Raw genomic sequence first — 72,089 nt, forward strand, 5'->3', positions numbered from 1 at the left:
TCTATGTCTGCCCCTCAGTGTGTATGTTACTCAGTGTGTTTGTATATATAATTGTGTATCTCTCTCTCTCAGTGTGTATGTCTCTCTTATTCTGTGTGTGTCTCTCAGTGTGTGTTTCTCTCAGTATGGTTGTTTTTCTCTTACTGTGTTTGTGTGTCTGTTAATGTTTGTGTCTTTCAGTTTGTGTGGGTATCACTGTCTCAGTGTGTTTCTCTTTGTGTGTGTCTTGCAGTGTATGTGTTTCACTCTCTCAGAGTGTGTGTCTTGGTGTGCATGTCTCTCAGTGCTTGTGTGTCTCTCTCAGGGCGTGTGAGTGTCTCTCTCTCCATATGTGTATGTCTCTCAGGGTGTGTGTCTCTCTCTCAGGGTGTGAGTCTCTGTGTGTACCTCTCAATGTGTGTTTCTATCTTTCAATTTGTGTGTATCTGTCTGTGTGCGTGTCTCTCTCTCAGTGTGTGTGGATCTGTCAGTGTGTGTGTATCTCTCTCTCAGTGTGTGTCTCTCTTTCTGTATGTCTCTCCGTGTGTGTGTTTCTAGGTGTCTCTGTGTGTGTCTCTCAGTGTTTGTGTCTCTCTCTCAGTGTGTGTGTCTCTACTGTGTGTGTCTCTCTCTGTATGTCTATTTCTCTCAGTGTATGTTTATCTCTCAGTGTGTGTGTCACTCAGTGTGTGTGTGTTTCTCTCTCGATGTCTATATCTCTCAGTGTGTGTATGTCTCTCTGTGTGTGTGTCCCCATGTGTGTCTCTCAGTGTTCGTGTCTCTCTCTCTAAGTCGATCTCTCTCTCTATCCCAGTGTGTGTGTGTCTCTCTGTCTGTATGTGTATATCTCTCAGTGTTTGTGTCTCACTCTCAGTGTGGGTCCACCTGTCTGTGTGTGTGTCTTTGTGTCTCCTGTGTGTATCTCCCTCTGCATGTGTGTGGCTCTTCCATATGAGTGTGTTTCTCTTAGTGTATATTTCCCTTTGTGTCTCAGTTTGTCTCTCAGTGTGTGTGCCACTCGTATATTTGTCTCTCTCTCACTGTATGTGATTTTCTGTGTGTGTGTGTGTCCCAGTCTCATTTTGTTTGTGTGTGTCTCCTTCAGTGTTTGTGAATGTCTGTGTTTGTGTGTCTCTGTGCGTGTGTGTCTCTTACTCAGTTAGTAACTGTATCTTTCTTTTTGTAACTGTGTGTGTCTGTATATGTATATATATGTGTCTTTCACTATGGGTGGTTGTTTCTGTTTCTCTGTCTCTCTGTGTGTGTGTCTTTGGGTTTGTATATGCCTCTCTCTCAATATTTGTGTGTCTCTCTCTCAGTATGTGTGTTTCTGTCAGTGTTTATGTGTGTGTGTGTCAGTGTGTGTATATCTATGTGTTTCTTTGTATTTCTCTCAGTGTTTGTGTCTTTCTCTCAGTGTGTATTTCTCTCTCAGGGTGTGTGTGTGTCTCGCTTTGTCTTTCTCTCATTGTGGATGTCTCATTTCTCAGTGTGTGTGTGTTTTTCTCTCAGTGTGTGTGTCTCTGTATGATGTGTGTTAAATCTCACACAGTGTGTCTACACTCACAGTGTCTGTGTCTCTCTCAGTCTGAGTGTGTCTCTCAGTGTGTTATTCTCCCTCAGTGTGGATGTTTCTCTCTCAGTGTTTGTGTGTATCGCATAATCAATGTTTGTGTATCTCTCTATGTGTGTGCTCTCAGTGTGTGTGTGTGTCTCTCTTAGTGTGCTTGTCTCTCTCTCCATATGTGTTTGTCTATCAGTGTCTCTGTGTGTGCCTCTCAGTGTGTGTCTGTGTGTGTGTTTGTGTAACTCTCAATGTGTATGTCTCTCTCAGTGTGTGTGTCTGCCAGTGTTTGCGTATTTTGGTCTCTTTGTGTGTGTCTCATTCTGTATGAGTGTGTCTGTCACTGTGAGTGTGTCTCTCAGTGTGTTTATCTCTCTCTCTGTGTGGAGTTTTCTCTTCCTCTCAGTGTGTGTGTATTGATATATGTGTTTATCTCTCATTGTGTGTTGGTGTTCTCTCTCTGTGTGTCTTTGTGTGTCTCTCAGCGCATGTTTATGTCTACCTCTCTGGGTGTGTGTGTGTCTCTTTCAGTGTATATGTGTCTCTCTCTCCATGTTCTTGTGTGTCTCAATGAGTCTGTGTGTGACTCTATGTGTGTATGTCTCTCAGTGTGTGTATCTCTCAGTGGGTGTGTCTCTCTCTGAGTCTGTGTGTCTCTCGGGGTGTGTTTCTCACATTATGGATGTTTTTATCTCTCTCAGTCTGTGTGTGTCTCTATCTCCATATCTTTATGTCTCTCAGTGTCTCTGTGTGTTCTGCTCAGTGTGTATATGTCTCAGAGTGTGTATCTCTCAGTGTGTGTGTGTCTCTGTATATGTTTGTTTCTCAGTTTGTGTGGGTGTCACTGTCTTAGTATGTGTTTCTCTGTGTGTGTGTGTGTCACTGTCTCAGTGTGTGTTTCTCTGTGTGTGTGTCTCTCAGTGTATATGTGTCCATCTCTCAGAGTGTGTGTCTGTGTGTGTGTCTCTCAGTGAACATGTTTCTCTCTCAGGGTGTGTGTGTGGCCCTCTATCTTTATGTGTATGTCTCTCAGTGTGTTTGTGTCTCTGTCATTGTGTGTGTCTCTGTGTGTACCACTCAATATGTCTTTCTCTCTCTCAATTTGTGTATATCTCTCAGTGTGCAAATCTCTCTCTCAGTGTGTGTGTTCCTGTCAGTGTGTGTGAATCTCTCTCTCAGTGAGTGTGTGTCTCTCTTTCTGTGTGTCTCAGGATATGTGTGTCTCTCAGCGTGTGTGTCTCTATTTGTCTCTTTTTGTGTCTCTCAGTATTTGTGTCTTTCTCTCAGTGTGTATGCTTCTCTCAGTGTGTGTGTGTCCTTCACTGTGTGTTTCTCTCTCTCTCATTGTGGATGTCTCTCTTTTTCTCTGTCTGTGTGTGTCTCTCACTGTGTGTGTCTCTGTATGATATGTGTTAAATCTCACAAACTACGTGTGTCTACACTCAGAGTGTGTGTCTCTCTAAGTGTGAGTGAGTCTCTCAGTGTGTTTTTGTCTCTCATATGGATGATATTCTCTCTCTTTTTTTGTGTGTGTCTCGTAATCAGTGTTTGTGTATCTATGTTTGTGTCTCTCATTGTGTGTGTATGTCTATCTTTCAGGGTGTGTGTGTCTCTCTCTTAGTGTGTTTGTCTCTCTTTCCATATATGTATGCATATCAGTGTCTCTTTGTGTGCCTCTCAGTGTGTGTGTGTGTTTGTATAACTCTCAATATGTGTGTCTCTCTCAGTTTGTGTTTCTGTCAGTGTTTGTGTGTTTTGGTCTCTCTGTGCCTGTCTCATTTTGTGTGTGTCTCTCTTAGTGTGAGTGTGTCTCTCAGTGTGTTTTTCTCTCTCAATGTGGATTTTACTCTCTCAGTGTTTGTGTGTGTCTTGTAATCAGTGATTGTTTATCTCTCTTTATTTTGTGTCTCTCAGTGTGTTTGTGTCTATATGTCAGGATTAGTGTGTCTTTCTCCTAGCGTGTTTGTCTTTCTCTCTCCATATATGTATGCCTGTCAGTGTCTCTGTGTGTGCCTCTCAGTGTGCATCTGTGTGTGTGTTTGTGTAACTCTCAATGTGTGTTTCTCTTTGTGTGTGTGTGTCTTTGTGTGAACCTCTCAATGTGTGTTTCTCTCTCTCAATTTGTGTGTATCTCTCAGTGTGCAAATCTCTCTGAGTGTGTGTGTCTGTCAGTGTGTGTGTATCTTTCTTTCAGTGAGTGTATGTGTCCCTTTCTGTGTATCTCGATTTGCGTGTGTCTCTCACTCTGTGTTTTTCTGTGTCTCTGTGTGTGTCTCTCAATGTTTGTGTCTCACTCCTAGTGTGGGTCTACCTGTCTATGTGTGTGTGCCTTTGTGTCTCCTGTGTTTATCTCACTCTGCATGTGTGTCTCTCTCCTGTGTCTCTGTGTGTGTGTGTCTCTCAGTGTGTATTTTACTGCATGCCTCTGTTTGTCTTTAGGGTGTATGGCACTCATTGTCTTTGTGCCTCTCACTCAGTATATGTGACTCTGTGTGTGTGTCCCTCTCTCATTGTGTGTGTTTGTATTAATTTGTGTTTGTCTCTCTCAGTGTGTGTGAATGTCTATGTGTGTGTCTCCGTGGGTGTGTGTCTCTTTCTCAGTTAGTGAATGTATCTTGGTATGTGTTACTGTATGTGTGTCTGTGTATATGTGTGTCTATCAGTGTGTGTGGTTGTGTCTGTTTCTCTCTCAGTGTGTGTGTTTCTCATTGGGTTTTTTATATATCTCTCTCAGTGTGTGTATGTCTCTCTCAGTATGTGTGTTTCTGTCAGTATTTATGTCTGTGTCTCTCTCTGTGTGTGTCTTATGTGTCTCTCATTGTTTGTGTCTCTGTCTCCGTGTGCAATTCTCTCTCTCAGTCTGTGTGTGTCTGTCACTGTGTATATCTCTCTCTCATTGAGTGCATGTCTCTCATTCTGTGTGGTCTCTCATTCTGTGTGTCTCAGTGTGTGTGTGTCCCTCAGTGTGTATGTCCCTATGTGATTCTTTCAGTGTTTGTGTCTCTCTCTCAGAGTCGATCTCTCTCTTTATTCCAATGTGTGTGTGTAGCTTGGTCTGTGTGTGTATATCTCTCAGGGTTTGTATCTCACTGTCTGTGTGGGTCTACCTGTCTGTGTGTGTGTGCCTTTGTGTCCCCTGTGTGTATTTCACTCTGCGTGGGTGTGTCTCTATCTGTGTGTATTTCTCACTGTGTCTCTGTTTGTCTCTCAGTGTGTGTCACTCATTGTGCTTGTGTCTCTCTCTTAATGTGTGTGACCTTCTCACTGTGTTTGTCCCTCTCTCATTGTGTTTGCTAGTGGTTGTGTGTCACTCTTTCTTTTTGTGTTTGTCACTATCACTGCGTGTGTGTTAGTTTGTGGGTGTCTCTCTCAATGTGTGAATTTCTGTGTTTGTGTGATCTTTGGGGGTGTGTCTCTTACTCAGTTAGTGACTTTATCTTTGTGTGAGTTACTGTGTGTGTATTTATGACTGTGTATATATGTCTCTCAGTGTGTGTGGTAGTGTCTGTTTCTCTCTCAGTGTGTGTGTATGTCTCTCATTATGTTCGTTTCTGGTTTTGTTTACGTTTATGTCACTCAGTATGTGTGTCTCTTTGTCTCTTTGTGTGTCTCTCACAGTGTGTTTCTCTCTCTCATTGTGGATGTCTCTCTTTCTCAGTGCGTGTGTGTGTCTCGCAGTATGTGTGTCTCTGTATGATGTGTGTTAAATCTCACACAGTGTGTGTGTCTACACTCACAGAGTGTGTGTGTCTCTCTCAGTGTGAGTGTGTCTCTCAGTGTGTTTTTCTCCCTCAGTGTGGATGTTTCCCTCTCTCTCACTGTTTGATTGTGTCATAATCAGGGTTTGTGTATCTCTCTATGTGTGTGTTTCTCAGTGTTTGTGTGTCTATCTCTCAGCGTGTGTGTGTATCTCTCTTAGTGTGTTTGTCTCTCTCTTTCTCTCTCTCTCCATATATGTATGTCTATCAGTGTCTCTGGGTGTGCCTGTGAGTGTGTGTCTATGTGTTTAACTCTCAATGTATGTGTCTCTCTCAATGGGTGTGTCTGCCAGTGTTTGTGTGTTTTGGTCTCTGTGTGTGTGTCTTATTCTGCATGTGTGTGTCTCTCTCACTGTGAGTGTCTCTCAGTGTGTTTGTCTCTCTCTCAGTGTGGATGTTTCTCTCCCTCTCAGTGTGTGCGTATTTCTGTATGTGAGTCTGTCAGGATGTGTCGTGTGTGTCAGGATGTGTGTGTGTCTCTCACTGTATGTTTTTCTCTCTCATTTTGGATGTCTCTCTTTTTCAGTGTGTGTGTGTGTGTCTCAGTGTATGTGTGTCACTGTTTCAGAGTGGGTGTCTTCATGTGTTTGTCTCTCACTGCGTGTGTCTCTGTGTGTGTGTGTGTCTCTCTCTGTATGTGTATGTCTCTCAGTGTGTATGGGTCTCTCTCATTGTGTTTGTCTCTGTGTGTACCTCTCAATGTGTGTTTCTGTCTCTCAATTTTTGTGTATCTCTCAGTGTACGAATCTCTCTCTCAGTGTGGATATCTCTGTCAATGTGTGTGCATCTCTCTCTCACTGAGTGTGTGTCTCTCTTTCTGTGTGTCTTGGGGTGTGTGTGTCTCTCAGTGTGTGTGTTTCTATGAGTCTCTCTGTGTCTCTCAGTATTTGTGTCTCACTCTCTGTGTGGGTCTACCTGTCTGTGTGTGTATACCTTTGGGTCTACTGAGTGTTTCTCAATCTGTATGTGTATCTCCCTTTTGTGTGTGTCATTCTCAGTGGGTTTTCTCTGTTTGTCTCTCAGTGTGTGTGCCACTCATTGCATTTGTGTCTCTCTTCAGTGTATGTGACTGTGTGTGTGTTGTCCCTCTCTCATTGTGTTTATGTGTGTTAGCTTGTGTGTGTCTCTCTCAGTGTGTGTGACGATCTGTGTGTGTGTCTCCTTGGGTGTGTGTCTCTTACGTATTTAGTGACTGTATCTTGGTATGTATTACTGTGTGTGTCTGTGTCTGTGTATATGTGTGTCTATCAGTGTGTGTGGTTGTCTGTTTCTCTCTCAGTGTGTGTGTGTTTCTCATTGGGTTTTTTATATCTCTCTCTCAGCGTGTGTATGTCTCTGTCAGTATGTGTGTTTCTGTCAGTATTTATGTCTTTGTCTGTGTGTGTGTCTCTATGTGTCTGTTTATGTGTCTATCAGTGTTTGTGTCTTTGATCCATGTGCAATTCTCTGTCTCAGTCTGTGTGTGTCTTTCAGTGTGTGTATCTCTCTCTCATTGAGTGCATGTCTCTCATTCTGTGCGTCTCGGTGTGTGTGTGTCCCTATGTGATTCTTTCAGTGTTTGTGTCTCTCTCTCAGAGTTGATCTCTCTCTCTACCCCAATGTGTGTGTGTAACTCGGTCCGTATGTGTATATCTCTCAATGTTTGTGTCTCACTCTCAGTGTGGTTCTAACTGTCTGTGTGTGTGTGCCATTGTGTCTCCTGTGTGTATCTCATTCTGCATGTGTGTGTCTCTCCCTTGTGTGTGTGTCTCTGTCTGTGTGTATTTCTCACTGTGTCTCTTTTTGTCTCTCAGTGTGCACCACTCATTGTGTTTTTGTCTCTCCCTTAATGTGTGTGACTCTCTCAGTGTGTGTGTCCCTCTCTCATTGTGTTTATTAGTGGTTGTGTGTCACTCTTTGTGTGTCTCTTTGTGTGTGTCACTATCAGTGCATGTGTGTTAATTTGTGGGTGTCTCTCTCAGTGTGTGAATGTCTGTGTTTGTGTGATCCGTGGGGGTGTGTCTCCTACTCAGTTAGTGTCTTTATCTTTGTGTGTGTTACTGTGTGTGTATTTATGCCTGTGTATATATGTCTCTCAGTGTGTGTGGTTGTGTCTGTTTCTCTCTCAGTGTGTGTGTGTCTGTGTGTGTCTCTCTCAATATGTTCGTTTCTGTCAGTGTTTACGTGTATGTCTCTCAGTATGTGTGTCTCTGTGTCTCTTTGTGTGTCTCTCATTGTGTGTTTCTCTTTCTCATTGTGGATGTCTCTCTTTCTATGTGTGTGTGTGTGTGTCTCACAGTGTGTGTGTCTCTGTATGATGTGCATTAAATCTCACACAGCGTGTGTGTCTACACTCATAGAGTGTGTCTCTCAGTGTGATTTTCTCCCTCAGTGTGGATGTTTCTGTCTCTCTTAATGTTTGTGTCTCATAATCAGTGTTTGTGTATCTTTCTATGTGTGTGTCTCTCAGTGTTTGTGTGTCTGTCTCTCAGCGTGTGTGTATATCTCTCTTAGTGTGTTTGTCTCTCTCTCTCTCCATATGTGTATGTCTATTGGTGTCTCTGGGTGTGTCTCTGAGTGTGTGTCTATGTGTGTTTGTTTAACTCTCAATGTGTGTGTCTCTCTCTAAGTGTATATCTGCCAGTGTTTGTGTGTTTTGGTCTCTCTGTGTGTTTCTTATTCTGCATGTGTGTATCTCCCTTGTATGTGTATCTCTCTCAGTGTGTTTTTCTCTGTGTGTCTCTGTCTCTCATTGTGTGTGCCACTCATTGTGTTTGTATCTCTCTTCAGTGTATGTGACTGTGTGTGTGTGTCCCTCTCTCATTATGGTTGTTTGTGTGTTTGTGTGTCTCTCTCAGGGTGTGTGAAGATCTGTGTGTGTGTCTCCTTGAGTGTATGTCTCTTACTCAGTTAGTGACTGTATCTTGGTGTGTGTTACTGTGTGTGTCTGTGTCTGTGTATATGTATGTCTATCAGTGTGTGTGGTTGTGTCTGTTTCTCTCTCAGTGTGTGTGTGTTTCTCATTGGGGTTTTTATATCTCTCTTTCAGTGTGTGTATGTCTCTCTCAGTATGTGTGTTTCTGTCAGTATTTATGTCTGTGACTCTATGTGTGTGTGTCTCTATGTGTCTCTTTATGTGTCTCTCATTGTTTGTGTCTTTGTCTCCATGTGCAATTCTCTCTCACATTCTATGTGTGTCTGTCAGTGTGTATATCACTCTCTCATTGAGTGCATGTCTCTCATTCTCTGTGTCTCAGTGTGTGTGTGTCGCTCAGTGTGTGTGTCCCTATGTGATTCTCTCAGTGTTTGTGTCTCTTTCTCAGAGTCGATCTCTCACTATAACCCAATGTGACTGTGTAGCTCGGTCTGTACGTGTATATCACTCAGTGTTTGTGTTTCAGTCTCACTGTGGGTCTACCTGTCTGTGTGTATGTGCCTTTGTGTCTCCTGTGTGTATCTCACTCTTTCTGTGTCTCTTTGTGTATGTCTCTATCAGTGCGTGTCTCTATTAGTGTGTGTGTGTTAGTTTGTGGGTGTTTCTCTCAGTGTGTGAATGTGTTTGTGTGATCCGTGGGTGTGGGTCTCTTAGTGACTTTATCTTAGTGTGTGTTACGGTGTGTGTATTTATGACTGTGTATATGTGTCTCTCAGTGTGTGTGGTTGTGTCTGATCTTTCTCAGTGTGCGTGTGTGTCTTTGTGTGTCTCTCTCAGGATGTTCGTTTCTGTCAGTGTTTACATGTATGTCTGTCAGTATGTGTGTTTCTGTGTCTCTTTGTGTGTCTCTCAGTGGTTGTGTCTTTCTTTCAGTGTGTATGTCACTCTCAGTGTGCGTGTGTGTGTGTTTCTCAGTGTGTGTGTCTCTGTATGATGTGTGTTAAACCTCACACAGTGTGTTTATCTACAGTCACAGAGTGTGTGTGTCTCTCTCAGTGTGAATGTGTCCCTCAGAGTGTTTTTCTCCCTCAGTGTGCATGTTTCTCTCTCTCAATATTTGTGTCTCGTAATCAGTGTTTGTATATCTTTAAATGTGTGTGTCTCTCAGTGTTTGTGTGTCTGTCTCTCAGCCTGTGTGTGTATCTCTCTTAGTGTGTTTGTCTCTCTCTCTGTCTCATTATGTTTATGTCTATCAGTGACTCTGGGTGTGCCTCTGAGTGTGTCTCTATGTGTGTTTGTTTAACTGTCAATGTGTGTGTCTCTCTCAATGTGTTTGTTTGCCAGTGTTTGTGTGTTTTGGTCTCTCTGTGTCTCATTCTTCATGTGTGTGTCTGTCTCACCGTGAGTGTGTCTCTTAGTGTGTTTATTTCTCTCTCAGTGTGGATGTTTCTCTCCATCTCAGTGTGTGTGCATTTCTGTATGTGTGTCTGTCAGGATGTGTCAGTGTTTCTCTCTCTCTGTGTCTCTGTGTGTTTGTCTCTCAGAGTATAGTTATGTCTATCTCTTTGGGTGTCTGTGTCTCTCTCAGGGTGTGTGTGTCTCTTTTTATGTGTATGTATCTCTCTCTTCATATGTGTACGTCTATCAGTGTCTCTGTGTGTGCCTCTCAGTGTGTGTCTGTGTCTGTATGTTCGTGTACCTCTTAATGTGTGTGTCTCTCTCAATGTGTGTGTCTCTCTCAGTGTGTGTGTCTATGTGTGAACCTCTCAATGTGTGTTTCTCTCTCTCAATTTGTGTGTTTCTCTCAGTGTGGAAATCTCTTTCTCAGTGTATGTGTCTTTGTCTGTGTTACTGTGTTTGTGTCTATGTCTTTGTATTTGTGTGTCTATCAGTGTGTGTGATTGTGTCTGTTTCTCTCTCTGTGTGTGAGTGTGTGCGTGTCTGTCATTGGGTTTGTATATGCCTCTCTCTCAGTGTGTGTGTGTCTCTCTCTTAGTATGTGGGTTTATGTCAGTGTTTATGTGTGTCTGCCTCTATGTGTCTCTCAGTGTTTGTGTCTTTCTCTCAGTGAGTATGCCTCTCTCAGTGTGTGTGTGTCTCTCACTTTATGTTTCTCTCTCTCATTGTGGATGTCTCTCTTTTTCAGTGTGTGTGTGTGTGTCTCAGTGTATGTGTGTCACTGTCTCCGAGTGTGTGTCTTGGTGTGTGTGTCTCTCACTCTCTGTGTGTGGGTCTCTCTCTGTATGTGTTTGTCTCTCTGTATGTGTATGTATCTCAGTGTGTTTATCTCTCTCTCAGTGTGGATGTTTCTCTCCTTCTCAGTGTGTGTGCATTTCTGTATGTGTGTCTGTCAGGATGTGTCAGTGTTTCTCTCTGTGTGTGTCTCTGTGTGTTTGTCTCTCAGATTATATGTATGTCTATCTCTCTGGGTGTCTGTGTGTCTCTCTCAGGGTTTGTGTGTCTCTATCTCAATATGTGTATGTCTCTCACTGTCACTGTGTGTGCCCTCAGTGGGTAAGTCTCTCAGTTTGTGTGTATATCTACATGTGAATCTTACTCTCTCCATGTGTATGTCTCTCCTATTGTGTGTGTGTCTCTCAGTATGGCTGTTTTTCTCTCTGGAAGTGTGTGTGTGTCTAACTCTCAGTATGTGTGTGGCTCTGGTATGTGTGTCTCTCAGTTTGTGTGGGTGTCACTGACTCAGTGTGTGTTTTCTGTGTGTGTGTCTCTCAGTGTATGCGTGTCACTCTCTCAGACTCTGGGTCTTGGTGTGTGTGTCTCTCACTGAGTGTGTGTCTCTCTTAGGGTGTGTGTTTCTGTCTTTCTCCATATGTGTATGTCTCTGTGTGTGTGTTGTCTCTCTCAGTGTGTGTCTCTGTGTGTACCTCTCAATGTGTGTTTCTCTCTCTCAATTTGTGTGTATCTCTGTGTGCGAGTCTCACTCTCAGTGTGTGTGTGTCTCGGTGTGTGTGTGTCACTCAGTGTATGTGTTTCCATGTGTCTCTATGTGCGTCTCTCAGTGTTTGTGTGTTTCTCTCAGTGTTTAAATCTCTTTCAGTGTGTGTGTGTGTGTCTTAGTGTGGATGTCTCTCTCTCTGTCTGTCTGTCCCTCTCTCTGTTTATATCTCTCAGTGAGTGTGTGTCTCTCAGTGTTTTTTGTCTTTCTCTCAGAGTCGATCTCTCTCTCTACCCCAGTGTGTATGTGTCTTTCTTTCTGTATGTGTATATATCTCAGTGTTTGTGTCTCACTCTCAGTATGGTTCTGTCTGTGTGTGTGCCTTTGTGTCTCCTTTGCTTATCTCACTCTGCATGTTGTGTCTCTGCCTTGTGTGTGTGTCTCTCTCAGTGTGTATTTCTCTGTGTGTCTCTGTTTGTGTCTCAGTGTGTGTGCCACTCATTGTGTTTGTATCTCTATCCGTGTATGTGACTCTGTGTGTGTGTCCCTCTCTCATTGTGTTTGTGTTTGTTAGTATGTATGTCTCTCTTTCTCTGTGTGTGTCTCTTTGTATGTGTGTCTATCAGTGCATGTGTGTTGTTTTGTGTGTGTTAGTTTGTGTTTGTATCGCTCAGTGTGTGTGAATGTATGTGTGTGTTTCTCAGTGGGTGTTTTTCTTTTACTCAGTTAGTGACTGTATCTTCGTTTGTGTTACTGTGTGTATATATGTCTGTATATATGTGTGTCTATCAGTGTGTGTGGTTGTGTCTCTTTCTCTCTGTGTGTGTGTCTCTCATTCTGTTTGTCTGTGACTTTCTCTCAATATGTGTGTGTCTCTCTCTCAGTATTTGTGTTTCTGTCAGTGTCTATGTGTGTGTCTGTCTCTATGTGTCTCTTTGTGTGTCTCTCAGTGTTTGTGCCTTTCTCTCAGTGTGTATGTCTCTCTCAGAGTATGTGTGTCTCTCACTGTGTGTTTCTCTGTCTCACTGTGGATGTCTCACTTTCTCAGTGTTCTGTTTCTCTGTCAGTGGGTTTGTCTGTGTATGTCACTCTGTGTCTTTCTCTCAGTGTGTGTGTCTCTCAGCATGTTTCTGTCTCTCTCTCAGTGTTTATTTCTCATTGTCTCTCAGTGTGTGTGTGCCTCTGTGTGTGTGTGTGTGTCTCTCTGTGTCTGTTCCTCTCTCTCTGTGCGTGTCTCTATGTGTCTGTGTCTCTCAGTGTGTGTGTGTCTCTCTCAGTGTGTTTTTCTCTGTTTCTGTGTGTTTGTCTCTCAGTGTGTGTGTCTCTCAATGTGTTTTTCTCTCTCATTCTGTGTATCTCTCCTTAGTGTGTGTGTCTTTGTCTGTATGCAAATATTATTCCAGTGTGTGTGTCTCTCATTGTATGTGTGTCTCTGTGTGTCTCATGGATGTCTCTCAGTGTGAGAGTCCATCACTTTGTGTGTTTGTCTGTGAGTGTGTGAGTGTTCTTTGTGTGCGTGTCTCTGTATGTGTGTGTATCTCTCAGCGTGTGTGTCCCACTCTCTCAATATATATGTCTCTGTGTGTTGCTGCTGTGTGTGTCTCACAGTGTGTGAGTCTACAGTGTGTGTGTGTCTCTCAGCATGTGTGTCTCTCTCAATGCATTTGTCTCTTTCTCAGTGTGTGTGACTCTGTGTGTCTGTGTTTTCCTCTCAATGTGTGTGTCTTTAAGTGTGTATGTGTCTCCCTCAATGTTTGTGTCTTTCTCAGTGTGTGTGTCTCTCTATCAGGGTGTGTGTGTCTTTCTGTCTCTCTTCATGTTTCTCTCAGTGTGTATGTCTTTCTGTTTGTGTGTGTGTGTCTCTCAGTGCGTGTGTGTCTCTCTCTTAGTGTGTGTTCCTTTGTGTCTTTCTGTGTTTGTCTCTCAGCGTGTATGTGTCTTTCAATGTGTGTGTTTCTCTCTGTATGTGTATATATCTCTCAGTGTGTGTGTGTCTCAGTGTGTTTGTGTCTCTGTGTTTCTTCTGTATCTTAGTGTGTGTGTACATCTCTGTGTGCTTGTGTCTGTCAGTGTGTTTGTATTCTATGTGTTTGTGTGTCTCACACTGTATGCTTGTGTCTCATTCAGTGTGTGTGTCTCTCTCTCTTAATGTGTGTCTCTCTGTTTGTGTGTGTGTCTCACAGTGTGTGTGTGTGTGTGTGTGTCGCTCAGTGTGTATGTCTCTCTTTCATAGTATGTGTGTCTCTGTGTGTGAGTCTTTCAGTGTGTGTGTCTCTCTCTTAGTGTGTGTCTGTGTCTATCTCTCAGTATATGTATCTCTCAATATGTGAGACTCTCTCTCAGTGTGAGTGTGTCTCTCTAGCTCAGTGTGTGTCTGTGTATGTCTCTCAGTGTGGGTCTCTCTTACATTGTTTGTTTGTGTCTGTATATGTTTGTCACCCTTAGTGTGTGTGTGTGTCTCTCTCTCAATGTCTTTGTGTCTCTCTCTCTCTCTGTATTTGTATGTTTATCAGTGTGTCTGCATGTCTCAGTGTTCATGTTTCTCTGTGTGTGTGTCTCTCCGTGTGTGAGTGTCTCTCTCTCCATATGTGTATTTCTCTCAGTGCCACACACACTAAAAGACACACATATACACAGACATAATACACACACAGAAACAGACATATAGAGACACTAACGGAGAGACACACACTCACATACACACACACTGAGATACACACCCCCAACCTAACTCACTTGCACAGAGAGACACAGACACACCGAGACACACACAGAGAAAGAGACGCACACTAACAGACACACACACACTGAGACAGACACACACTGAGAGACACAGATAGAGACACTGAGAGACATACACATATGCAGAGAGAGACACATGCAATGAGAGAGACACACACACACACACTGAGAAAGAAACACATACCCCCAGAGGGATAGACACACACACACACTGAGAGACACACACACACAGAGAAAACACCCACACACACTGAAAGACACACACATAGAGAGGCACATACACTGAGCTCGAGAAACACACACACACATACTGAGGGAGAAAAACATACACACAGAGTGTGAGACACATACTCACACACTGAGAGAGAGATCCAGACTAAGAGAGAGAAAAACACACTGAGAGACACACTAACCCTGAGAGATACACACATAAAGAGACAAACACACACTGAGAGAAGGACAGATCCAGACTAAGAGAGAGAAAAATACACTGAGAGACACACTCACACTGAGAGAGACTCACACACTTTGAGAGACTGAATACACAACATACAGACACACACACACACTGAGAAAGAGAGACATCCACAATGAGAGAGAGAAACACACAGTGAGAGACATACACAGTGTTAGACACACACAAACTGAGAGAAAGACACACACACTGAGATAGAGTCTATACAAACCCACTGACAGACAGACACACACACACACTGAGAAAGAAACACACACAGCTGCACACACTGAGAGACACACATATACATAGCCATAAACACAGAGAAACACACATAAAGAGACACTCACTAACTGAGTGAGAGACACCCACAGATACACACACAGACACTCAGAAACACTGAGAGAGACACAAACAAACTAACACACATGCACTGAGAGACACACAAAGACTGACAGACACACATATACAGAGAAAGACAAACACACTGAGACAGACACACGCAATGAGAACCAGACACACTCACACTAAGAGTGGCACACAAGGAGATGCACAGAGACACACACAGTGAAAAAGAGAGACACACACACTTAGACACACAAACTGAGAGAAAGACACAAAGGGAGAGACACACAGAGACATAAGCATACACACTGAGATAGAGACGTAAAGAAGAGAGAGACACACACATACAGAATGAGACACACAGAAAGACACAAAAACACACACACAATGGAAGACACACACAAACTGATTGATATACACACATTGGGAGTTACACAAACACACAAACTCACAGAAACACACACCAAGAAGCTCACACAGAGACACTGATAGATATACACATATGGAGAGAGACAAACACACTAAGAGAGAGACACACACACCCTGAGATATAGACACACAAACAGACTGAAAGACACACAGTTAGAGAGATACACAAACACTGATTACAAGACACATACAAACACTGAGAGAGAGAGAGAAACATTCACACTGAGAGAGAAAAACACACTGACAGGCACACTCACACGAGAGTGACACACACACTCTGTGAGTGTAGACACACACACTGTGAGATTTCACACAAATCATAAAGACACACACACACACACTGAGAGACACACACAGACAAACTGAGAAAGAAAGATATCCACAATGGGAGAGAGAAACAGACAGTGAGGGACACACACACACTGAGAGAGACATACACAGTGAGAGAAAGACACAAACACTGGGAGACACACACAGAGACACATAGAGACACACACACTGAGATACGTACACATAAATAACGACAGAAGCACATATACTGAGAGAGACACAGATACACTGAGAGAGAAACAGAAAGAGCTACACATACTGATAGACACAACTATATACAGACATAAATACACACACAATAACACACACAAAGATACAGTCACTAAATGAGTAAGAGACACACACCCATGGAGACACACACACACATACATTCACAGACACTGAGAGAGACACTCACAAACTAACACACACTCACTGATAGACACATCAAAAAAAGATACACACAGAGAAAGAGACACACACACTAGCAAACACAATGATAGAGGGACACACACACTGAGAGAGTCACACAAACTGAGAGAGAGAGACACAAACACAATGAGTTGCACACACACTAAGAGACAAACAGATACACACAGAGAAATACACACTGAGAGAGACACACACAAGGGAGAGACACACATATGCAGAATAAGATACACACAGGAGACACAAAGGCACACACACACAGACAGATAGACCCACACTTAGAGTGAGACAAAAACACTGAGAGATTTACACATACAAAGAGACACACACACACTGGGAAGGAGATATCAACTCTGAGAGAGAGACACAGAGACTGAGAGACATATAAGGACACATAGGGACACACACACTGAGAGACACACACACTGAGAGATACAAACATAAAGAGAGAGTGACACACACACACTGAAAGAGAGAGACATCCACATTGAGACACACACTCACACTGAGAGAAACACACACTGAGTGAGACTGAAACACTGAGAGAGAGAAATACACACAGAGACACACAGAAAGTGAGATACACACTCTCTAAGAGAGAGATACCCACACCCTGACAGACACACACACACACACAGACCCGCACACTGAGAGATACACACAAATTGAGAGAAACACACATTGAGAGGTACACACAGAAACACAGACACTGAGAGAGACACACACACACTGACAGACATACACATATGGAGAGATAGACACACATGCACTGAGAGAGAGACACACACAGAGAGAGGCACAAAGGAACACACACTAAGTGAGAGACACATACACATAGGGACATACACACTGAGAAAACCACTCACAGAGACACAAAGAAAAACACACACTGAGAGAGAGACACACACATACTGAGAGACACACATTCAGGGAGACACATACACATTTAAAGACACACACACACAGAGACACACACAGAGACACACACAGACAGACACACAGATTGACACACTGAGAAAGAGACAACATCACAGAGTGAGACACAGATGCTGTGAAAGGCATACACACACTTGAGAGAGACTCACACACTCGAGAACCACACACTGAGACACACACAGCAGCAACACACAGAGACATACACATTGTGAGAGTGGGACACATGCACTGAGAGATACACATACATACAGAGACACACACACAGAGGACACACACACACTGACGGACACACACACAGAGATGGCCCCACACTCTGAGAGACACCCACAAGACACACAGAAACACACATACACTGAAACACACACACTGTAATATATACTCATACAGATAGAGACACACACACTAAGGAGAGATACACACAATTAGAGAGACACACATATTGGGAGACACACACTGTGAGACAAACACACACAGAGACACATAGTGAGAAAGAGACACGCACAAACACTGAGCGACACGCACAGACACACACACTGAGAGACAGAGACACATAGAGACATACACACTGAGAGAGAACGGCACAGATACTGAGAAACACACATACAGAGGGAGAGGCACACACACACTGAGAGACAGTGAGACACACATACTGAGAGAGACACACACACATGCTGAGAGAAACACACAGACTGAGGGACATACACAGAGTGACACACAGAGACACAAAGACTGAGAGAGAAACATATCACAGAGACACACACAGTGAGAAAGAGACACCCACATACTGAGACACAGTCACATACACACTGAGAGAGAAAGAAACATACACTGAGAGTGAGAAACATACACAGACACTAGGAGAGAAAAGCGCACACACTGTAAGACAGAGAGACTGACTGAGCTACACAAACACAACAGAGACACACACAGAGACATCCAGGGACACATACACTGAGAGACACACACATGCACAGAGAGAGACACCCACACTGAGAGAGAGACAAAAGCACACTGAGAGAGACACACTTAGAGCCGCACACACTCACACAAAGAGAGAGAAACATGCAGACAGAGAGAAGGAAAGTCATGCACACTGAGAGAGAGACACACACACACACACACTGATAGACAAACAGAGAGAAACACACACTGAGAGAGTGACACACACTCACACTGAGACAGAACTAAACATCCACACTGAGAAAGAGAAATACACATTGAGAGGGACACACACACTGAGAGAGAGACATACATGCAGAGAAACACAGACAGAGACACACACGCTGAGAGACATAAACATACAGATACAGAGACACACACACACTGAGAGAGAGTCACACACACACTGAGAGAGACACGCACATTTAGAGAAACAGACACAAAATGACACCCACACTAGAGAGAGACACACACACACTGTAGACCCACAAAATGAGTGAAACACACAAACAGAAACACACAGAGTCATACACATTGAGAGACATATCACTGCCAGAGATTGGTTCAAATGTTGATCTTGGCCAATTTTTTGACCTTTCTTAATCTGTGAGTGTATTATTTTCCATGTGAAATGAGAAAGTAAGACTCTGAGGGAGCGCATGCAGTGTTATGACAGCTGATGGCCCTTGGCTGCCTTGGTGTTTTGTGTTTTATTTAACAACATGGCTTTAATTTTAATATCACTTGTCAGTTAACTTTCAGAACGATCTTCTTCATGGGTTGCTTTAAAACAGAACACAAATTCTGAGAATTTTAACATGAAAATGAGTACGCAGATGACTTGTTTGGTTCGGGTGTTTTCACTGAACCTGGACCTGGTCTTCAGTCACCTTGGAAGGCGGGTTTGTATTTTTCTGAGTTTAAGATCAATGTTTTCAAGCAAAAACGGTCTTAAGATATTTGGTGATATATGCTGGTTACAAATAAGAAAACAGCAGTCCCTTGGCATGTTGCATTCTTTAAAACCCAGAAGAGAATCAAGCACTGAGTGTTTTCCTTTTCGTTTCATTTTACAGTATAATGGTGTGGGCCTTTTTAGAGCATTTCAATCGTTTGAATTTGCTTGTGATATTGGTCGTGTTTCATACTTACTCTTCCAATAAATGTATTTTCAATGGGTGTATTCTGAATTGAATGGACTGGCTGGGTGCTTGAGTTTGCACAGTCATTGTGGATGTGCATTAGCTGCTCTAGTCAGCCAAGGCTGGATGTTGCTAACGTTTAAGTTTACATGTTCATCCCACTGTATTCAAATAAGTTTGATCCTGGGGCTCCTCAGAATTTCCTTTAAGCAGTTTTCTGCAAATTTCAATTGGCAGAAAATGAAGTTCACCTCTGATTATGCTTTATTTTGTATTATAATTTCTTGTTTGATAGAGTTATTTTGTTTATATTCGGAATCTGTTCCCTCTTCATAAACTTTATTGAGGGTAAACATTGGGGGATAGTGTTGATTTTTAAATGCAGAACTTAATCATCTGACTTTGTCTTTGATGTGTTTATGACACTGAATGCATTTCATCTGACTTTGTCCACCATTAACAAGATTTTGGGATTTTATTTTGCAGAAAACTTATGTATTTGGTGTCATTTAACTCAGTTAAATGTGTGTCCGAGGCTCCTTCATAAGATTTCTATAAAAGTTTTTCATTGTCTTCTTTGCATGAACAAGGAAAAAATTATTCCAATGGGTTTTTTCACTCTTTTTTAAGACCAGGGACTGGCTTCAAGCTGTCCACTAGCATAAGGTCTCAAAAAACGAAAACAAACAAAAAAAGAAGGTGTTCTCTGAGATTGACCTTCTCCAAATAAGTTTCATTGCCTTTCACTGTAACGTTTCATAATTTATGTGTGATATTTTGTTAATGCAAGGTGATCTGTTGGTTCATTTTGAAGGGGCACCCATGCCTCTGAAGATCAGTCTCAAAGTTTTTGGAAACTTCTTTACATAAGGGAAACAGGGTGTTTCCCCCAGGCACCCACTTACATGTGTTTCCAAGTTACTTAGTTTTCCTGCAGTTGTGCTAGTCTGTCTACCCACAGGCAATCTTTTTGCACATCACCTTCATGACCTGTGATGGAAAAGTCCAGTACTGGTCAGCCTAGGAGACTGTCTAGTGAAGAGTGGATCTGGAAGCAAAGAGACAAGTGAGAGCAAACTTATGTTATGTGGGGCCGCGTGTGCTGAGCAGAGGGTAGGACCCCTTCCCTGTCACCTGTAGCATAATTGAAAATGGTATCCAAATGTCTTTCCTGGGTCTCTAAGAGAACAATGTCAAGGTCTCTCCCAGGACACTGCTTGCTAATTCTGTGGTAGAAACTGTTTATGGAATCAGTTCCTTCAACAAGACAGTGGTATCTTTTCCAGCCCTTCATCATGTTCCTCTGTTCGTTGTTGGTGCCTCTGATTGTTAGAATGCCCATTTTCAAAATAACCTGATTTTGACAGTTTAGCATCAGAGGGTCGATCTGTCTTTTCATTCTGGTTGGAAACTCTTGCAGTAGCTGGCAGCAGTGAGATGGACTGTATTGGCCTGTTGGAAACCAGCCTCATGAATGTGGAATTTGTGCTGCTTCGGTGCCTTTCTTCCTAGTATGACATATGGATCTGAAAGTAATTGAAAGCATTTCTGTCTATGAAAAGGGGTAAAATCAGACCTGTGGACCAAGTGGTTAGTGGGGAATGGCGGTTCTCCATACCACTTCCACACATGATGAGGATCCTGGGAATATGGTGGAAGTAATTGTCAATACTCCTTCAAATTTTCACCCTTCCAGTAATATTTGGCTGTGTGTTTGCCTGCAGACGTTGCTGAGACCATACCTCGTGTTTCATCCAAAAACAGCCTCCAGTATCTGAGTCTGACAGTCTCTCGGCTCTCTTACTATGATCTTTGAGCTTCTGTCTCTCCTCCTTTGCTCAATGGGATTCTAGTGTGCTGTCATGGATGTTGTGAGAATCAACTGTGATATGATAACCTTTGTTAAGGACTCAGGGCACAGGTGGTGCTCAGGGAATGTAGTACCCCAGAAAGTTATAGTATCTGGTTCAACTCCTTTTCTTGCCACTGTTTCCTCTTCCTGTGCCAGCTCTTTAGATTTTGGGACCATTTCATTTATGTGGTTGTTTTCCTTTCTCAGGGCCAGCGAGTTACCTCAGGAGTTACTCAAGCACATCATTGGAAACCACATGTCTTTAGTCCTGCTGTGACGCAAGAGGCAGCCCAGGACTCCAGGCTTTTCCTTGCTGGGAGTGACGTTCTGCTCTGGTCAACTGGGACACCTCACATGGAGGCTGACGTGGCTTCAGATCTGCACCTGTGAGGATTTTCCTGGGTGTGAACCTTGTGTAAGTCAGAGGGTGACTGTTACCTGGGCAGTGCCAGAAAGGTCTCTACTCTTCTCTTTCTATATAAAGTTACTTCATTTCTGTGTGGTGTTTAATTTATCAACATTCAGGTGAAGTGATAGAAGCAAGTTCTGATGTTGTAAAGAGCAGTATTGCATAGGAACCTGGAATGTTACGTCCATGAATCAGGGCAAGTTGGAAGTGGTCAAACAGGAGATGGCAAGAGTGAACGTCAACATTCTAGGAATCAGTGAACTAAAATGGACTGGAATGGGTGAATTTAACTCAGATGACCATTATGTCTACTACTGTGGGCAGGAATCCCTTAGAAGAAATGGAGTAGTCATCATAGTCAACTAAAGAGTCCGAAATGCAGTACTTGGATGCAGTCTCAAAAATTACAGAATGGTCTCTGTTCATTTCCAAGGCAAACCATTCAATTAATGGTAATCCAATTCTATGCCCCAACCAGTAACACTGAAGAAGCTGAAGTTGAAAGGTTCTATGAAGACTTACAAGACTTTGTAGAACTAACACCCCTAAAAGATGTCCTTTTTATTATAGGGCACTGGAATGCAGAAGTAGAAAGTCAAGAAACACCTGGAGTAACATGCAATCTTGTCCTTGGAGGACAGAATGAAGCAGTGTAAAGGCTAATAGAGTTTTGCCAAGAGAACGGACTGGTCATAGCAAATACTGTCTTCTAATAACACAAAAGAAGAGTCTACACATGGACATCACCAGATGGCCAAAACTGAAATCAGATTGATTCTGTTTTTTGCAGCCAAAATGGAGAAGCTTTATACAGTCAGCAAAAACAAGACCAAGAGCTGACTGTGGCTCACTTTCCCCTTATTGCCAAATTCAAACTTAAATTGAAGAAAGTCAGGAAAAACACTAGACTATTCAGGTATGACTTAAATCAAATCTCTTATGATTATACAGTGGAAGTGACAAATAGATTTAAGGGACCAGATCTGATAAAGTGCCTGATGAACTATGGACAGAGGTTCATGTCACTCTACTGGAGACAGGTGTCAAGGCCATCCCCAAGAAAAAGAAATGCAAGAAAAGCAAAATAGCTGTTGGATGAGCCCTTACAAATAGCTGGGAAAAGCAGAAAACCGTTAAGCCAGGGAGAAAAGGAAACACATAACCATTTGAATGCAGGGTTCCAAAGAATAGCAAGGAGAGATAAGAAAGCCTTCCTCAGCGAACAGTGGAAAGAAATAGAGGAAAATAAAGGAATGGAAAAGATTAGAGATCTCTTCAAGAAAATTAGTGATACCAAGGGAAAATTTTATGCAAAGATGGGCTCAATAAAGGACAGAAATGATATGGACCCAACAGAAGCAGAAGATATTAAGAAGAGGTGGCAAAAATTCACAGAAGAACTGTACAAAAAAGATCGTCATGACCCAGATAATGATGACGGTGTGATCACTCACCTAGAGCAGACATCCTGCAATGTGAAGTCACGTGGGCCTTAGGAAGCATCACTGCAAACAAAGCTAGTGGAGGTGATGGAAGTCCAGTTGAGCTATTTCAAATCCTGAAAGATGATGCTGTGAAAGTGTTGCACTCAATATATCAGCAAATTTGGAAAACATAGCAATGGCCACAAGACTGGAAAAAGTCAGTTTTCATTCCCGTTGCAAAGAAAGGCAATGCCAAAGAATGCTCAAAATACTGCACAATTGCACTCATCTCACACTTTAGTAAAGTCATGCTCAAAATTCTCCAAGACAGGCTTCAGCAATATGTGAACCGTGAACTTCGAGATGTTCAAGGTGGTTTTAGAAAAGGCAGAGGAACTAGAGACCAACTTGCCAATATCCGCTGGATAATGGAGAAAGCAAGAGAGTTCCAGGAAAACATCAACACAGTAAGAGCAAGATAAAACTGAGAGAGAAAAACACACACACACTGAGAAAGTAAGAGAAACACACTGAGAGACACACACACACACACTGAGAGACACACACAGAGACACACCCATTGAGAGACACACAGAAGACACACACAGACTGAGGGACAAACACATACACTAGGAGAGAAAACTACACACAGAGACAAACACACTGAGAGGGAAACATGGACACTGAGAGAAAGACACATACACACTGAGACACACACATATACAAAGAGAGACTCACAAGCACAGAGACACACAGAGACACACACTGAGAGAGAGACACACAATCACACTGAAATTGAGAGAGACACACACTGAGAGACACACAATGAACTGAGAAACACACACAGAGTGAGAGAGAGACACACATTGAGAGACACACACTGAGAAACACAAAAACACAGAGAGATAGATACATAAACACTGAGAGAGTTACATACACACTGAGGGCCACACAAACACTGACAGAGAAACACAAAGATACACACAGTGAGAGAGAGACAAACACACACTGAGAGAGACAAACACAATGAGAGAGTGTCACACAAACTGAGTAAGAGACAAATACATGGAGAGAGAGAAGCACATGTTTAGAGAGAGATGCACACAGAGACACTGAAAGAGACACACAAAGACACACACTCTGAGAAAGATTTATACAACTGAGAAAGAAACACACATATACTGAGAGAGACACACACACAGACTGAGAGACACACACATGCAGAGAGAGACACAAACTCAATGAGAGAAACAAACACACAGACATAAACACACTGAGAGATAAACATACACACTGAAATAGAGACACACACATTCATACACACATATATGTATAAAAAGAATCACAAACACAGAGACAGACACTGAGAGAGAGACACAGATTAACACTGAAAGAGAAGCACTCATACAGAAAAAAATAAACACAAATAGATAGAAACATTAACACTGAGAGAGAGACACACACTGTGAGAGCCACACAAAGATTTTGACAGAGAAAGACTAAGACACACAGACAGTGAGAGAGAGACACAGACACTGAAAGCCACACACAGACATTGCCAGAGAAAAACTAATACAAACACACACTGAGAGAGAGACAGAAACATCTGAGACAGACACACACTGAGAGACAGACACGCACACACTGAAAGAAAGAAACACAAAATTACAGAGAACACACAATGAAAGAGACACACACACAAACAATGAGAGAGTCACACACAAACTGACAGAGAAATATCCACACTGAGAGAGACACACACACACTGACAGTCACACAAACAGAGACACACAGAAAAATACAGACACACACACACACACATGCAAAGTGAGACAGAAACGCACATACAGAGTGAGGCACACACACAGAGAGACACACTCATACACACTGATAGACACAGAGATAATGAGAGAGACACACACTCTGAGAGAGAGGCATATACAAGCCCACAGACAGACACACACACACACACACACACAAACACAAACACACTGAGAGAAAGACACATATTTAGAGATCCACACACATAGAGCCACACAGAGACACACATACTGAGATAGATCCAAACACTTGAGAGAGACTCTCACACAGTGAGAGGCACACACAACACAACTGAGAGATATACACACACACAAACACACACACAGAGAGACACACACTGAGAGACACAGAAACAGACACCCACTGCACGAGAGACACACACATACTTAGAAACACACATACACACAGAAACATACACACACACACAGAGAAACACACGCTCAGAGTGAAACATACAGAGACACAAACATACACACACAGACTGACAGACACACACACACTGAGAGATACACAAACACTGAGAGAGAGACATGACACTGAGAGGCACACACAGAAACACACAGAGACATACACATTGAGAGAGAGACACACATAGAGAGACACACAATGAAACAAACACACATATATTGAGAGAGAGACACACTTACCGACACAAAAAGAGAGACACTGAGAGAGTCACAAAGAGACACACACTAAGAGACACAAACACACACTGAAATAGATCCACACACACTGAATATGACCCACAAACACTGAGAAGAGAAACACACAGACACTGAGAGATAGAAACATACACTTAAAAACACACTCACTGAGAGAGACATACACCCTGAGAGAGAGACACAAACACTGAGAGACACACACAGAGAAACATACAGACGCACACACTGAGAGCAACACACACACACTGAGAGACATACACCTACAGAGAGACACACACACACACTGAGAGAGAGACACCCACCCACTGAGAGACAGACCCATACACACTGACTCACACAAACACACACTGAGAGACATACAGAAACAGAGATACACACACTCACTGAGAGAGGGACACACACACACTGAGAGTCACACACACACTGAGAGCGTCACTGAGAGTGGGACACACACACATTGAGAGAGGGACACACACACACTGAGAGTCACACACACACTGAGAGCGTAACAAACATTGAGAAAGACACAGAGACTGAGTTAAGATGCACACAGAATGTGATAGAGAGACACATAGAGACATACACAAACTGAGAGAGACACACACACACTGAGAGAAACAAATGGAGAGACACACACATACAGAGAGTGACACACAATTACACACACACTGTGACAGAGATACACACATTCACAGAGAGAGTAAGACACAAACATTGAGAGAGAGAAACACACATAATGAGAGAGACAAACACTGAGAGGCTCACACACAGAGAGTCACACACATACACACTGAGAGAGACACACACACTGAGAGAGAGATACATACACTGAGAGACACACAAAGAGACACACAGAGATTTACACACTGAGAGAATAAAACGAACAGAGAGAGAGTAACACACATACAAAATGTGTCACACGCACAGACACACACACATACACTCTCACAGACACACAGAGACACACACACACACTGAGAGAGATTTAAACACTGAGAGAGAGACACAAACACAACTGAGAGACAAACTCACAGAGACAGATACAGAGAATGACAGACAAAGACACTGACACACCCACACACTGATAACCAGACACACACTGAGAGAGACACACACAGAGACAGACACATTGAGAGACATACATACTGAGAGACATATACATACAGACAGAGACAGACACACAGACTGAGAGAAACACACACACTGAGAGAAATACACATTGAGAGACACAAACACACTGAGAGGGAAATACACACTCTAGACACACAAACAGAGATACCCAGAGATACACAAGAGACATACACACACTGAGAGAAATACGCACACTGAGACTTGAACAATGAGAGAGAGACACAAACACTGAGAGACACACACAGAGACACATGCAGACACACAAATGAGAGACACGCTCACAGAGACATACAGATACAGAGCAAGACATACATAGACACTGACACACACACTCACAGAACCAGAGACACTCACAGAGAGAGAGAGAGACATACACAGAGACACACACACTGAGAGAGTCATACACACTGAGAAAGAGATACACACGCACAGTGAGAGAGAGACCCTCACTGAGAGACAGACACAGAGACACTGAGAGAGAGACACACAGAGACACACACAGTAAAAGATAGATATGTAGAACTGAGAGAGAAACATACACATACACTGAGAGAGAGAAAAAAAGAAAAGACACATACAGTAAGAGAAACACACACACTTATTGACATACACATACAGAGACACACACACACACTGAAAGAGAGAGATACAACCACACTGAGAGAAAGAAACATGCACCGAGTGACACAAAGAGAGGGAGAGATAGTTAAACACTGAGGGAGAGTTACAAACACTTGAGAGACATTCCCAGAGACACATAAAGACACAAAACTGGGAGACACACACACTGAGAAACATACATCTATAGAGAGAGACACACACAAAATCTGACACACGCTCACACTCAAAACCAGACACTCTCACACTGAGAGATATATGCACAGAGACAAATAGAGGCACACAACTGAGACACACACACACACTGAGAGAGTCACACACAGAGAGACAGGCACTCACTGAGACAAAGACCACACACACTGAGAGAGAAACACACACACAATGAGAGACACACACACACTGAGAGAGACACACACACTGAAACACACACACACACTGAGAGAGAGACACACAGTGACACAGAGAGACACACAGACTGAGTGACAAACACATACAGAGAGACACAAATACAATGAGAGGAACATACACACACACAGAGACAAACACACAGTGAAAGAGTCATACACAGAGAGAGACACACACACACTCAGACAAACACATATACAGAGAGAGATTCAAAAACACAGTGACGCACAGACACAGACCCTGAGAGAAAGACACACACTTTCCCTGAAAGAGAGAGACACACACACAATAACAGACAAAAATCTTCAGAGAGATAGATATATACACACTGAGAGAGAGAGACACACACAGAAACACACTCATTGAGACATAGAAACACAGAGAGATACACACACAGACTGAGGGACAAACACATACTGAGAGAGACACAAAACCAATGAGAGAAACATAAAGTCAGAGAGAGAATCATACACACAAAAGAGAGAAACACACACTCACAGACAGACATATACAGAGAGAGATTCACCAACACAGAGACACACAGAAACAGATCTTGAGAGAAAGACACACATTTGATCTGAAAGAGAGACACACACACACACACTGAGACACAAAACCTCAGAGAGATAGATAGACACAGAGAGAGAGTCAACACACTGAGAACCACACACAGACATTGACAGAGAAACACTAAGACACACACAAAGTGAGACACACACACAGAGGCACATACACAGAGTCAGACACACACAGAGAGAGACAAACACAAAATTACAGACAAACACACACACACATAATGAGAAACACACACGCGGACACTGAGAGAGACATACAAAGACACACAGAGTGAGAGAGTTACAGGAACACACTGAGAGAGACACACATACACAGTGACAAACTGAGAGACACAGAAAGAGAGTACACACTACATACAGAGAAATACCCACTGAAAGACATACACACACTGAGAAAGTCATCCACAATGAGAGAGAGAAACAAATACTGAGAGACACACATGCTGAGAGAGACATACACACAGAGATACACAAACACTGAGAGACACACACAGGACACATAGAGACACACACACTGAGAAGCACACACATAAACACATAGGGACATACATATACAGAGAGACACACACACACACTGAGAGAGACACACAGAGATGGACCGAGACTTAAACAATGAGAGAGAGACACACACACTGAGAGAAATGCACGGAGACACACAGAGACACACAACTGAGAGATACAAACACTGAGAGACATACACATACAGAGAGAGTGACAGAAAAACACACACACTGACACACTCACATACTGATCACCAGACACACTTACACTGAGAGAGACACACACAGGGACAAAGAGAGACACACACACTGAGAGAGAGTCACACACAAACGTTGAGAGAGAGAATCATCCACAATGAGAATCATCCACAATGAGAGAGAATCACACACTCAGAGAAAAACACACAGTGAGAAACACACACACTGACACTGAGAGCGAAACACAAGACAAACAGAGTGAGAGAGTTACATACAACAGAGATAAAAACACACTCACACTGAGAGAGAAAGTCCTAGAAACACACTGAGAGACAGACACACACGCACACTTAGAGAGACACAAACACAGTGACAAACTGAGAGACACAGAAAGAGAGAACACACAGCATACAGAGACACACCCACTGAGAGACACACACACAGAGACAAACAGAGACACACACACTGAGAGAGAAACACACACTGAAAGACACACATGTACTGAGAGAAAGAGACAGACACACTGAGAGAAAAACACACACACTGAAAGAGAGACACACACACCCTGAGTGAGAAAGACACACAGACACTGAGAGAGACACACACACAAAAAAGACAGATACATAGAACTGAAATTCGTAGAATTTCTACTGAAATACGTAGAAATCACTCACACACTGAGAGAAACAGTGAAACACATTGAGAATGAGACACACACCCACACACTGAGAGAGACAAATACACAGAAACACACATACTGAGAGACAAACAAACAGAGACACACAAAGACACAGACAGACAGACACACAGACTGAGAAACCCATACAGAGAGAGACACAGACAGAATGAGAGCAACATACACACAGAGTGAGACAAACACACTGAGTGAGAATTATACACACTGAGAGAGAGACAGACACACTGAGATACACACATAAACAGAGAAAGATTATCAAACACAAAGACACACAGAGATAGACACTGAGAGAAATACACACATTTGCCCTGAAAGAGAAAGACACACACAAAGTAACAGACTAAAATCTCAGAGAGACAGACACATACACACTAAGAGAGAGCCACACACACACGGAGCCACACACATACACTGACAGAGAATCACTAAGACACACACACAGTGAGACAGAGACATACACACTGAGAAAGACACATATAGAGAAACAAACACCAACTGAAAGACACACACACACTGAGAGAGAAACACACACACCATACAGTGAAAGAGAGAAACACACTGAGAGACAGACACACAGACACTGAGAGAGACACACAGAGACACACACAGTATAAGATAGATATGTAGAACTGAGAGAGAAAAACACACACACTGAGAGAGAGACAGATAATTACAGACACACACACACACTGAGAGAGTGTCACACACACTGAGGGAGAGAGAAGCATACACACTGAGACAGAGAAACACACACAGCCTGAGAGACACAAACACACATTGAGAAACACACAGACACACACAGAAACAGAAACACACTGAGAGAAACACACACACAAACTGAGAGACACTCACAGCCAAACAATGAGAGGAATGCACAAAAACACTGAGAGAGGCACACACACAATGAGAGACACACAATATACTGATAGACACACACAGACACACACAGTGAGAGAGTGACACACACTGAGAGCCACAAAACTCAGAGAAATAGACACATACACACTCAGAGAGAGACACACACCCTGAGAGCCACAAACAGACATTGACAGAGAAACCGTAAGACACGCACAATGTGAGACACACACACATACACACACACTGAGAGACACACACTGAGAGAGAGACAAACACAAAATTACAGAGTCACACACAAACACTGAGAGAGACACACACACTGAGAGATACACACAGACACTGAAAGAGACAGGCAAAGACAGACTGAGTGAGAGAGTTACCTACAACTGAGAGATAAACACACATACACTGAGAGAGAGTCACACACACACTGAGAGAGAGACACACAGTGACAAACTGAGAGATACAGAAAGAGAGAACATACAACATACAGAGACACACACACACTGAGGGAGAGAAACATACACATCGAGAGACAGAAACAAACACTGAGACGCACACACACACACACACTGAGAGAATCACACACACTGAGAGTGAGACACACACAGATATTGAGAGAGTGAATCATCCACACTGAGAGAGAGAATCACACTGAGGGACACACAAACACAGAGAGAAATAAACCTGGAAAGAGACACAAACACTGAGAGAAACACACAGAGACACACTCACTGAGAGACACACATATTGAGAGACATACACATACAGAGAGTCACACACACACACACACTTAGAAACACAAATATACACTGAAAACCAGGCACACTTACACTGAGAGACACACACAGAGACAAACAGAGCCACACACACAGAGAGAGACACACACTGAAAGAGAGACACATGCAAGAGACAGACACACACTGATAGACCTAGAACCACAGAAATAGTCACACACACACTGAGAGAGCCCCACACAGAGAGACAGACACCGACTGAGAGAAAGACACAAACACACTGAGAGAGAGACACGCAGACAGACACTGAGAAAGACACACACAGCAAAAGACAGATACGTAGAACTGAGAGAGAGAAACACACACACACTGATAGAGACACAGAAGCACAGTGAGAGTGAGACACACACACACACTGAGAGAGTGACACTCACACTGAAAGACACATACTGAGAGTCACACAAACAGAGACACAGAGAGACACACACACACAGACTGAGTGAAAAACACACATAGAGAGAGACACAAACACAATGAGAGAACCAAACACAGAGAGAGACACACACACACTGAGATAGACACATATACAGAGATATATACACAAACACAGAGACACACAGAGACAGGCCCTGAGAGAAAGACACACACTTGCCCTGAAAGAGAGAGAAACACACACACAGAGAGACACAAAACCTCAGACAGATAGACATACGCACTGAGAGAGACAAACACACAGTGAAAGCCACACACAGACACTGACAGAGAAACACTAAGACACACACATAGTGAGAGAGAGACACACAGACACTGAGAGAGACACATACAGAGAGACAGAATCACACTGAGAGAGAGAAAGACACAAAATTATAGACACACACAAACTGAGGAAAGCACACACACAAATACTCTGAGAGAGACACGCACACTGAGAGACACACAAAGACACACACAGCAAAAGACAGAACATAGAACTGAGAGAGAAAATCACACACACACTGAGAGGAAGAGACACAGAAACACACAGATAGTGAGACACACACAGAAGCAGACAAAGTGAAAGACACACAAGCAGAGATACTCAGAGCCACAGAGAGTCACACACACAGACTGAGTGACAAACACAGAGAAGGAAACAAACACAATCAGATAATCATACACACAGTGAGAGACAAACACAGACATTGACAGAGAAACCCTAAGACACAAAAAGTGAGAGAGAGAAACACATACACATAGACAGACACACTGAGAGAGAGACAAACAAAAACTTACAGAGACACACACACACACTGAGAGAGAGAGACACATTCACACTGAAAGAGACAAACACACACAGAGAGAAACACAAAATGACACATAGACACACACACACTGAGAGACACACACGCACACATTTAGGGACATACATATAGAGAGACACATGCACACAGTGAGAGAGACAAACACACAAATGAGAGACACAAACACTTCCACATATAGAGAGCGAGACACACACACACTGACACAAAAACACAGTGAGAGACACACACACACACTGAGAGAGAAACACACACACAGAGACACACATGTATATTGAGAGAGAGAGACACATCCACACTGAGAGAATCAAACACTGAGAGACACACACACACTTGAGAAAGATTTAAACACTGAGAGACACACAGAGACTCACACACCAAGAGACACACATACTGAGAGACATACACATACAGATACACACACCCACACTGAGACACACAAACACCCACTGAGAATCAGACACACTCACACTGAGAGACACCACACAGAGACAAACAGAGACACACACATTGAAAGAGAGTGACACACACGAGAGGGTCAAACACATTGAGAGAGAGATACAAACAGATGGAGAGACACACACACTGAAAGAGAGAACCACACAAGAAACAGACCCAGACTGAGAGAGAATCATACACACTGAGAGGGAAACATACACACTCAGACAAACACATATATATAGAGAGATTCACAAACACAGAGATACACAGAGAGACACAGACGCACACTGAGAGACACACACAGTGACAAACTGAGAGACACAGAAGAGAGAACACACAACATACAGAGACACACACACTGAGAGAGGGAAATTTCCAAAGAGAGAGAAAAACAAACACTGAGAAACACACACACACACTGAGTCATACACACTGAGATAGAGACACAAACACTGAGACACACACACAGTGACACATAGAGACACAAACACTTAGAAACACACACAAATACATATAGAGACATACGCATCCAGAGAGAGAGACACACACACACACTGAAAGAGAGAAACACACACTGAGAGACACAGACACATTGAGAGAGATATACAGAATGAGAAAGAGTCAAAAACACTGAGAGACACTAACAGAGACAGTAGTGACACACAATTGAGAGAAATACACACTGAGAGACCTACACATACAGAGAGAGACATACACACAGTTACACACACACACATACTGAGTACCAGACATACTCACAAGGAGAGAGTCACGCACAATGAGTGAGACACACACAAACATTGAGAGATAGAGAATCATCCACACTGAGAGAGTGAATCAGACACTGAGGGACACACAAACTCTGAGTGAGACTTAAACACTGAGAGAAAGACACAAACACTGTGAGATACACACAGAGACACATAGAGACACACATTGAGAGACACACATACTGAGAGAAATACACATTCAGAGACACACACACACATTGAGAGACACAAGCACACTGAAACAGACACACTCACACTGAGACACGCACAGAGACAGAGACACACACATTGATAGAGACACACACATTAAGAGAGTCACACACATTGAGAGAGAGACACAAACACAGGGAGAGTCACACACACTGAAAGAGAGACACACGAAGAGACAGACACACACTGAGAGACACAAACAGACAGTAAAAGGGAAACACCAAGACACATACACAGTGAGAGAGTGACAAACACAGAGAGACACACACACAGAGACATACACCTACTGAGAGAAAGACACAAACACACTGAGAGAGAAACACACACACAGAGACACACACACTTACAGAAGGACACACGCACTCAGACACACACACATACAGAGAGAGATTCACAAACACAGAGACACACAGACAGACAGTGAGAGAAAGACACACACTTGCCCTGAAGGAGAGAGACACACATACTGAGAGACACAAGGAAACACTGACAGAGAAACACTAAGACACACACAGTGAGAGAGAGACACACAGAAACTGAGAGAGGCTCATACAGACAGACAGACACCTACTGAGGGAAAGACACTGAGAGAGAAAACACACATACATACTGAAAGAGAGATAGAGAAAATTACAGAGACACACAAACTGGGAGAGACACACAAAAACACTGAGAGAGAGAGAATCATACACACTGAGACAGAGAAACACACACAACCTGAGAGTAACACACACACATTGAGAAACACACAGACACAGACAGAGACAGAAACACACTGAGAGAAATGCACACACACACTGAGAGACACACACAGACAAACACTGAGGCGGATGCTCACACATTGAAAGAGACACACAGAATTAGAGTCAAACAACATAGTCAGAGACATACACAGACACACACAGTGAGAGAGAGACACACACTGAGAGACATAAAAACTCAGAAAGATAGACACAAACTCATTGAGAGCCACACACACTGAGAGACACACAGACATTGACAGATAAAGACTAAGACACACACACAGTGAGAGAGACACACAGACACTGAGAGAGACACATACAGAGAGTCAGACAACCACTGAGAGAAAGACACACACAAACTGAGAGAGAAACACAAACTTACAGAGACACACTCACACTGAGAGACACACACAAACACTGAGGGAGAGATAAACATACACACTGACACAGAGAAACACACAAAGCCTGAGAGAAACAAACACATTGAGAAACACACAGACACACACAGAGACAGAAGCACACTGAGAGCATAACACAGACACACTGAGAGACAACACATAGACAAACACTGAGAGGGATGCACACACACACTGAGAGAGAGACACACACACAATGAGAGACACACAGCATACTGAGAAACACACAGAGACACATAGAGACACACAATGAGAGACACAAAATCTCAGAGAGATAAACACAAACACACTAAGAGAGAGACACACACCCTGAGAAACGCAAAAAGATATTGACAGAAAATCACTAAGACATACACAAAATGAGTGAGAGAGACACACACAGAGAGAGAAAAACACAAAATTATTGAGACACACACACACTGAAATAGATGCACACACTGGCAGACACACACAAAGACACTGAGAGAGACACATAAAGACACACATAATGAGAGAGTTATATACAACTGAGAGATAACACACGCACACACTGAGAGGGACACACACACACAGTGACAAACTGAGAAACATGGAAAGAGAGAAAACACAACAAACAGACACACACACACACTGAGACAGAGACACACACACTGAGAGACACTCACAGTGACACATAGACACATACACACTGAGAGACACACAAACATTTAGAGACATACACATACAGAGACACAGGCACACACTGAGGGAGAGAGGCACCCACAAGAGAGAGACAAACACACAACTGAGAGACACACACACTGAGAGCCAAACACACTCACACTGAGAGAGACGCGCACAGAGACAGAGTCACACACAATCAGAGAGAGACACACACACTGAAACAGTCACACACACTGAGAGATACACACAAAAATATTGAGAGAGAGAGAGAAACATCCACACTGAGAGAGAGAATCACACACTGAGGAACACACACACACACTGAGAGAGAGACAAACACAGAGACACACACAGAAAAACATAGAGACACAACAACTGAGAGACACACAGACAAACAGAGAGAGAAAAATAGAGATGCACACTGAGAGAGTCACACACAGAGAGAGAGAAAAACACGTGGAGACACACACACTCTGAAAGAGAGACACACAAAAGACACAGACACACACCGAAAGACAGAAAAACACAGAGAAATAGACACATACACACTGAGGGAGGGACATACACAATGAGAGCCACAAACAGAATAACGGAGAAAGACTAAGACACACACACATTGAGAGAGAGATATACACACACACTGAAAGCAATAAGACACACAGACTTGGAGAGACACAGAGAGAGAGACACACAAACACTGAGAGACAACCCCCACACACAGAAACACTCAGTGACACACACACTGAGAGAGAGACACACACTCTGAGAAACACAGGCACACTGTGAAAGAGTCACCCACACTGAGAGAGAGAGACAGGCACACTGAGAGAGAGACTAAACACACTGAGACCCTCGCACACACATACTGAAAGGGATGCTCACAATGATAGAGAGACACTCACATTAAAAGAATCACACTGAGAGACACAGACATACAGAAAGAGACACACCCTGAGATATACACACACACACACACACTGAGAGATGAACATACACACTGAGAGAAGCACACACAACGAGAGACATAAAGAATGATAGACACACACGTACAATGAGAAACACACACACAAATTGAGAGACACCCCCCCCAACACACAGAGAAACACTGAGACACAAACATTGAGAGAAATACACTCTGGAGAGAAACATACACACTGAGAGAGAGAAACAGACACACACTGAGGGACACATACAGATAGATACTCAACACACACTGAGAGTGACACAAACATACACTGTCAGAGAGACACACTTACTGATGGATAAATGCACGGGGAGAGACAAACACACACTGAGAGAGACACACGCACACACACTGAGAGAGATTCACACATTGGGAGAAACATACACACTAAGAGGCACACACACACAATGAGAGAGTCTTACATAAACACATACTGAGAGAAACACACACGGAGATAGAAATACACATTTTGAGAGACAGACACATACAGAGAGAGAACACTCACTGAGACAGACAGACACACACACACACTGAAAAAAAGACACAAACTGAGAGAAAGACACAGAATTTGAGACAGCAACACACACACACACACGGAGAGAGAGACACAGAAACACTGAGAGAAAAACTCAAACCATGAGAGTGAGACACACACACTTTTTAGAGAGAGACACAGAGTGAGAAAGACACAAACACATTGAGAGACACAAAGACACACTGATAGAGAGACACGCATAATGATAGAGACACATACACTGAAAGACACACACACAAGTTGAGAGACATGGACAGAGGGAGAAACACACAAACTGAGAGACAAAAACACACAGTAATGGGATGGAAACACTGAGAGAGTGACACATCCTGAGAGAGAGATGAACACACAAAAACTGAGAGAGAGACACACACAATGAGAGAGACCCATAAACACACAAAGATACACAGAGTGACACACACAGTGAGAGAGAGACATAACACACACTGAGAGAAACATACACACACATACAGAGACACAACACGCACTGAGAGAGATGAACACACACACACTGAGAGACAGACACCCACTGACAGACACACACACACTGAGACAGAGACACACACACTGAGACAGACACACACAGAGAGGGAGACACTGATAGAGGCACACACACAATGAAAGAAAAACACATACTGAGAGAGTCACACACAGTGACACACACACACACACACTTAATGGGATGGAAACAGTGACACACCCTGAGAGAGAGACCCACATACCGAGAGAGAGACACACTCACACAGTGAGAGACAAACACACTGAGAGACACCCACATACAGACCCAGAGAGACACAAAGAGATACACACATTGATAGACACACACAGAGAGAGAGAGACACACACACACTGAGAAAGGACACACACACACACTGAGAATGAATGAATCACACACTGAGGGAAAGTCACACTCCCTGAGAGAAAGACACATATACACTGACAGAGACCCACGCATGCTGAGACACACACACGCTGAGAGAGAGAGACACACACACACTGAAACACTTACACAAACTAAGAGAGATTAACACAATGAAAAAGAGACACACGTTGAGAGACACACACACTGAGAGAGAAACACAGACACTGAGAGAGAGACAGAAACACAAATTGAGAGAGAGACACACACACACTGAGAGACATCCACAAACACACACAGAGACTCACTAAGGCACACATTGGGAGAGAAAAATACACACTGGAGAGAAACCTACACACTGAGAGAGAAAAACAGACACACACTGAGGGACACATACATATAGATAGATACTTAACACACACTGAGAGTGACAAACACACACTGAGAGACATGCACATACACTGTCAAAGAGAGAGAGACACGCTCACTGAGGGACAAACGCACTGGGAGAGACAAACACACACTGAGAGTGACACACGCACACACACTGAGAAAGATTCGCACATTGGGGGAATCACACACACTAAGAGACACACACACACACTCAGACTGAGAGACACACACACAATGAAAAACAAACACATAAACACACACTGAGAGACACACACAAAATGAGAGAGACTCACATAAACACACACTGAAGGAGAGAAACACACACAGAGAGAAATACATGCTTTGAGAGACAGACACATACAGAGAGAGAACACTCACTGAGACACAGACACACACACACTGAGAAAAAGACACACAAACTAAGAGAAAGACCCATAATTTGAGACAGCAAAACACACACACTGAGAGAAAGACACAGACACACTGAGAGAAAAACTCAAACAATGAGAGTGAGACACACACATGTTTTTAGAGAGACACATACAGTTAGAAAGACACAAACACTTTGAGAGAGACACACAGGCACCCACACTGATAGAGAGACACAGACACAGAGAGAGACACACGCAAAAATTGAGAGAGATACACACACACTGAGAGACACCCACAAACACACACAGAGACGCACACATCGAGACAGAGAAATTCACACTGGAGAGAAACCTACACACTGAGAGAAAGAAACAGACACACACTGAGGGACGCATACATACAGATAGATACTCAACACACACTGAGAGTTACAAACACACACACTGAGAGACACACATATACACTGTCAGAGAGACACATTCACTGAGAGACAAATGCACTGGGAGATACAAACACACACTGAGAGAGACACACGCACACACACTGAGACAGATTCACACATTGGGAGAAACACACACACTAAGAGACACACAGATATAGAGGAAACAAGATGGCAGAGCAATAGGATGTGGAGACCACTTTCTCCTCCACAAATTCATCAAGAGAACATTTGAATAAATAAACATTTGAGTAAATTCCACAAAACAACTTCTGAATGCCTGCAGAGGGCATCAGGCACCCAGAAAAGTGCCCATTGTCTTCAAAATGAGGTAGGAAAAAACATAAAAGATAAAAAGAGAGACAAAAGAGGTAGGGACGGAGCTCCATCCCGCGAAATGAGGCATAAAAATAGAGAGAAGTTTTCGAACACCAGGAAAGAGTCTCACTGGCGAGTCTGTGGTGAGCCTTGGAACCTCAGAGGGCAACGTAACTGGAGAAAATGAAATAAATAATTAAAACCCAAAGCTTACATGCCCAACGATAACTCCCAGCAAACAAGCAGCGCAGATGCCCGCATCCGCCATTAGCAAGCAGGGGCTGGGCAGGAAGGAGCTGGCTGAACAGCTTAGAGTAAGGACCAGGCCTGAATGTCATGTGGGGAATCTGAGGGAGCTAACTGGAGACAGCAAAGCAGACTGTGGGATAGCTACCCCATGAAAAGGCGAAGAACCCTAAACTAAGACTCCACCAGTCCCGCTCACAGAACAAAGGACTGAGCAGAGCTAGCCGGCTGAGGATGGCCCATCCCCTGCCGAAACAGGCAGGGGAGGGCAGCCAGAGCCAGAAGGGGGCAACCGCAGCCCCAGAGAGGCATCTGATAGCAAACTGCAAACAGGCTTCGTTGCTAACCAAGAATTCTTGGGTTTCTGGCCGGTTGACATCTTCCTGAGAAGGTGTGCCAGTTGTACACCCAGAAAAACTGAGCAGCAGGGAATGGAGAGGCAATAAGTTGCAGAGAACACGCTCGCCAAACACCTGGTCACCTGAGCTGATCAGACCGTGGAAGGACACAAAACGCAGGCCCAACCAAGACTGCACCTTTGTGGAGTAGCTGAATACCTGAACCTGAGTGGCTTAGATCTGGGATGTGCATGCAACCCAGCGCCAGCCTCAGACAGTTCCCGGCAGAGCAACCTAGAGCCTGTGCAGTGTAGGCTGGGACAGCACACACGCCGTGAGCAGGGGAAAACCCAGTGTGGCCAAGATACTATGAGCACTCCCCACAGACACCAGAGATATTTGTCTGCAGTGTTCCTCCCTTCCCAGAACAGGACAGAAAAAGTGAGCCTTAAAAAGTGTCCACCACCACCCCCTAGTATCAGGGCGGAAATTAGAAACTGAAGAGACCAGCAAACAGAAGCTAAAACAGAGGGAAGCACCTTGGAAGTGACAGAAAGAGAAGTCTAGAGGATACTGCAAGAATAAGACTAAAAACCAGAGGCAGGAGGCTCAAGTACAAATCCTGAGAACACCAGAGAACTCCTGACTCCAGGGAACATTAATCGATAGGAGCTCATCAAATGCCTCCATACCTACCCTGAAACCAAGCACCACCCAAGGATCAACAAGTTCCAGAGCAAGACATACCATGCAAATTCTGCAGCAACACGGGAAAATAGCCCTGAGATTCAATATATAGGCTGCCCAAAGTCACTCCAAACCCACTGACATCTCATAACTCATCACTGGACACTTCATTTCACTCCAGAGAGAAGAAATCCAGCTCCACCCACCAGAACACCGACACAAGCTTCCCTAACCATAGAACTTTGACAGGTCACCTGTCCAAACTCATTCACAGCGAGGAAATTCCACAATAAAGAGAACTCCACAAACTGCCAGAAGACAAAAAGGCCACCCCAAACACACCAATATAAACAAGATGAAGAGCAGATAAATACCCAGCAAATAAAGGAACAGGATAAATGCCCACCAACCCAAACAAAAAGGAAGAGATAGGGAAACTACCTGATAAATAATTCCAAATATTGATAGTGAAAATGATGCAAAATCTTGAAAACAAATTGGAGTTAAAGATAAATAACCTGGAGACAAGGACTGAGAAGATGCAAGAAAGGTTTAACAAGGATCTACAAGAAATAAAAAAGTCAATATACAATGAATAATGTAATAGGTGAGATCAAAAACACTCTGGAAGGAACCAACAGTAGAATAACGGAGGCAGAAGATAGAATAAGTGAGTTAGAAGATAGAATGGTCGAAATAAATGAAACAGAGAGGAAAAAAGAAAAACGAATTTAAAGAAATGAGGACAATCTCAGAGACCTCTGGGACAATGTTAAACGGGCCGACATCCGAATCATGTGAGTCCTAGAGGAAGAAGACAAGAAGAAAGACCATGAGAAAATACTTGAGGAGGTAATAGTTGAAAATTTCCCTAAAATGGGGAAGAAAATAATCACCCAAGTCCATGAATCCCAGAGATTCCAAAACAGGATAAACCCAAGGCAAAATACCACAAGACACATATTAATCAAATTAACAAAGATCAAACACAAAGAACAAATATTAAAAGCAGCAAGGGAAAAGCAACAAATGACACACAAGGGGATCCCCATAAGGGTAACAGCTGATTTTCAACCGAAACTCTTCAGGCCAGGAGGGAATGGCAGGGCATACTTAAAGTGATGAAAGGAAATAACCTACAGCCCAGATTGCTGTACCCAGCAAGGATCTCATTCAAATATGAAGGAGAAATCAAAAGCTTTACAGATAAGCAAAAGCTGAGAGAATTCAGCATCACCAAACCAGCTCTCCAACAAATGCTAAAGGACCTTTTCTAGGCAGGAAACACAGGATGAGTGTATAAACTTGAACGCAAAACAATAAAGTAAATGGCAACAGGATCATACTTATCAATAATTACCTTAAATGTAAATGGGTTGAATGCTCCAACCAAAAGACAAAGTCTGGCTGAATGGATACGAAAACAAGACCCCTATATATGTTGTCTACAAGAGAGCCACCTCCAAAACAAGGGACACATACAGATTGAAAATGAAAGGCTGGAAAAAGACATTCCATGCAAATAGAGACCAAAAGAGAGCAGGAGTAGCAATACTCATATCAGATAAAATAGACTTTAAGACAAAGGCTGTGAAAAGAGACAAAGAAGGACACTACATAATGATCAAAGGATCAATCCAAGAAGATATAACAATTATAAATATATATGCACCCAACATAGGAGCACTGCCATATGTAAGAGAAATGCTAACAAGTATGAAAGGGGAAATGAACAATAGCACAATAATAGTGGGATACTTTAATACCCCACTCACACCTGTGGATAGATAACTAAACAGAAAATTAACAAGGAAACACAAACATTAAATGATACAATAGAACCGTTAGATATAATTGATACCTATAGGACATTTCACCCCAAAACAATGAATTTCACCTTCTTCTCAAGTGCACACGGAACCTTCTCCAGGATAGATCATATCCTGGGCCATATATCTAGCCTTTGTAAATTCAAAAAAAAATTGAAATCATTTCAAGCATCTTTTCTGACCACAATTCAGTAAGACTAGATCTCAATTACAGGAGAAAAACTATTAAAAATTCCAACATATGGAGGCTGAACAACACGCTGCTGAATAACCAAGCAATCATAGAATAAATCAAAAAAGAAATCAAAATGTGCATAGAAACGAATGAAAATGAAAACACAACAACCCAAAACCTCTGGGACACTGTAAAAGCAGTGCTAAGGGGAAGGATCATAGCAATACAGGCATACTGCAAGAAACAAGAAAAATGTCAACTAAATACCCTAACTCTACACCTAAAGCAACTAGAAAAGGAAGGAATGAAGAACCCCACGGTGAGTAGAAGGAAAGAAATCTTAAAAATGGGCCAAAGAACTAAACAGACATTTCTCCAAAGAAGACATACAGATGGCTAACAAACACATGAAAAGATGATCAACATCACTCATTATCAGAGAAATGCAAATCAAAACCACAATGAGGTACCATTTCACGCCAGTCAGAATGGCTGCTATCCAAACGTCTACAAGCAATAAATGCTGGAGAGGGTGTGGAGAAAAGGGGACCCTCTTACACTGTTGGTGGGAAAGCAAACTAGTACAACCACTATGGAGAACAGTGTGGAGATTCCTTAAAAAAATGGAAATAGAACTGCCATATGATCCAGCAATTGCACTCCTGGGCATGCACACCGAGGAAACCAGAATTGAAAGAGACACATGTACTCCAATGTTCATTGCAGCACTGTTTATAATAGCCAGGATATGGAAGCAACCTACATGTCCATTTTCAGACAAATGGATAAGAAAGCTTTGATACATATACAGAATGGAGTATTATTCAGCCATTAAAAAGAATACATTTGAATCAGTTCTAATGAGGTGTATGAAACTGGAGCCTATTATACAGAGTGAAGTAAGCCAGAAAGAAAAACACCAATACACTATACTAATGCATATATATGGAATATAGAAAGATGTTAACGATAACCCTGTATACGAGACAGCAAAAGAGACACAGATGTATAGAACAGTCTTTTGGACTCTGTGGGAGAGGGCGAGGGTGGGATGATTTGGGAGAATGGCATTGAAACATGTATATTATCATATGTGAAATGAATCTCCAGTCCATGTTTGATGCATGATACATGATGCTCAGGGCTGGTATATTGGGATGAACTAGAGGGATGGGAGGTGGGAATGGGGTTCAAGGTGGGGAACACATGTACACTCGGGGCAGATTCATGTCAATGTATGGCATAACCAATACAATAAAGAATTAGCCTCCAATTGAATAAAGCAAAAAGAGAGACACACACAGTGAAAAACAAACTCATAAACACACACACTGAGAGACACACACACAATGAGAGAGATGCACATAAACACATACTGTGAGAGAGAAACACACATGGAGAGAGAAATACACGCATTGAGAGACAGACACATACAGGGAGAGAACACTCACTGAGACAGAGACACACACACACTGCGAAAAAGACACACAAACTGAGAAAGACACAGAACTTGAGACAACAACACACACACACCCGGAGAGAGAGACACAGAATCTGAGCCAGTCAACACACACACACACGGACAGAGAGACACAGACACACTGAGAGAAAAACTCAATGAGAGTGAGACACACACATGTTTTTAGAGAGACACACACTGTGAGAAAGACACAAACACATTGAGAGGGACACACAGACACTCACACTGAGAGAGACACACACAAACTGATAGACACAGACACTAAGAGACACACACACAAGTTGAGAGACACACATACAGAGGGAGAAACACACAAACTGAGAGAAAAAAACCCACAATAATGGGATGGAAACACTGAGAGAGTGACACACCCTGAGAGAGATGTACACAGAAACTCTGAGAGAGACACACACACAATGAGAGAAACCCATAAACACATAAAGATACACAGAGAGACACACAGTGAGAGAGAGACATAACACACACTGAGAGAGAAACATACACACTGAGAGACAGAAAAACATACACACTGAGAGAAACATACATACAGAGACACAACACACACTGAGAGAGACGAATGCACACACACTGAGAGACAGAACTTCACTGACAGAGAGACACACACACACTGAGAGAGAGACACAGACACTGGGACAAAGACAAACACACCGAGAGAGGGAGACACACACTGATAGAGGCACACACACAATGATAGAAACACCCATACTGAGAGAGTCACACACACAGTGACACACACACACACACAGAACGGGATGGAAACACTGAGTGACACACCCTGAGAGAGAGACCCACACATCGAGAGAGAGAGACTCACAAACTGAGAGAGAGAGACAAACACACTGAGAGACACCACATACAGACCCACAGAGACACAAAGAGATGCACACATTGATACACACACACAGTGAGACAGAGACACACACACACTGAGAAAAGGATGCGCACACACTGAGAGTGAGAAAATCACACACTGAGAGAAAGTCACATTCCCTGAAGAAAGACGCACATACACTGAGAGAGACCCACACATACTGAGAGATACCCACGCCTGCTGAGACACACACACGCTGAGAGAGTGACACACACACACTGAAATACTCACACAAACTAAGATAAAATAACACAATGAGAATGAGACACAAAAGTTGAGACACACACACTGAGAGAGACACACAAACACACTGAGAGTCACACACACAGAGAAACACAGAGACACACACTGTGAGGGAGAGACAACCATAAACACTGGGAAAGACACACGAACACTGACAGACAGACACAAACTGACAGAAAGAGTCAGGTAGTGAGAGAGAGGGAAACACACACTGAGAGAGAGAAATACACATAGTAAGTGACACTGAGAGAGAGACTCACAGACACACACTGAAAGAGAGACACACAGTCACTGAGGCACAAACATACTGAGAGAGAGACACGCACACTGAGTTAGAAATACACACACTGAGAGAAAGAAGCACACACACATTGTGCGAGACACACACAGCAACACAAAAGCACTGAGAGAGACTTACACACACACTGAGTGGGTTGCATACCCTGAGAGAGACAAACACACTGAGACACACACACACACACACACACTGAGAGATACACACAGTGAGAGAGACACACACACAGTGAGAGATGCGCACTCACATGCTGAGAAACACAGACACTGAGAAACACACACATAAAAACGGAGACACACAAACCCAGAGAGACAGAGACACAGAGAGAGACACACACACACTGAGAGAGAGACACACACCCAATGAGAGATACACACACACACTGAGAGAGAGAAACACACACTGAGAGAGAGATGTACACATACACTGTGAATGAATCACACACTGAGACAGAGACACACACAGAGACACACATGCTGAGAGAGACACAAAACACAGAGAAACACACAATGAGAGTCACACACATGCACTGAGACACGCACACACACAGAGAGAGATGCACATGTACTCAGAGAGACACTCACACACTGAGAGACACAAACAGACATCCACAGTGAGACAGAGACACACATGCACTGAGAGAAACACACACTGAGAGACACACACACACTGAGAGAGACACACATACAGTGAGAGACAGAGACACACTGAGACAGTAACACAAACACAGACACACACACTGAGAGAGAATCAGACACAAACACTGAGAGAGAGACACACACACAATGAGAGACATACTTGGAGACACACAAAGAGAGATACACATATTGAAACAGACACATATTGAAATAGACACACACACACTGAGAGACACATAGAAAAAGAAAGAGACACAAACAGAGAGAGACACACATACTGAGAGAGAAAAACACACATACTGAGAGACACACACAGACACTGAATTGACTGGAAACACTGGGAGTGACATAAACTCCTGAGACATACACACACACACACACACACACAGACCTACCCAAGCACACACACTGGGAGACACACATACTGAGAGATGCACACAATGAGAGACACACATATACAGTGAGAGACACACAAAATAAGAGGCAAAAAGACAGTGAGAGAGACATACACAATCAGTTTGTGTGTGTGTGTCTCTCTCAGTGTGTGTTTCTCAATGTGTGTGTTTCTGTGTGTGTGGGTGTCTCATAATGTGTGGATCTCTCACTGTGCCTGTCTCTCTCTCAGTGTGTGTGTGGGTCTTTCACAGTGTGTGCATTTTTCCCTCTCAGTGCATGAGTCTCTCACTCAGTGTTTGTGTGTATTTGTCTAGTATGTGTGTCTCACTCACATTGTGTATTTATCTCTCTATCTGTATGTGTGTCCGTGTGTGTGTGTCTCTCATTGTGGATGTATCTCTGTCTCTGTGTGTGTCTCTCTTTGTATGTGTATGTCTCTCAGTGTTTGTGTGTGTGTCTCTCAGTGTGTGTATCTTTATGTGTCACTGTGTGTGTTTCTCAGTGTTTGTGTCTCTCTCTCTGTGTATATATGTCTCTGTGTTTGTGTGTCTCTCAGTGTGGTTTTCTCTATCTCAGTGTTGAGGTCTCTTTCTCAGTGTGTGTGTGTGTGTGTATTTTTGTCTCTGTCTCATTGTGTGTGAATCTCTGTATGTTGTGTTTTCACCCTCAGTTTTGTGTGTCTCTCTCGGTTTGTTTTTGTCTTTAAAAGTGTGTGTGTATCTCTCTCAGTGGGTGAGTGTTTGTCTCACTCTCTGTTGGTATGTTTCTCTCCCTCTCAGTGTGTGTGTATCTCGTTCTCAATGTTCGTGTCACTCTCTCTCTATGTGTGTCTGTCTCTGTCTCAGTATGTGTGTCATTGTGTGTGTGTTTCTCTCAGTGCATATGTTACTCTCATGTGTGTGTCTCTCTCTCTCTGTATGTGTGTGTCTCTCCGTGTGTTTATTTGTTTCTCTCAGTGTGTCTGTGTGACTCTGTATATGTCTCTCTGTGTCACTCTATCATATTCTGGGTGTGTCTTATCTCAGTCTGTGTTTCTATCTCAGTGTGTGTTACTCTATCACTGTGTGTGTCTCTCTATTTGTGTCTCTATGTGTCTCTGTGTGCCTGTTAGTGTTTGTGTCTCTCTCTCAGTGCGTGTGCCTCTCTCAGTGTGAGTTTCTTTCTCTTAGTTTGATGTCTCACACTCCCTCAGTGTGTGTGTGTCTTCCGTGTGTATATGTGTGTCTTTGTGTGTGTGACTCAATTTGTATGTGCTTTTCTCTCTCAGTGTATGTGTGTTTGTCTCTCAGTGTGTATGTCTCACTGTGGGTCTCTGTGGGTGTATCTGTGTGTGTGTTTCTCTCTGTCAGTGTGTGTGTATATGTCTCTGTCAGTGTGTTTGTCTCTCTCTCAGTGGATATGTCTCTCTCCGTGTGTGTGTGTGTGTCTCAGAGTGTCTGTGTCTCTCTCTGTATGTGTATGCCTCTCAATGTGTGTGTGTGTGTGTGTCAGTGTGTGTGTCTTTTTAAGTGACACTTTGTGTCTCTCTCTCAGTTTATATGACTCTCACAGTGTGTGTTTCTTTGTCTCAGTGTTGATGTCTCTCTCTCTCTCAGTGTGTGTTTGTCTTTATATTTTGTATTCACTCTCCAAAACTGTGTATTTCTTTTTCAGTGTGTGTTTCTCTCTCTCAGTGTGGATGTTTCTCTCTCTCTCTCTTTCTCTCTCTGTATGTGTATGTCTCTCAGTGTTTGCGTGTGTATTTCTCAGTGTGTGTGTCATTATGTGTCACTGTGTGTGTTTCTCAGTGTTTGTGTCTCTGAGTGTGTGTGTGTGTCTCATTGTGTGTGTCTCTGTATGTTGTGTTTTCACTCTCACAGCGTGTGTCTCTCATGTGTGTGAGTCTCTCAGTGTGCTTGTGTGTCTTTCTCAGTGTGTGTCTTTGTGTTGCTCTCTCAGTGTCTCTGTGTGTCTTTTAGTGTGTCTATCAATTTGTGTGTTTCTCTCTCATTGTGTGTCTGTCTCAGTGTTGTGGGTCTCTTTCTTTGTGCTGTGTGTCTCTTTCACTCAGTGTATATGTCTCTCCCTCTCAGTTGTGTGTCTCTCTCTCAGTGTGTGTGTGTCTCTAAAAGTGTGTGTGTGTCTCAGTGTGGGAGTGTGGGTCTCAATCTCTGTTTGTATGTTTCTCTCCCTCTCAGTGTGTGTGTGTCACACTCTCAGTGAATGTGTGTCTCTTCCTCTATGTGGGTATTTCTCTCAGTGTGTGTGTGCCTCTCTCAGTTTGTGTGTCTCTGTCTGTGTCTCTCACTGTGTGTCTCTATGTGTGTATTTCTCTGTCTCTCAGTGTGTGTGTCTCTCATTTTCGTGTGTTTCTCTACCTTAAGGTGTGTATATCTATATCAATGTGTGTGTGTGTCTCTCTCTCTCAGTGTTCGTGTGTCTCTCTCACTATGTATGTGTGCGTGTCTCTGTCTGTGTGTGTGTGTGATTGTGTGTGTGTTTCTCTCAGTGTGTATGCTTCTTTCTCGTGTGTGTCTCTCTCTGTATGTGTGTCTCTTCGTGTGTTTGTTTGTTTCTCTCAGTGTGTGTGTGTGTGTCAGTTTTTTTATGTCTCTGTGTGTCTCTCTATCACATTCTATGTGTTTCTTATCTCAGTCTGAGTGTCTTTCGCAATGTGTGTTACTCTCTCAATGTGTGTGTGTCTCTCTCGGTGTGTGTGTGTCTCTCAGTGTGTGTGTTTCAATTTGTCTGTGTTTACTGCTAGGGTCTGTGTCTCTCAGTGTGTGTTTCTGTCTCTCAGTGTGGATGTCTCTGTCACTCTCCATTTGTGTGTGTGCCAGTCTGTATATGCTTGCCTCTGTGTATGTGTGACTCACTTTGTATGTGTGTTACTCTCTCATGTGTGTGGGTGTCTCTCTCTCAGTGTGTATGTCTCTGGTGTGTTTCTCTCTATCCTTGTGTGTGTATATGTGTCTTTCTCAGTGTCTGTGTGTGTCTCTCTCTCAGTGTGTGTGTGTCTGTTAGTGTGTATGTGTGTGTATCTCTGCGTGTGTGTGACTCACTTTCTTTGTGTGTTTCTATATCAGAGTTTGTTTCATTCTCTCTCAGTGTGTGTCTCTGTGTGTCTCTGTTTGTGTCTCTCAGTGTTTGTGTCTCTCTCAGTGTTAGTGTGTTTCAATGTGTATCTTTCTCTCTGCAATTGTGCATGTTTCTCTGTCTCTCTCATTGTGTGTGTCTGTCTTGCACTCAGTGTGTTTCTCTCTCTGTATGTGTATGTCTCTCAGTCTCTGTGGGTGTCTCTGTCTCAGTGTGTCTCTCAGTGTTTGTGTGTTTATCTCAGTGTGCATGTCTCACTCAGTATGTGTTTATCTCTCATTGTGTGATTCTCTCTCTCAGTGCGGTTGTCTCCTCTCTCTCAGTGTGTGTGTCTCTCTATGTGTATGTCTCTCAGTGTGTGTGTTTGTGTCTCTCAGTGTCTGTGTCTGCATGTTTTTCTTTGTGTCTCTCTGTTTGTTTATCTCTCTCAGTGCGTATGTCTTTCTCCTTTTGTGTGTGTCTCTCAGGATGTGTGTGTCTCTCTCTGTATGTGTATCCCTCTCAATGTGTGTTTCTCTTAGTGTGTGTCTCTATATGTCACTCTGTGTTTCTCTTAGGTTTTTTGTCCCTCTCACTGTGTGTATGTCTCTCTCAGTGTGTGTGTTTCTCTCAGTGTATTTCTATCTCTGTCTCAATGTGTGTGTGTCTCTGTGTGTTATGTATTCACTCTCTCACAGAATGTGAGTCTCTATCATGTGTGTGAGTCTCTCTCAGTGTGGTTGAATGTATCTCACACTGTGTGTCTCTGTGTGACCTTCTCAGTGTCTCTGTTCGTGTGTCTTTCAGTGTCTCTCTCTCAATGTGTGTGTTTCTGTCTCATTGTGTGTCTATCTAGGTGTTGTGATTCTCTACGTGTCTGTGTGTATCTCTCACTCAGTGTGCATGTCTCTCCCTCTCAGTTGTGGGTGTCTCTCTATCAGTGTTTCTGTGTGTCTCTCAAAGTGTGTGTTTGTCTCTCCCAGTGTGTGAGTGTGTCTCGCTCTCTGTATGTTTCTCTCCCTCTGAGAGGGTAACAGGCAGGAAGGCCAGGGGTCTCCAAGCGGAGGAAACAGCCTGCAAGTGTCAGATATTTTTATCTCTCTTAAGCCGCAGGAGGAAACAAATTAGCTATATATTTTTTTCTTCTCTATACAAATTTAAAAGTAAGTTTTAACTGTGTTGCCACAATGACACCTGGTTTCACCTGAAGTTAACTATTCTCAAATCTTGATTTAACCAATGCATTTTTCTTATGGAAATGTTGGTGTTATGCTATGTTAATATACTACGCATTTACCCCAGACTCTATCTTCAAGTTGGTTCCGTCAAATGGCTCAGAACCTACTTGACAAAGCAGTATGTTATACTCAGATATTGTTTCCCTAATCTATGTAAAATGAAACTATTTGTATGGCAATCTGCCCTTCTACAAGATTCAAGTTAATCATTTTATGGCCCGGGATGAATCGTCTGGTGTCAAAATTATCCCAAAATACATCTTATGGGTGAGGGGCCTGGTGCCATTCTAAGCCTTAAGACATTCCTTTCTTTCATTAACAGACTGGTAGTGACTATATAACATCCAGCTGAAGACTAGATGGGGGGTACTCTTTCTGCCCCCTTCTGATGTCTATGTCAGAAGCTTTGTCTATCTCCTTTATGCTTTAATAAAACTTTATTACACAAAAGCTCTGAGTGATCAAGCCTTGTCTCTGGCCCCGGATTGAGTTCTCCTCCGGAGGCCAAGATCCCGGTGTCCATGTCATTCCGCAAGGACCTTTCACCTCTCCATGTGTTTGTGTTTTGCTCTCAATTAATGTGTGTCTCTTCCTGTATGTGGGTGTCTCTCTCTCATTGTGTGTGTCTCTTTCTCATGTTGTGTATGTGTGTGTGTTGAACACCGTGTGTGTGTCTATGTGTGTCAGTGTAAGACACACACCCAGAGACACACAACCTGAGAAAGACAGACACACTGAGAGACACACACAAACACTGAGAGAGACACACACACACATTGAAAGAAACAAATGGAGAGACACACACACATACAGATAGAGACACACAAGAGAGAGAATCATACACACTGAGAGACACAAACACAAAATGACACACAGTGTGTATGTCTCTGTGTGTGTGTCTCTGTGTGTGTTTCTCTCTGTCAGTGTGTGTGTCTATGTCTCAGTTGTGTGTGTCTGTCAGAGTGTATGTGTGTGTCTCAATTTATATATGTGTCTCTCCCACAGTGTTTGTTTCATTCTCTCTCAGGGTGTATATATCTATGTGTCTGTGTGTGTGTGTCTAAATGTGTGTGTCTCTCTTAATGTGAGTTTGCTCACAGTGTATTTTTCTCTCTCATTCTGGATGTTTCTCTCTCTCAATGTGTGTATGCGTCTCACTCTCAGTGTGTGTGTGTCTCTCAGTATGTGTGGGTGTTTCCGTCTCAGCGTGGCTCTGTGTGTGTGTTTCTCAGTGTTTGTTAGACTCTCTCAGTGTAAAAGTCTCTCAGTATGTGGTTGTCTCTCAGTGTGTGATTCTCTCTCTTGGTGTGGATGTCTCTTCTCTCTTAATGTGTGTGTCTCTCTCTGAATGTGTATGTCTCTCAGTGTTTGTGTGTGTGTCTTTCAGTGTGTGTGTATCTATGTGTCTCTGTGTGTCTCTAAGTGTTTGAGTCTCTCTCTCTCAGTGTGTATGTCTCTCTCTGAATGTGTGTCTCTCCACGTGTGATTCTCTCTCTCAGTGTGAATGTCTTCTCTCTCTCTCAGTGTGTGTGTATCTCTCTCTGTATGTGTATGTTTCTCAGTGTATGTGTGTCACAGTGTGAGTGTGTGTCTCTCTCTCAGTATCTGTCTCTGTGTGTCTATGTTGTGAGTCTCTCTCTGTATATGTGTGTTTCTGAGTGTGTGTGTCTTTCTCTGTGTGTGTATGTTTCTCTCTCAGTGTGTTTGTTTCTTTCACTGTGTTTGTGTCTCTCTCTGTATGTGTGTGTGTGTCTCAGTGTGTGTGTTTCTCTCTGTGTGTCTGTTTGTTTGTCCCTCAGACTGAGTGTCTCACTCTCAGTGTGTGTGTGTATCCCTCCCATTGTTTGTCTGTCTGTGTCTCTGTGTATGTGTGTTTCTTTCAGTGTGTTTCTGTCCCTGTGCTTGTGTGTCTGTGTTTCTCAATATGTTTATGTGTTTCTCAGTCTGTGTTTGAGTGCGTGTGTCTCTCTCAGTGTGTTTGTGTGAGTCTGTCACAGTGTGCCCATCTCTCTGTGTGTGTCTCTCTCACTGCATGTGTGTCTTTCTCTCACTGTGTGTGTGTCACGTTTCTTTGTGTGTATCTGTCTCAGTGTTGTGTGTAATTTCCATAGTGTCTGTGTGTCTCTCTCACTCTGTGTGCAATTGCTCCCAGTCAGTTTGTTGTGTTGTCTCTCCCTCTGTGTTGCTGTGTGTCTCTCAAAGTGTGTGTGTGAGCCTATTTCAGTGTGAGAGTGTGTGTCAGGTTGTCTATGTGTGTGTTTCTCTCCCTCTCATTGGGTGTGTATGTCTCTCTCTCAGTGAATGTGTGTCCTGTTGTGGGTGTCTTTCTCAGTGTGTGTGTCTCTCTCCCAGTTTATGTGTCTCTGTGTGTTTCTCTATGTGTATATGTGTGTCTGTCTCTGTTTGTCTGTCTCTTTTTCTCAATGTGTTTGTATCTTTAATTTTTTGCATGTCTGTCTCAGTGTGTTTATTTCTTTGTCAATGGGTGTATTTCTCTCTCAGTGTGCAAATCGGTGTGTGTGTGCCTCTCAGTGAGTGTTTGCCTCTCTCTCAGTACGTGTTTGTGTGTCTCTCTCTCCGAATTCCTGTCTCCCTCTTTGTGTTTCTGTGTGTGTGTCTCTCTCTCATTGTGTGTGTATCTTATTGTTTCTCTGTCAGTGTCTATGTGTGGCTTTCAGTGTGTATGTACCTCTCTCAGTGTGTATGTGTCTATCTCTCTGGGATATTTTGTCTCTCAGTGTTTGTGTCTCTCTCTCACTGTATGGTTTTAGTGTTGTGTGACTCTCAGTGTGTGTGTGTCTCTATTTCTGTGTATGTGTTTCTCTCTCAGTGACTATGTTCCTCTCTCAGTGTATTTGTCATTCTGTGAGTATGTTTCTCTCATTGCATTTGTGATTCTCTATTTATGTGTTTGACCTTAGTCTGTGGGTGTCTTTCTTCGCAACTCTGTGTATCTCTTATTCTATCTCCCAGAATGTCTGGTTGTGTGTGTGTGTCTCTCATTGTGTTTCTTTGACTCTCTCTAACAGTGTGTGTGTGTGTTTATCTCTCAGATCTCACTCTGTGTGTCTATATGTGTCTCTGTGTGTGTGTCTGCAATTTTGTGTTTGTCTCTCTCTCAGTGTGTGACTGTCTCTCTGTGTGTTTCTCTCTGTGACTCTCACATTTTCTCTGTTTGTGAGGCGATCAGTGTGTCTCTCAATGTGTGTGTTTGTTTCATTGTGTGTCTGTCTCAGTGTTGTGTGTATCTTTCTTAGTGATTGTGTGTGTCCTCTCTAAATGTGTGTCTGTCTCGGTGGATGTCTGTCTATGTGTTTTTCTCTCAGTGTGTGTGTATGTCTCTCTCTCATAGTGTGTTTGTCTTACTGATTCTCTTTCTGTGTCTGTGTGTCGCTCTCAGTGTATGTGTGTCTGTCTCAGTGTGCATGTGTCTATCTTGCTGTGTTTTTGTGTATCTCATTGTGTGTGTGTCTCTCTCTCACTGTGTGGTTGTCTTTTTGTGTCTCTCAGTAAGTTGTGTGACTCTCAGTTTATGTGTATCTCTCTCTTTCAGTGTGAGTGTGTGTCTCTCTCTCTCAGTGTCTGTCTCTGTGAGTCTATGTTTGTGAGTCTCTCTCTGTATATGTGTGTGTCTGAGTGTGTGGTCTTACTCTGTGTGTATGTTTCTATCTTAGTGTGTTTGTCTCTCTGTGTGTATGTTTCTCTCACTGTGTTTGTGTCTCTCTCTGTAAGTGTGTGTGTGTCTCAGTCTGTGTGTATCTCTCTGTGTGTCTCTGTTTGTGTGTCTCTCAGAGTGTGTGTCTCTCGCTCAGTGTGTGTGAGCCTCCCTCCCAGTGTTTATCTGTCTGTGTCTCTGTATGTGCTTTCTCTGTATGTTTCTGTCTCTGTGCTTGTGTGTCTGTGTGTGTCTGTGTTTCTCAATGTTTTTGTGTCTCTCAAGCTGTGTGTGTCTCTCTGAGTTTGTGTGTCTCTCAGTCTGGGTTTGAGTGTGTGTGTCTTTCTCAGTGTGTTTGTGTGCATCTCTCAGCCTGTGCCCGTCTCTCTGTGTGTGTCTCTCTCACTGCATGTGTGTCTTTCTCTCATTGTGTGTGTGTCATAGGATTTCTCTCTGTATCTGTCTCAGTGTTGTGTGTCATTTCCATAGTGTTTCTGTGTGTCTCTCACTCAGTGTGCATGTCACTCCCTATCAGTTGGGTTTGTTGTCTCTCCCTCCATGTTGCTGTTTGTCTCTCAAAGAGTCTGTATGAGTCTATTTCAGTGTGAGAGTGTGTGTCAGGTTGTCTATGTGTATGTTTCTCTCCCTCTCATTGGGTGTGTGTGTCTCACTCTCAGTGAATGTGTGTCTTGTACGTGGGTGTCTCTCTCAGTGTGTGTGTCTCTCCCTCAATTTGTGTGTCTCACTGTGTGTTTTTCTATGTGTGTGTCTGTGTCTCTGTCTCTGTTAGTCTGTCCCTCTCTCTCAATGTTGTATATCTTTAATTTTTTGTGTGTCTGTCTCAGTGTGTTTATGTGCATTTCTTTCTCAGTGTGCAAATCAGTGTGTGTTTGCCTCTCAGTGAGGGCTTGCCTCTCTCAGTATGTGTGTGTGTGTCTCTCTCTCAGAGTTCCTGTCTCTTTGTTTGTGTTTCTGTGTGTGTCTCTGTCTCAGTGTGTGTGTGTTTTTCATTGTGTGTTCTCGTCTTTCTCTCTTCTGTGTGTGTGTTTCACTTTCAGTGTTTTTCTGCATGTGTCTATAGTGTGTGTTTTGGTCTCACAGTTGTATGTTTCCCTCTCTCACAGTATGTGTGTGTCTCTCAGTATATTTCTATCTCTTTGTGTGTCTGTGTGTCTATGTATGTCTGTGTGTTTTTCATTGTGTGTCTGTGTATCTCGGGCTGTGTGTGTTTCTCTGTCTCAGTGTATATGTTTCTCTCTCCCTCAGTGTGTGGGTGTCTCTCTCTCAGTGTTCGTGGGTCTCTAAAATTTCTGTCTGTCACTCATTGTTTGTGTGTGTGTTTTTCTCTGTGTGTATGTGTGTCTTTCACTCAGTGGATGTCTGTCTCTCTGTTTTTGTTTCTCTCAATGTGTATTGTTTCTCTCAATGTGTATGTGTCTCTCTTTCACTGTGTGTGTGTCTTATTTTTTCTCTGTCAGTGTATATGTGTGTCTATCAGTGTGTATGTAACTCTCTCAGTGTGTATGTGTCTGTCTCGGGGATATTTTGTCTCTCAGTGTTTGCATCTCTCTCTCACTGTGTGGGTTTCTGTGTTGTGTGACTCTCAGTGTGTGTGTGTGTCTCTATTTCTATGTGAGCGTGTGTGTCTCTCAGTGACTGTGTTACTCTCTCAGTGTATTTGTCTTTCTCTGTATTTTTTTTCATTGTGTTTGTGTCTCTCTCTTTATGAATTGAACTTAGTCTGTCTGTGTCTCTCTTTGTATCTCTCTGTGTATCATTTTTTGTGTCTCCCACAGTGTCTGGGTGTGTGTGTCTCTCTCAGTGTGTTTGTGTGACTCTCTCTAACAGTTTGTATGTGTGTTTATCTCTCAGTTGTATGCAACTCTCTCTCACTATGTGTGTTTATCTGTGTCTCTGTGCGTGTGACTCTGCAATTTTGGGTTTGTCTCTCTCTCAGTGTGTGTCTGTCTCTCTGTGTGTTTCTCTCCATGACTCTCACAGTGTCTCTGTTTTTGTGTCACTCGGTGTGTCCCTCAATGTGTGTGTGTCTGTTTCACTGTGTGTCTGTCTCAGTGTTGTATTTACTTTCTTAGTGTCTGTGTCTCTCTCAAAGTGTGTGTCTCTCTCAGTCGGTGTCTGTTTTTCTATGCGTTTCTCTCACAGTGTCTGTGTCTTAGTGTTTCTCTTTCAGTGTCTGTGTGTCGCTCTCAGTATGTGTGTCTCTCTCTCAGTTTGCATGTGTCTATCTGGCTGTGTTTTTGTTTCTGTCAGTGTATTGTCTCCCTCTCACTCTGTGGGTGACTGTGGGTGTTCTCAGTAGGTTGTGTGACTCTCAGTTTATGTGTCTCTCTCACTTTCAGTGTGAGTGTGTATCTCTCTTTCAGTGTCTGTCTCTGTGTGTCTATGTTTGTGATTCTCTCTCGGTATATGTGTGTGTCTGAGTGTGTATGTCTTTCTCTGTGTGTATGTTTCTCTCTCAGTGTGTTTGGTTCTCTCTGTGTGTATGTTCTCGAACTGTGTTTGTATCTCTTTCTGTATGTGTGTGTGTGTCTCAGTGTGTGTGTGTGTCTCTCTGTGTGTCTCTGTTTGTGTGTCTCTAATATTGAGTGTCTCACTCTCAGTGTGTGTGTGCATCCCCCCCAGTGATTGTCTGTCTGTGTCTGTGTGTGTATGTTTCTCTCAGTGTGTTTCTGTCCCTGTGCTTGTGTGTCTGTGTGTGTCTATGTTTCTCAATATGTTTCTGTGTTGCTCAGGCTGTGTGTGTATTTCTCAGTTTGTGTGTCTCTCAGTCTGTGTTTGAGTATGTGTGTCTCTCTCGGTGTGTTTGTGTGCAACTGTCAGCATGTGCCCGTCTCTCTGTGTGTGTCTCTCTCACTGCATGTGTTTTTTTCTCTCACTGTGTATGTGTCATAATGTTTCTTTTTCTGTATATCTCAGTGTTGTGTGTCATTTCCATAGTGTCTGTGTGTTTCTCTCACTCAGTGTACATGTTGCTCCCTCTCAGTTGGGTGTGTTGTATCTCCCTCCGTGTTGCTATGTGTCTCTCAAAGTTTGTGTGTGAGTCTATTTCAGTGTGAGAGGGTGTGTCAGGTTGTCTATGTGTGTGTTTCTCTCCCTCTCATCGGGTGTGTGTGTCTCGCTCTCAGTGAATGTGTGTCCTGTATGTGGGTGTCTCTCTCAGTGTGTGTGTCTCTGTTTCTGTGTCTCTGTGTGTGTCTCATGTGTGTTTCTCTATGTGTGTGTGTGTGTTTCTATCTCTGCTTGTCTGTCTCTTTTTCTCAATGTGTGTGTATCTTTAATTTTGTGTGTGTCTGTCTCAGTATGTTTATGTCTTTGTCATTGTGTGTATTTCTTTCTCAGTGTGTAAATTGGTGTGTGTGTGCCTCTCAGTGAGTGTTTGCCTCTCTCTCAGTATGTGTGTGTGTGTCTCTATCTCAGAGTTCCTGTCTTTCTCTTTGTGTTTCTGTGTGTGTGTCTCTGTCTCAGTGTGTGTCTTTCTCATTGTGTGTTTGTTTCTCTCAGTGTGTGTTTCTCTCCATTGTGTGTGTCTCTATCTGGATGTGTGTGTCTTCCCTTGTGTTTGTTTCTTTTTTTCAGTGTGTGTGTGTGTGCCTCTCAGTTTGTGTATATTTTGTCTCTATGTGTCTCTCTGTCACATGCTGTGTTTGTCTTTCTCAATGTGTGTTACGCTCTGTGTGTGTGTCTCTCTCTCAATGTGTGTGTGTCCCTGTCAGCTTGAGTGTCTCTGTCTCATTGTCTGTGTTTTTCTTTCTCTCTTCTGTGTGTGTGTATCTCTTTCAGTGTTTTTCTGCGTGTGTCTCTCAGTGTGAGTGTGTGTTTTGGTCTCACAGTTTTATGTTTCCCTCTCTCACAGTATGTGTGTGTCTCTCAGTATATTTCTATCTCTTTGTGTGTCTGTGTGTCTGTCTATGTCTGTGTGTTTTTCATGATGTGTTTGTGTATCTCGGGCTGTGTGTGTTTCTCTTTATTTTTTTTTTAATCTTAGATTAAGCAGTGACCACTTTAATATGACAACAAAAGCACATGCAACAATAAAATAAATTGACTTTATCAATAAAAAAAGTTGTGTTTTTTTTTCCAATGTTGAACGTAATGCAAATACAAATATTTCGAGTAAGTCTTGGCTTGTAGTACTCAGAGTGTATGTTTCTCTCTCCCTCAGTGTGTGGTGTTTCTCTTTCAGTGTGTGTGTCTCTAAAATGTTTGTCTGTCACTCATTTTTTGTGTGTGTGTTTGTGTGTCTTTCACTCAGTGGGTGTCTGACTCTCTGTGTGTGTCTCCCTCAGTGTGTATGTGTTCCTCTCTCACTGTGTGTGTGTCTTATTGTTTCTCTGGCAGTGTCTGTGTGGCTTTCAGCGTGTATGTACCTCTGTCAGTGTGTATGTGTCTATCTCTCTGGGATATTTTGTCTCTCAGTGTTTCTGTCTCTCTCTATGTGTGTGGGTTTCTGTCTTGTGTGACTCTCAGTGTGTTTGTGTGTGTCTCTATTTCTGTGTGAGTGTGTGTGTCTCTCTCAGTGACTATGTTACTATCTCAGTGTATTTGTCTCTCTCTGTGAGTATGTTTCTCTCATTGTATTTGTGTCTCTCTCTTTATGAGTTTGAACTTAGTCTGTCTGTGTCTCTCTTTGAATCTCTCTGTGTATCTTTTTTTGTGTCTACCAAAGTGTCTGGGTGTGTGTGTCTCTCTCAGTGTGTTTGTGTGACTCTCTCTAACAGTGTGTATGTGTGTTTATCTCTCATTTGTATGCAACTCTCTATGACTCTGTTTGTCTATATGTGTCACTGTGTGTGTGTGTCTCTGCAATTTTGGGTTTGTCTTTCAGTGTGTGTCTGTCTCTCTGTGTATTTCTCTCTGTGACCCTCACAGTGTCTCTGTTTGTGTGTCGCTCAGTATGTCTGTCAATGTGTGTGTGTCTGTTTCATTGTGTGTCTCAGTGATGTGTGTAGCTTTTTTAGTGTCTGTGTGTGTCTCTAAATGTGTGTCTCTCTCAGTAGGTGTCTGTCTTTCTATATGTTTCTCTTTCAGTGTGTGTATATGTCTCTCTCTCACAGTGTGTGTGTCTTAGTGTTTCTCTTTCAGTGTCTGTGTGTCGCTCTCAGTTTGTGTGTCTCTCTCTCAGTGTTCGTGTGTCTATTTTGCTGTGTTTTTGTTTCTCTCAGTGTGTATGTCTCGCTCTCACTGTGTGGGGTATGTGTGTGTCTCTCAGTAGTTTGTGTGACTCTCAGTTTATCTGTCTCTCTCTCTTATAGTTTGACTGTGTGTCTTTCTCTCATTGTCTGTCTCTGTGTGTCTATGTTTGTGAGTCTCTCTCTGTATATGTGTGTGTCTGAGTGTGTGTGTCTTTCTCTGTGGGTACGTTTCTCTCTCAGTGTGTTTGTCTCTCTCTGTGTGTATGATCTCTCACTGTGTTTGTGTCTCTCTCTATATGTGTGTGTGTCTCAGTGTGCGTGTGTCTCTCTGTGTTTCTCTTTTTGTTTGTCTCTCAGAGTGTGTGTCTCTCTCTCAGTGTGTTTGTGCATCCCTCCCAGTGTTTATCTGTGTCTCTGTGTTTCTGTATGTTTTACTCTCAGTGTGTTTCTGTCCCCGTGCTTGTGTGTCTGTGTATTTCTCAATATTTTTTATGTCTCTCAGGCTGTGTGTGTCTCTCTCAGTTTGTTTGCCTCTCAGTCTGTGTTTGAGTGTGTGTGTCTCTCTCAGTGTGTTTGTATGCATGTGTCAGCATGTGCCCATCTCTCTCTGTGTGTCTCTCTCACTACGTTTGTGTCTTTCTCTCACTGTGTGTGTGTCATTATATTCCTTTGTCTGTGTCTGTCACAGTGCTGTGTGTCTTTTGTAAAGTGTATGTGTGTGTCTCTCAGTGTGCATGTCGCTCCCTCTCAGTTGGTTGTGTTGTCTCTCCCTCCGTGTTCCTCTGTGTCTCTCAAAGTGTGTGTTTGTGTCTATCACAGTATGTGAGTGTGTGTCATGTTCTCTATGTGGATGTCTATCTCCCTCTCATTGGGTGTGTGTGTCTCACTCTCAGTGAATGTGTGTCCTGTATGTGGTTGTCTATCTCAATGTGTGTGTCTCTCTCTCAGTTTTTGTGTCTGTGTGTGTATGTGTCTCACTGTGTGTTTCTCTATGTGTGTGTGTGTGTGTGTCTGTCTCTGCTTTTCTGTCGCTCTCTCTCAATGAGTGAGTATCTTTAAATTTTCCTGTGTGTCTCAGGGAGTATATGTCTTTGTCAATGGGTGTATTTCTCTGTCAGTGTGCAAATCTGTGTGTGTGCCTCTCAGTGAGTGTTTGCCTCTCTCTCAATATGTGTGTGCATGTCTCTCTCTCATATTTCCTGTCTCTCTCTCTCTCTGTGTCTCTGTCTCAGTGTGTGTGTGTTTCTCATTGTGTGTGTTTCTCTCAGGGTGTATGTTTCTCTCCCCTGTGTGTGTCTCTATCTGGATGTGTGTGTCTCCCCTTGTGTTTCTTTGTTTTACTCAGTGTGTGTGTGTGTGTGTGTGTGTGTGTACCTCTCAGTTTATGTATGTTTTGTCTCTATGTGTCTCTCTGTTACATGCTGTGTTTGTCTTTCTCAGTGTGTGTTACTCTCTCTGTGTGTCTGTCTCTTAGTGTCTGTCTCTGTGTGTCTATGTTGTCAGGCTCTCTCTGTATATGTGTGTGTCTGAGTGTGTGTTTCTCTCTGTATATTTCTGTTTCCATGCTTGTGTGTCTGTGTGTGTCTGTGTTTCGCAATATGTTTTTGTTTCTTTCAGGCTGTGTGTGTCTCTCTGACTTTGTGTGTCTCTCAGTCTGTGTTTCAGTGTGTGTGTCTCTCTCAGTGTGTTCGTGTGCGTCTGTCAGCCTGTGCCCGTCTCTCTGTGTGTGTCTATCTCACTGCGTGTGTGTCTTTCTCTCACTGTGTGTGTCATGATGTTTCTTTGTATCTGTCTCAGTGTTGTGTGTCATTTCCATAGTGTATGTGTGTGTCTCTCACTCAGTGTGCATGTCGTTCCCTCTCAGTTGGGTGTGTTGTCTCTCCCTCCGTGTTGCTGTGTGTCTCTCAAATAGTGCGTGTGAGACTATTTCAGTGTGAGAGTGTGTGTCAGGTTGTCTATGTGTATGTTTCTTTCCCTCTCATTGGGTGTGTGTGTCTCGCTCTCAGTGAATGTGTGTCCTGTATATGGGTGTCTCTCTCAGTGTGTGTGTCTCTACCTCAGTTTGTGTGTCCTTGTGTGTGTCTCACTGTGTGTTTATCTATGTGTGTTTGTCTGTCTCTGTTTGTCTGTCACTCTCTCTCAATGAATGTGTATCTTCAATTTTTTGTGTGTCTTTCTCAGTGTGTTTATGTCACTTTTAATGTGTGTATTTCTTTCTCAGTGTGCAAATCGGTGTGTGTGTGCCTCTCAGTGAGTATTTGCCTCTCTCTCAGTATGTGTGTGTGTGTATCTCAGAGTTACTGTCTCTTTCTTTGTGTTTCTGTGTGTGTGTCTGCTCAGTGTGTGTGTTTGTCATTGTCATTGTGTGTGTTTGTCATTGTGTGTGTCATCTTTCTCTCTTCTGTGTGTGTTTCCCTTTCAATGTTTTTCTGCATATGTCTCTAAGTGTGTTTGTGTGTTTTGGTCTCACAGTTGTATGTTTCCCTCTCTCACAGTATGTGTGTGTCTCTCAGTATATTTCTATCTCTTGTGTGTCTGTGTATTTCTGTGTGTTTTTCATGGTGTGTTTGTGTATCTCGGGCTGTGTGTGTTTCTCTGTCTCAGTGTGTATGTTTTTCTCTCCCTCAGTGTGTGTGTGTCTCTATAATTTTTGTCTGTCACTCAGTGTTTGTGTGTTTTTCTCTGTGTGTGTGTGTGTCTTTCACTCAGTGGGTGTCTGTCTCTGTGTGCGTGTGTCTCTCAGTGTGTATGTGTCTCTCTCTCACTGCGTGTGTGTCTTTCTCTCACTGTGTGTCATATTCCTCTTTCTGTGTCTGTTTCAGTGTTGTGTGTCTCTTTCCTAGTGTCTGCCTGTCTCTCACTCAGTGTGCATGTCACTCCCTCTCAGTTGGGTGTGTTGTTTCTCCCTCCGTGTTGCTCTGTGCCTCTCAAAGTGTGTGTGTGTGTCTATCTCAGTGTGTGAGTGTGTGTAACGTTCTCTATGTGGATGTTTCTCTCCCTCCCATTGTGTGTGTGTGTCTCGCTCTCAGTGAATGTGTGTCTTGTACGTGGGTGTCTCTCTCAGTGTGTGTGTCTCTCTCTCAGTTTGTTTGTCTGTGTCTCGTTGTGTGTTTCTGCGTATGTATCTCTCTCTGTCACTTTCTCTCAATGTTTATCTTTAATTTTGTGTGTGTTTTCTCACTGTGTGTATGTCTTTGTCAATGTGTGTATTTCTCTCTCAGTGTGCAAATCTGTGTGTGTGTGGCTCTCAGTAAGAGTTTCCCTCTCTCTCTGTATGTGTGTATGTGTCTCTCTCTGAGTTCCTGTCTGTTTCTTTCTGTTTATGTGTGTGTGTTTCTGTCTCAGTGTGTGTGTCTTTGTCTTTGTGTTTTTCTCAGTGTGTATGTTTCTTTCCCATGTGTGTTTCTCTATCTGGATGTGTGTGTCTCTCCTTCTGTTTATTTGTTTCTCACAGTGTGTGTTTGTGTGTGTCTCTCAGTTTGTGTATGTTATGTTTCTATGTGTCTCTCTGTCACATGCTGTGTTTGTATTTCCCTGTGTGTGTTACGTTCTCTGTGTGTGTCTCTCTCTCAGTGTGTGTGTAGGTCACTCTCTATATATGTCTCTCAGTGTGTGTGGGTGTCTCTCAATGTGACTGTCTCTATGTGTCTCTGTGTGTGTCTCATAGTATTTGTGTCCTTCTCACTGTTTTTGTTTCTCTCAGTGTGGATGTCTGTCTCTCAGTGTCTGTGTCTCTGCATGTTGAGTGTTTAATCTCATAGTTTGTGTGTGTGTCTCTCTCAGTGTGTGTGTGTGTGTCTCTCTTAGAGTCCTCGCCTCACTCTCAGTATGTGTGTGTCTCATTCACTGTTTGTGTGTGTGTCTCTGTGTGACGGTTTTATTGTCTCTGTGTGTTTCTCAGTGTGTGTGTCTCTCTCAATATGTGTGTGTCTGTCTCATTGTGTTACTCTCTCATAGTGTTAGGTGTCTCTTTCTTAGAGTCTGTGTGTGTCTTGCTCAGTGTGGGAGTGTCAGTCTCGCTCTCTGTGTGTATACTTCTCTCCCTCTCAGTGTGTCTTTTTCTCACTCTCAGTGAAAGTGTGTCTCTTCCAGTATGCATGTGTCTCTCTCAGCGTGTGTGTTTCTATGTGTGTTTCTCTCTGTCAGTGTAAGTATATATGGACTCTCTCATTGTGTGTGTCTCTCTCTCAGTGTGTGTATGTCTGTCACTGAGTATGTGTGCATCTCTCTGTGCGTGTGACTCATTTTGTATGTGTGTTCCTCTCTCAGTGTTTGTGTTTTTTACTCTCTCTATGTGTATTAGTGTGTCTCTTACTGTGCATATCTTTATGTGTCACTGTGTGTGTCTCTCATTGTATGTGACTCTATCTCTGCATGCATGTCTCTCTCAGCGTGTGTGTTTCTCTGTGTGTTTGTCTCTCAGTGTGGATGTCCCTCTCTCTCAGTGTGTGTGCGTCTGTCTCTCTCAGTGTCTGTGAGTCTCTCTCTCCATAGGTATATGTCTCTCAGTGTCTCTCTCAGTTTGTGTGTGTGTCTCTCAGTATGTTTGTCTCTCTCAGTTTGTGTGTCCACCTCTGTGTGTGTGTCTATTTGTGTGTGTTTGTCCTCATTCTCTGTTTGTGTCTTGGTGTGTATGTTTCTCTCAGTGTGTGTTTTATTTTGTGTACATCTCTCTCAATGTGTGTGAGTGTCTGGGTGTCTCTGTGGGTGTGTGTCTCTCACTCAGTTAGTGAATGTCTCTTTGTGTGTGTTTCTGGGTGTCTCTTTATGTCTGTTTATACGTGTGTGACTCATTGAGTGTGTGAAAATTTGTTGCGGAATGACACAGATACCGGGATCTTGGCCTCAAGGGGAGAAGAATTCAATCCAGGGCCAGAGAAGAGGCTTGATTGCTCAGAGATTTTGTGTAATAAAGTTTTATTAAAGTATAAAGGAGATAGAGTAAGCTTCTGACATAGACATCAGAAGGGGGCAGAAAGAGTAACCCCTGCTAGTCTTCAGCTGGATGTTATATAGTCAATAGCAGTCTGTTAATGAAAGAAAGGAATGTCTTAAGGCTCAGAATGGCACCAGGCCCCTCACCCATAAGATGCATTTTGGGATAATTTTGACACTGGATGATTAATCCCGGACCATAAAATGATTAACTTGAATCTTGTGGAAGGGCAGATTACCATACAAATAGTTTTGTTTTACAGATTAGGGGAACAATATCTGAGTATAACATACTGCTTTGTCAAGTAGGTTCTGATCCATTTGGCGGAACCAGCTTGATGATAGAGTCTGGGGAAAATGTGTAGTACATTAACATAGCTTAAGATCAACATTTCCATAAGAAAAATGCATTGGTTAACTCAAGATTTGAGAATAGTTAACTGCAGGTGAAACCAGCTGTCATTATGGCAACAGTAAAAACTTGCTTTTAAATTTGTATAGAGAAGAAAATATCGCTAGTTTGTTTCCTCCTGCCAATTAAGAGAAATAAAAATGTCTGGCACTTGCAGGATATTTCCTCCACTTGGAGACCACTGGCCTTCCTGCCTGTTACCCTATCATGAGGCTATGTGTGTTTCTCTCACAGTGTGTGTTTGTCTGTGTGTATGTGTGTCTGTTAGAGTGTTTGCAAATGCCTATCACTCAGTTTGGGTGTATTTCTCTGTTTTTGTCTGTCAGTGTGATTGTGTATGTCTCTCAGTGTGTGTGTCTCTGTGTATATCTCAGTGTTTGTGTCTCTCTCTGAATGTGTACATTTTTCTAAGTGTGTGTGTGTCTCTCACTGTGTGTTTCTCTCTCTCTTTGTGGATGTCTCTCTTTCTCAGTGTGTGTGTGTTTTCCTGTATGATGTGTGTTCAATCTCACACAGTGTTTGTCTCAACTCTCACACTGTGTGTGTGTCTCTCTCCTAGTATGAGTGTGTCTCTCAGTGTGTTTATATCTCTCACAGTGTGGATGTTTATCACGCTCTCAGTGTGTGTGTATTTCCATATGAGTGTATCTCTCATTGTGTGTCAGTGTTACTCTTTCTGTGTGCTTATCTCTCAGAGTATGTCTATCTCTCTGGGTGTGTGTGTCTCTCTCTCAGTGTGTGTGTGTGTCTCTCTCTCTCCACATTTTTATGTCTCTCAGTGTCTCTTTGTGTGCCCCTAAGTGTGTATGTCTCTCAGTGTGTGTGTGTATCTCTCAGTGTGTGTCTCTCTGTGTTTGTGTGTGTCTCTTAGTGTGTGTTTCTCACATTATGGAAGTTTTTATCTCTCCCAGTGTGTGTGTGTCTCTGTATGTTTGAATCTCTCAGTTAGTGTGGGTGTCACTGTCTCAGGGTGTATTTCTGGGTATTTGTGTCTCTCTCTCAGAATCGATCTCTCTCTCTATCCCAGTGTGTGTGTCTCTCTGTCTGTATGTGTCTAACTCTCAGTGTTTGTGTCTCACTCTCAGTGTGTGTGTATTTCTGTATGTATGTATCTCTAATTGTGTGCCGGTATTTCTCTCTGTGTGTGTCTCTGTGTGTTTGTCTCTCAGAGAATGGGTATATCTATCTCTCTGGGTGCGTGTGACACTCTCTCAGTGTGTGTGTGTCTCTCTCTCCATATGTGTATGTCTTCAGTGTTTCTGTGTGTTCCCCTCAGTGTGTATGTCTCTCAGTGTGTGTGTATCTCTCAGTGTGTGTCTCTCTGGTTTTTTTTTCTCTCAGTGTGTGTTTCTCACAGTAAGGATGTTTTTCTTTCTCTCTGTGTGTGTATTTCTCTGTAGGTATGTGTCTCACAGTTTGTGTGCATGTCACTGTCTCAGCGTGTATTTCTGTGTGCGTTTCTCTCAGTGAAAGTGTGTCACTCTCACAGAGTGTGTGTCTTGGTGTGTGTGTCTCTCAGTGCATGTGTGTCTCTCTCAGGGTGTGTTTGTGTCTCTCTCTCCGTATGTGTATGTCTCTGTGTGTGTGTGTGTGTCTCTCACTATGAGTGTGTTTCAAAGTGTGCTTATCTCTCTCTGGTGTGTGGACCTTTCTCCCCTTCTCAGTGTGTGTGTTTTTCTGTATGTGTGTGCCTCTCAGTGTGTGTCGGTGTTTCTCTCTATGTGTGTCTCTGTATGTTTGTCTCTCAGAGTAATTGTATGTCTATCTCTCTGGGTGTGTGTGTCTCTTTCTCAGTATGTGTGTGTCTCTCTCTCAATATGTGTATGTCTCTCACCAACTCTGTGTGTGCCTGTCAGTGTGTATATCTCTCAGTGTGTGTGGTATATCTAAGAGTATATCTATCTCAGTGTCTATGTCTCTCTCACTGTGCGTGTTTCTCTCAAGCTTGTTTCTCTCAATACAGATGTGTTTTCTCAGTGTGTTTCTCTGTGTGTGTGTGTCTGAGTGTAACTGTCGTTCTCTCAGAGTTTGAGTCTTGCTGTGTATGTCTCTCAGTGTGTGCATCTCTTACTCTCAGTGTATGTGTGTCTATCTCTCCGTATGTTTATGTCTCTCAATGTGTCTGTGTGTCTCATTCAGTGTGTGTGTCTCTGTGTGTACCTCTCAATGTGCGTTTCTCTCTCTCAATTTGTGCGTATCTCTCAGTGTGTGATTCTCACTCTCAAGTCTGTGCGTCTGTCAGTGTGCATGTCTCTGTCTCTCAGTGTGTGTGTGTCCCTCTCTCTGTATGTTTATATGTCTCAGTGTGTGTGTCTCTCAGTGTGTGTGTTTCTATGTGTCTGCATGTGTGTCTCTCAGTGTTTGTGTCTTTCTCTCAGTGTTAAAGTCTCGCTCAGTGTGTTCGGGTCTCTCAGTGTGTGAGTATCTCTTAGTGTGGATGTCTCTCTCTCTCACTGTGTGTGTCCCTCTCTCTGTAGGTTTATATCTCTCAGTGTGTGTCCCTATGTGTCCCTATATGTGTCTCTCAGTGTTTCTGTCTCTCTCTCAGAGTCGATCTCTCTATCCCAGTGTGTGTGTGTCTTTCTGTCTGTATGTGCATATCTCTCAGTGTTTGTGTCTCACTCTCAGTGTGGGTCTGTGTGTGTGGGCCTTTGTGCCCCATGTGTGTATCTCAAACTGCATGTGTTTGTCTCTCACTTGTGTCTGTGTCTCTCTCAGTGTGTATTTCTATATGTGTTTCTGTTTGTCCCTCAGTGTGTGTGCCACTCATTGTTTTTGTGCATCTCTCTCAGTTTATGTGACTCTGTGTATGTTATCCTCTCTCATTGTGTTAGTGTTTTTACTTTGAGTGTCTCTCTTTCTCTGTGTGAGTCACTTTGAGTGTGTGTCTATCTGTGCATGTGTGTTAGTTTGTGTGTTGTCTCTCTCAGTGTTTGTGAACGTCTGTGTGTGTGTGTCTCCATGGATGTGTTTCTCTTACTGAGTTAGTGACTGTATCTTTTTGTTTGTGTATCTCTCTATGTGTGTGTCTCTCAGTTTGTGTGTGTCTATATCTCAGGGTGTGTGTGCCTCTCTCTTAGTGTGTTTGTCTCTCTCTCTCCATATGTGTATGTCTATCAGTATCTTTGTGTGTGCCTCTCAGTATGTGTCTGTTTGTGTAACTATCAATGTGTGTTTTTCTCTCAGTATGTGTCTGCCAGTGTTTGTGTGTTTTGATCTCTCTGTGTGTGTCTCATTCTGTATGAGTGTGTCTCTCTCAATGTGAATGTGTCTCTCAGTGTCTTTATCTCTTTGTCAGTGTGGAGGTTTCTCTCCCTGTCAGTGTGTGTATATTTGTTTGTGTGTATCTCTCATTGTCGGGCAGTGTTCTCTCTCTGTGTGTCTTTGTTTGTTTTGCTCTCAGGGTATGTGTATGTCTATATCTCTGGGTTTGTGTATTTCTCTATCACTGTGTGTGTGTCTCTCTCATCACATTTTTATGTCTCTCATTGTCTCTGTGTGTGCCCCTAAGTGTGTTTGTCTCAGTGTGTGTGTATTTCTCCTTGTATGTGTCTCTGTGTGTGTGTCTCTCAGTGTGTGTTTCTCACAGTATGGTTGCTTTTATCTCTCTCAGTGTGTGTGTGTCATTGTATAAGTGTGTCTCTCAGTCTGTGTGGGTGTCACTGTCTCAGTGTGTGTTTCTCTGTGTGTGTGTCTCTCAGTGTATATGTGTCACTCTCTCAGAGTTTGTTTCTTTGTGTGTGTGTCAATGCGTGTTTGTCTCTCTCAGGGTTTGTGTTTCTCTATATATATGTGTATGTCTCTCAGTGTGTGTGTCTCTCTCTCTCATTGTGTGTGTCTCTGTGTTTACCTTTCAATGTGTGTTTCTCTCTCTCAATTTGTGTGTATCTCTCAGTGTGCGAATCTCTCACTCAGTGTGTGTGTCTGTCAGTGTGTGTATCTCTCTCTCAGTTAAGGCGTGTCTCTCTTTCTGTGTGTCTCGGTGTGTGTGTGTCTCTCAGTGTGTGTATTTCTATGTGTCTCTGTGTGTGTCTCTCAGTGTTTGTGTCTCACTCTCAGTGTGGGTTTATCTGTCTGTGTGTTATGCCTTTGTGTCTCCTTTGTGGATCTCACTCTGCGTGTGTGTGTTTCTCCCTTTTGTGTGAGGCTCTCTCAGTGTGTATTTCTTTGTGTATCTCTGTTTGCCTCTCAGTGTGTGTGCCGCTCATTGCGTTTGTGTCTCTCTCTCAGTGTGTGTGACTGAGTCAGTGTGTGTGTCCCTCTCTCAATGTGTGTGTTAGCGTGTGTGTGTGTCTTGCTTTCTTTATGTGTGTTTCTATGTGTGCGTGTCTATCAGTGCGTGTGTGTTATATTGTTTCTCTCTCAGTGTGTGTGAATGTCTGTGTGGGTGTCTCTATGGGTGTGTGTCTCTTATGAAGTTAGTGAGTGTATCTTTGTGTGTGTCACTGTTTGTGTGTTATTGTCTGAGTATATGTATGTCTTTTTAAATTTTTATTGGAGGCTAATTATTTTACAATATTATATTGGTTGGTTTTGCCATACATTGACATGAATCCGCCCCTGGTGTACATGTGTTCCCCCTCCCGAAACCCCCTCCCACCTCCCTCCTCCCCTTATCCTCCCTCTGGGTTATCCCCGCATACGAGCCCCGAGCATCCTGTAACAAGTGTGTGTGCTGGTGTCTTTTTTTCTCTAAGTGTTTGTGTGTCTGTGTGTCTCTCATTGGGTTTGTATATGCCTCTCTTTCACTGTGTGTGTCTCTCTCTCCATTTGTATATGTCTCTCAGTGTATGTGTGTCTCTCTCAGTGTATGTGTTTCTGTGTGTAACTCCCAATGTGTGTTTGTCTCTCAAAATTTGTGTGTAACTCTCAGTGAGCAAGCCTCTCTCTCAGTATGTGTGTGTCTGTAAGTGTGTGTGTTTCTGTGTCTGTGTGTGTATCTCAGTTTTTGTGTCACTCTCTCAGTGTTTAAGTCTCGCTCAGTGTGTGTGTCCTTCCCTCTGTATGTTTATATCTCTCAGTGTGTGGGTGTCTCTCATTGTGTGTGTCCGTATGTGTCCCTATGTGTGTCTATCATTGTTTCTGTCTCTCTCTCAGAGTCGATCTCTCTCTCTATCCCAGTGTGTGTGTGTTATCTGTATGGATGTGTATATTTCTCAGGGTTTGTGTCTCACTCTCAATGTGGGTCTATCTTTCTCTGTGTGTGTGTGCCATTGTGTCTCATGTGTGGGTCTCACTCTGCATATATGTGTCTCTCCCTTGGGTGTGTGGCTCTCTCATTGTGTATTTCTCCGTGTGTCTCTATTTGTATCTCAGGGTGTGTGCCACTCATTCTGTTTGCATCTCTTCTCTGAGTGTGTGAGATTTTCTCAGTGTGTGTGTCCCTCTCTCATTGTATTTGTTACTGTGTGTGTCTCACTTTCTCTATGCGTGTCGCTTTGTGTGTGTGTCTATCAGTGTGTGTGTGTTAGATTGTGTGTGTCTCTCTCAGTGTGTGTGTCTGCCAGTGTTTGTGTGTTTGGTCTCTTTGTGTGTCTCATTCTGTATGAGTGTATCTCTCTCACTGTGAGTGTATCTCTCAGTGTGTTTATCTCTCTTTCTCAATGTGGAGTTGTCTTTCCCTCTCAGTGTGTGTTTATTTCTGTATGTATGTGTCTCTCAGTGTGTGCCTGTGTTTCTCTCTCTGTGTGTCTCTGTGTGTTTGTCTCTCACAGTATGTGTATGTCTTTCTCTCTGGGTGTGTATGTCTCTCTCTCAGTGTGTCTGTGTGTCTCTCTCAATATGTGTGTGTCTCTCAGTGTCTCTGTGTGTGCCCCTCAGTGTATATCTCTCAGTGTATGTGTATATCTACGTGTGTATCTCTCTCTCAGTGTGTATGTCTCTCTCAATTTGTGTGTGTCTATCAGTGTGTGTTTGTCTCAGTAAGGATAATTTTCTCTCTTAGTGTGTATGAGTCTCACACTCAGTGTGTGTGTGTGTCTCTGTTATGTGTGTGCCTCTCAGTTTGTGTGGGTGTCACTGTCTCAGGGTGTGGTTCTCTGTGTGTGTGTCTCTTAGTGTATGTGTGTCACTCTCTCAGAGTGTGTGTTTTGGTGTGTGTTTCTCTCACTGCATGTGTGTCTCTCCTCCGTATGTGTATGTCTCTCAGTGTATGTGTTTATGTGTGTACCTCTCAATGTGTGTTTCTCTCTCTCTATTTGTGTGTAAATCTCAGTGAGCGAGTCTCTCTCAGTATGTGTGTGTCTGTCAGTGTGTCTATTTCTATGTGTTTATTTGTGTTTCTCTCAGTGTTTCTGTCTCTCTCTCAATGTTTAAGTCTCGCTCAGTGTGTGTGTGTCCCTTTCTCTGTATGTTTATGTATCTCAGTGTGTGTGTCTCAGTGTGTGTGAATGTCTATGTGTGTGTGTCTCTGTGGGTTTGTGTCTCTTACTCATTTGGAGACTGTATCTTTGTGTGTGTTATTGTGTGTGTCTATGTCTGTGTATATGGGGGTCTATCAGTTTGTGTTGTTGTGTCTGTTTCCCTCTCAGTGTGTGTGTGTGTCTCATTTTCTTTGTATATATCTCTCTTTCAATGTGTGTTTGTCTCTCTCTCTCTGTGTTTCTGTCAGTGTTTATGTGTGTGTTAATCTCTATGTGTTTCTCAGTGTTTGTGTCTTTCTCTCATTGTGTATGTCTCTCTCAGGGTGTCTGTGTCCCTCACTGTGTGTTTCTTTCTCTCATTGTGGATGTTTCTCTTTCTCAGTGTGTCTGTCTCTCTCGCAGCTTTTGTGTCTCTGTATGGTGTGTGTTAAAGCTCACAGAGGGTGTGTGTTTACACTCACAGACTGTGTGTGTCTCTCAGTGTGAATGTGTCTCTCAGTGTGTTTTTCTCTCTCAGTGTGGATATTACTCTCTCTCTCAGTGCTTGTGCGTTTCTCGTAATCAATATTTGTGCATCTCTCTATGTGTGTGTCTCTCAGTGTGTGTGTCTCTATTAGTGTGTTTGTCTCTCTCTCTCCATATGTGTATGTCTATCAGTGTCTCTTTGTGTGCCTCTCAGTGTGTGTCTGTGTGTTTTTTTTGTGTAACTCTCAATGTGTCTGCCCCTTCAGTGTGCGTGTCTGCCAGTGTTTGTGTGTTTTGTCCTCTCCATGTGTGTCTCATTCGATATGAGTGTGTCTCTCTCAGTGTGACTGTGTCTCTCAGTTTGTTTATCTCTCTCTGAGTGAAGTTTCTCTACCTCTCACACCTATACACAGACATAAATACACACACAGTAACACACACAAAGATACAGTCACTAACTGAGTAAGAGACACACACACGGAGACACACACACACAGACATTCCAGACACTGAGAGAGACACACACCCATACA

Source organism: Moschus berezovskii, chromosome X (assembly GCF_049115385.1).
Source record: "Moschus berezovskii isolate FMDL1 chromosome X, NW_MosBer_1.0, whole genome shotgun sequence".
In the NCBI taxonomy this organism is placed as follows: Eukaryota; Metazoa; Chordata; class Mammalia; order Artiodactyla; family Moschidae; genus Moschus; species Moschus berezovskii.